The sequence below is a fragment of the Orcinus orca genome, chromosome 3, assembly GCF_937001465.1.
Source record: "Orcinus orca chromosome 3, mOrcOrc1.1, whole genome shotgun sequence".
Taxonomy (NCBI): Eukaryota; Metazoa; Chordata; class Mammalia; order Artiodactyla; family Delphinidae; genus Orcinus; species Orcinus orca.
In genome coordinates this window covers 35,920,846-35,992,934 of record NC_064561.1, presented here as the reverse complement: position 1 = coordinate 35,992,934, position 72,089 = coordinate 35,920,846, and the positions used below count along the sequence as shown (strand labels likewise).

The 72,089-nt window shown below is 37.2% G+C and overlaps 1 protein-coding gene across 1 annotated transcript; it reads left to right on the top strand.

Annotated features, from left to right (window-relative positions):
- The first annotated feature begins 45,125 nt into the window (after positions 1 to 45,125).
- Positions 45,126 to 45,602, top strand: LOC125963958 (endogenous retrovirus group K member 7 Pro protein-like). Its single transcript, XM_049707863.1, has one exon. The coding sequence runs from the start codon at positions 45,126 to 45,128 to the stop codon at positions 45,600 to 45,602; it is 477 nt and encodes a 158-aa protein (XP_049563820.1).
- Positions 45,603 to 72,089: the final 26,487 nt, after the last annotated feature.

Here is a 72,089-nt window from a genome sequence, read left to right as displayed (position 1 = left end):
GGGCATTATTTCCTCTGGGTAAGATTCATTTCTTTTGCATGAAAACACCCAGTGCTTTCTGTTTTTCAATTCCACATTTCTCATGGAAATAATTTATGGTAATATAGGCAGATAGCACAGAGCATGTAAGGAACTTAAATTAATTTGAGTCTCAAATGAGAAACGCTGGAGTGTTGACAATAGCAAGATAGTTCTTAGGAAATGGAGCAGGTCGCTTTATTTTTCCTCACTGATCAACAAGGGACTTAGCTGAAAGGGATGGTTAAGTGGCTGAAGTTTTAGTTTTCACTACCTTCTCCTCCAGTGAGACAATTACTTCCAAGGTCAATTAGTCTTCCCAAATCCATAGATAAAATCCCATGTAGCTGGGCTTCCCTGGTGGCGCAGTGATTGAGAGTCCGCCTGCCGATGCAGGGGACACGGGTTCATGCCCTGGTCTGGGAAGATCCCACATGCCGCGGAGCGGCTGGGCCCGTAAGCCATGGCCGCTGAGCCTGTGCATCCCGAGCCTGTGCTCCGCAACGGGAGGGGCCACAACAGTGAGAGGCCCGCGTACCGCAAAAAAACACACACACAAAAAAATAAAAATAAAATCCCATGTAGTTTACAGCATATAAGGTATTGTTAGAGCGAGTCTCAAACACAAGTCTATCAGCTTGATAAGGGCATTAAAATAGTCCATGACAATATTGTCTTTTGGCTTTAGTTTCAACTCCTCTTTTTTCCTTTCCTGGATTTAGAGTCACTTGAAATTAAAATAAAGACTTTGAGAAAGATTTTTGCATATTACACATTTTGAGATACATGTTATTAATAAGGTTTGAACTCCAGGCAGTTGAGCTACAATATTGTTTTGCTAGAAATAAATCATGACATTGAAGTTAAATTTGCACCTATATAATAAATTTGTACTCCTCCACAAGAAATATTATATTCAACATGTAAAAATGATTGACTTTTTGGACTTCCCTGGTGGCACAGTGGTTAAGAATCCACCTGCCAGTGCAGGGGACACGGGTTCGAGCCCTGATCCGGGAAGATCCCACATGCCGCGGAGCAACTAAGCCAGTGCGCCACCACTACTGAGCCTGGACTCTAGAGCCGTGAGCCACAACTACTAAGCCCATATGCCACAACTACTGAAGCCTATGCACCTAGAGCCCGTCCTCCTCAACAAGAGAAGCCACCGCAATGAGAAGCCCGCACTCCACAACAAAGAGTAGCCCCTGCTCGCCACAACTAGAGAAAGCCTGCGCACAGCAACGGAGACCCAACACAGTCAAAAATAAAAAATAAATAAATTTATTTTTTAAATGATTTTTTTTTTTTTTTTTTTTGGCCACACCAAGTGGCATGTGGGATCTTAGCTCCCCAACCAGGGATCGAACCTGTGCCCCCTGCTTTGGAAGCATGGAGTCTTAACCCCTGGCCAGGGAATAAATCATAAAAATGATTGATTTTAATGAATGAGAACAATTGAAAAATCCAATTCTAAAATTATAATGAATATATAATGTAACCTGTCTTCAAACCAAGAGATTTAATTTCAAACAGACGGAAAAACATTTTGTAGACTTTTCCGATCGTTCTGATTTTGACTTAAGCAGAAGTTGGTTCTAACAAAAGCGACTAAGATTACTCACATATGCCACAGGTATCTTTACCCAACCAGAAGCAGCCATCACTAGTTGATCATAGAACATTTAATCCTGTTGAGTCTGGATCCACCCACAGAATCTGTTTTAACCCAGAACTCAAGTCAGTCCCAAAAGTTCATCCCTTAGCACCTATTACCATTCCCTGCCTTTGCAAAAACAATTTTTAAATTGGAGAAGAAGCAAACACAAATGGTCACCACAACAGTGTTTAAGTTGTCATAATTCTGAACAAAAAACCAAAATAAACTTGAACACCACACACCTCCTCATGCCAGGTTTGGGTATTTCACTTTGTGAAGATCATTGTCCAAATACTTCTCATGATTAAGCATGCAGTATTACTGCTCTGTAAAGATGGGCTAATGTGACTCCATAAGGTTTTAAGATACTCATTACCAACAACTCAGTGTGCACCTAAACGGTCTCTGAAGAAAGAAGAACAATGTGCTCAATTGCTGTTGCAGAGGCAAATAAATACAGTGCTAACACTGCTGTGTGTCTTTGGAGGAAAAAAACCCTAAATACTCCATATGTCTAATAGCAAATGCTTCTGGATGGATTTTCTTCCTGCATCCCTCACAGCATCCTGTCAGCACTGAGATACATACAGGCTGAAAGAGACTTCAGAGGGAACCACATATGCCTAGCAACAACTGACAACCATTATCTTTTGCATAAACTGAATGTCTTTTAAACAGACATAATTTTTTCAGAGCAGTTTTAGGTTCACAGAAGAAGAGAGGAAGGTACAGAGATTTCCCATACACCTCCCACCCCCATACATGCATGGCCTCCCCCATTATTAACACCCTCACCAGAGTGGTACATTTGTTACAACTGATGAACCTACATTTACACATCATAATCACCCAATGTCTATAATTTACATTAGGGTTAACTCTTGATGATGTACATTCTGTAAGTTTGGACAAATGTATAATGGCATGTAACCCATCATTATAGTATCATACAGAGTAGGTTTCACCACCCTAAATAGACTCATTTTGTAGAGGGCTATAAAAGATGAGTATTTTAATGGATGGGGAAGGAAAAACAACATCAACACTTCTTCTCTGCTAAGAAATTATTGCATACCCTTGAAAAATGCCACAAGGATATGGTAGGTTCAACGGAGATGCTGTGGATATCTGAAGAAGCAGAATCCCTTTGGCCTTTCTCTACAATCTCATGCAGCAGAACACCCTGAGAATCTCTTTACATTGCAAGAGAAATAAAAATCATGAGAACATGATATATCAAAAGGGTCAAGCCTGGGAAATGAGAATTGATTTCAAAAGTGTTGTTATATTCATATAGTGGAATACTTTTCAGTAATTACAAAGAATGAACTACTGATATATGCTGGGTTAAGAGTTCTATAGATGCGCATTCTGTCAAGATTTTTTATGATCAGATTTTCTGTATCTTTACACTTTTTATTTGCTTGACCTATAACTGAGTGATGTAATAAAATGGCCCATCACAATTCTCAATTTTTCAACTATTCCTGTAGTTTTATTGACTATTCTCTTTGTGTTTTTGAAGCTATTTCATTAGGATCAAGCAAGATAAAATTATGTTTCCCTTGGGAATTGCACCTTTATTATGTTATGACTACTTGCATTTCTAGTGATGCTTTTTTCCGGGTAAGTTTTCTTCTTTTTCTATATTAATAGTTATTCAAACTTTATCATTTTCCTGTAAGATTTCTTCTCCATCCTTATACATTCAGTATTGTCTTTATGTTTTAGATGAATCTCTCATAAACAACGTAAGTTTGATTTTTAATCCAAAGTGATAATTTTTCTCTTTTAGTTACTGAATCTATTTTCTTTACAACTGTTTTGATTATGGGTGATCCAATTTGTTTCTAATATATTTTGTGGGGGTTTTTATTGCTGTTTTGTTGTTGGACTTTCTCCATATTTCCCCTAATCTTCTTGCCTTCAATAGATTTTTTAACTTGTTCCCATTTTTATCCTTTACTAACTTAGAAGTTTTAAAATAGGATTTTTGAGTGTTTAACTTCAAAAACTTTACAGATATACTTCACAAATTCTAAAGTTCCTCAGTTTCTTTATCTTCTATACAAATGAGATTTAGTTAATGCTTTAACTCTGCCTCTATGCCAACTTGTATGTTATTTTCACCCAATATTTTAAATACTTCATTGTTTACACCACAAATTAACGATTGTAAGTACAGACATATCTCATTTTATTGTGCTTCACTTTATTGTGCTTCACAGATATTGTATTTATTACAAATTGAAGGTCCGTGGTATCCCTGTGTCGAACAAGTCTATTGGTGCACATTTTCCAACAGCATTTGCTCACTTCCTGTCTCTGTGCCACATTTTGGTAATTCTTGCAATATTTTAAACTTTTTTGTTATTATTATATTTGTAAGGGTGATCTGTGATTATTGATCTTTGGTGTTACTACTGTAATTGTTTATTTTTATTTTTTAAATTAAAGTATGTACACATTGCACACTTAACAGACTACAGTATAGCGTAATCATAACTTTCATATGCACTGGAAAACCAAAAATTTCACATGACTAGCTGTATTGTGATATTCACTTTATTGCAGTGGTCTGGAACAAAACCTGCAATATCTCTGAAGTAAGCCTATATTGTTTCACCAAAAAACTATTTGTTTATCTTTATCCCATGTTCACCAATTTCTATATACATTTTTCCTCCATGCAACTCTCACTTTCATCTTCGTGTTAGTTCCCTTACTGAGAATGTTGTTAAACATTCTCAATTTTTGTTCATCTAACAATGTCTTTAGTTCATCTTCATTCTTGAAAGGTAACTTATCTAGTTACATAATTCTATACTGACCAATTATTTTTCTCAAATATTTGATTAAATTATATAAAAATTCAATTAAATTTAATAGCTTCCTTAATTTTCATCTGGGGGCTGGGACTGCTGTACTGTCAGAAACAGAGTTATTTCATGTTACAATTATTTTCTTGGCCCAGCGTTTTCTAGAATAAGCTTTATAATTAGGGTTAGGTGAAGGATGAATAATTTTTTTCAGGTTTTTTTTTAATGTTTAATGGTTTAATATTATTAAATACATATCTTTTGGCTCGAAGTCTCTAAATAAGCATCTTCATCCATATTATATTTTGTTTTATTTCTCATTTTATTCATGACCTGGCCAGGGAAAAGGAGTACCCCTCAGAGACCACAATACATGATATAGTATCTTATATAAAATGCACTCTCAAAAAATATTAAGGCATTAAATTAGTAGATAAATGTCTTTTCACTTCCCTTCTGCAGTTTCTCTCCTTCAGAATTCTTTGTTGTCATGTTAAAAAATAAACTATGCCTAACCCAAAATAGGTTACAATAAATGTGCATTGAATATTTACGATGTTTTATGTTATTCCTCCCTTTAGAACTCCCACTTTTACAGATGAAAAGAGTAAAAGGTCATGCCTCTTTACTGATGAAATTTTAGGCATCAGGAAAAGGGCAGTGGGCTGATTATTTCAGAATTCTTTGTGCTGCCCAAATCATACCACAGAGATCACAATTTAATCTGCCGAAGCATAAGGTTAGCTCTCCTTCTACATTCAAAATTTGCCAGTCATCAATAATCAGCAACATTTCAATGTAAGGAATGCCTGAGACTGGGAGAAAACAAGAACCTAATTAAATCAACACCACAGCCAGATGGAAGAGAACCATTGTTTATTCCTTGATTGCCAAATATTAATTGGCACAGAGTATGTTTTCAATAAATATTTGTTGAATAATGAATGAATGAGTGAAACTAATGGATAGAAATCTTACTTCATGAAACCAAAGCAGTTTCAGAGACAACAGATAAAATCATGAAATCCAGCTTTCAAGCCTTGGTTTAGGAGTGTCACTCCCAGATAGAAGCTTAATTTGTAAAACAGATCAATATAACGCTCCACCTACTCTCCTAGGTCATCCCTGAGCCTTCAATTCTCTATTTTTGGATAGAAGGAATCTGAGACCCAAAGAGAAGGTACTGCCTATGGCAAACCTAATGACCAGCATGCACTGTGCTGGAATCCTGTTCCTCTCACCCTGTTCCAGTGCTTCTGCTTTTTCCCCTTAGTGCCTCCATGATGTTACTGGAAATGTCCTCCCAGGCACTGAATGACTCTTTATGTTTACTATTAAATTAGTATTTCAAGTGACTTCAGGAAACTTAAAAATCTCCCTGGGATAATGACTTCTCTTTGTTCTTTTCATTCTCAGCTAAACTGAGGTAGAATAATACCATAACAAAAAAATCCCCAAGACCCAGCAAAAGCCCTTTGTAAACAAGGGTATAGAGGATGGTAAATAATTACTTTTTTCTCTTTTGTCTGTATAAACCCTAGAATTAAAGATATTTTCTGTTTGGATTAGGACAGTCAAAACCGTCTGGCCTTGACCTATTTGAAACATTAAAGAAAAAGGCAAGTTATTTCATAAAAGAGCACATAAATTGCAGTAAAAAGCATATCCTTTAGTAAGTTCTCTTCTACCCAACCATCATTTCTCCTTCCCCATCCTGAGGATATGGGTTGTTGTGGGATTATGTTTAGAGAGATGAAGTAGATTTCAGGGGACCTGAAACATAACTGTAATTTTAGAGTTCATGAAATACTGCAAATGCATTTCTTTTGAGTTAAACAAAGACCAGATTTTTGCTTCGTTTCAATGACACAGAGTACATCATATGAGCAATAAAATCCTCCTAATATTCTGCCAGACAAATAATATTTGTCTTAAACTGTGTTCCTTAGGACCTAAAGGTCACAGCCACAGGTGAAATGGATCCTAGATGGTTGTAACAATGTCCAAAGCAATAACTCCTACTATGACTATCATTGACTCTCCTGGGAAATCTTGAGTCCTCTGGCAACACAAGAGGACAGTACTCGTTTTAATTTCTTCTGAGATTGAATTGATACCACGACTCTTGTCACATTTGCAGAGCTAGGCTATAGATATTCTCACCCTAGCACAAAAACATACATTTTGATCCTCACAATCTTTCACAGTTCTTATCTAACGTCAGCTCCCAACTATTTTTATTAAAGAAACAAGACACAAAACAAGGGTGGATCCACTGAACAAAAGGTAGATTTTCTGGACATTTTCTCCCCAGAACAGAGATCTGAAGGTGCCAAATTTGACCAATAATTCCTTGCCTTGTATTTCCAGTGTTAGGTACTAAAATACACGACCCTCTAGCATGCTGAATGAACCGGACCATCCTTTCCCACCTTCATCACCATAAAAAAAACCACATGACATAATAAGTAGTATATGCACTTTCAGGAATGATTAGGAAGTGAGATCGCTGAGGACTTCATCTCCAGTTTAAAATGTGTTACCCTTGGTTTTCTCAAGTTATATTCTTTATGTGCTCCATGTGTCTTCTGTACCTGCCCATGAACACTGGAAATTTGCCAGATGAATCTTACTTTTACTCAATTGCTTGGCATGAAGTGATACTTGGGTACTCCACCACCAATAGATCAGATGAATAGCATATTATACAGATTTTGTATTTCAGTTAGAAGGTTAAAAAAAATGTACTGTAAGAAACATGACTGTAAATTATTGCAGATGGTAGAATGTCATATCTATCCAATATGCCTGACCACAGATACAAATTAACCAAATTTGACTTGCCCTCACTACGCTGCCCTCTGAGTAGTATCCTTTAGAATATCTACTTCTAATTGAAGCAACTTTTATTACCTGCCTTTTTCCCTTAGCTATTTTAGCATATAACACAGTAGAGGATATTCCCATTTTATTTCTGTCTTTACCTATGATGTGAGTCATACATAATAAAGCTTTGCATAATGAATTTCTTGCATATAGTAAACAATGGTTTTGCAAACTCTATTCTGAACTTTACTTATTCTCTATATTCGTTAACATTTTGCAAACCCACATGGGTGTGTGAAATTGTCTGCATGCTCATGTGAATTATTAACATTAGGAATGGTATTTACCTATTAAAAAATATACACCCAAAAGACGGCAATTTTAATTTCAACAATGTTGAATTTAACACGTTAAAATAAAGGAAAAAACTTTCAAATACAAAAAAATTATGATATTTGGACAGAGTGCTTCTTCTGTATTCAAGTAAAGGTAGCTCACTGTGGTATGCAGAATAATGACCACCACCTCCAATCGCCCCCCTGCCCCCCCCCCCACTTAAAGACATCCATATGTGAATCCCCAAAACCTGTAAATATGTTATGGTACCTGGTAAGGGGGAATTAAGGTTGCAGATGGAATTAAGGTTGCTAATTAGCTGACCTTAAAATAGGATTATCTAGGTGGGTCCTCTGTAATCCAAGGGTCTGAAAAGGTGGAAGAGGGAGACAGAAGAGCCAGTGTTAAAGTGATTCAGCATGAGAAAGACTCGACTGGTCATCACTAGCTTTGAAGACAGAAAGCAGCTAGATATGAAAGAATGCAGGCAGCCTTTAAAAACTGCAAAAGCTAAGAAAACAGACTGGCCCCTAGAGCCTCCAGAAGGAACATGTCTTCATTTCAGTCCAGTGAGACCCATTTTAGATGTTACAGCACAAGAAACTAATAAGCTCATAGATAAGTTTTTCTAGGAACTGATAATCTTTCTACCTTTCCTTAAGCCTTCCAGACATATACTAGGTTAAAATGAGAAATTTTGATGGCTTATATGAAACCTAGTGCTTTATTGCTTCAATTACTGTTTTTCTTAGAAGCATTTAACACCAACTGAAATGACTGTATTTGTTTGTATATTGTTGTTTCCGTTGGTACATATAAATCTTAAGAGGACAGGTCTTTAACTTGTTTTCTTCATTGGGTTCATTGTCTAGAACAATGCCTATCACATACACACTTCCTATTATTTTACTTTCCTTGCCTCAAGAGTGAATGTGGTGTTCTATGGATGTGTGCATTCAGTATTCACGTGTAGTAAGCACCCAGGCCTGTATAGTCACTTAGTTACTCCCAATAGGTCCCTTAGGGAATTTTTAATGTCAATACAGCCGGAAATACGTGCAATCAAGATTTCATGCTGAAGAAAACAGTGACCATCTGATGAATAAGGATTTTCTACAGCTTATTTTTTCTTGTGGAATGTCTCCTATCTTAGCAAGTTTCTGGAACCTCCTACCTCCCTTGACCCATTAGTATCTCCTGGGAGATAATCTCTGAGCCCTTGGAATATGCTGCCTGATAAGAATATTTTTCTATGCCTGAGGTATTAGACCGTGATGTACCTATTTGACCACTGAAGTTTATCCCAACAGTTTGATTATGGTGAATACATGAATTTGCTCTAAGGGAGCTAATGTCTGAGTAGCTTGAGGTTGGTCAGACATGAGGATGCTGGATACCTACAATGCTGACTCTCAATAAAAACCCTGGTAACCAAGGCTGGGGTGAGATTTCCTGGCTGACAATATTTTGCATATGTTGTCACACATCCTTGCTAAGAGAATTAAGTGCATCCCCATGGGTCTTCTCTAGGATGAGAATCTTTGTGTCTGGTGTCTCCTAGACTTCACCCCACGTGCCCTTGCCTTTGCTGATTCTATTCTATAGTTAACCCGATAGATTCTGGATTGTCAATGAATAGCAGTATAAATTAAAAAAAAAAACAAAAACATTTCACACTTAGACATATTACAGGGAATTTTGCAAAACACAAACACATAAAAAAAGTTCTCCAAAGGAATCAGATAGAAGAATTTGCCAAATTTAAAAAAAGAGCAAAGGAACAATATTTGGCTGATTCGCCAATAGCAATAGCTAAGTCAAAAGAGAATGAAACAATTGGGAGGGGGAAGGGTAAGCTGTGACAAAGCGAGAGAGAGGCATGGACATATATACTACCAAATGTAAGGTAGACAGCTAGTGGGAAGCAGCTGCATAGCACAGGGAGATCAGCTCAGTGCTTTGTGACCACCTAGAGGGGTGGGATAGGGAGGGTGGGAGGGAGGGAGATGCAAGAGGGAAGAGATATGGGAACATATGTAAAACTGATTCACTTTGTTATAAAGCAGAAACTAACACATCGTTGTAAAGCAATTATACTCTAATAAAGATGTAAAAAAAAAATTAAAAAAAGAGAATCAAACAATAACTTTAACTTATTGAGAAAAAATAACTGTCAGTATTCTATATTCAATTTAGGTAAATTCTTTCAAGAATAAGGATAAAATAAGGACAACTTCAAATTACTAAAAACAGAGTTTCCCATAAATCTGCCCTTATTAAATGAACTTCCTTTAAAAAATACTCCAGAAGGAGGATTAATAAGAAAGGAAAAAAGTTCTGAAATGCAATTAAAAAAACAGTAAGAAAAGAAAATTTAAAATACAGGATCAATGCAAATAAATATGGACTAGCCAAAGGCAGATCTAGTAAAAACAGGACTTGCCTGAAGTCTAGATCTCACTCTACCAGTACCAGAGACATGAATAGACAAAGGCAGAAACTGCTCAGTTTCTCTACTGGTTAAGATGAAGATGTTATAACTCCCTGTCCCAAGGGTTGTCCTGAAGATAAGTGAGACCGTAGGTGGGATTCCACTTAAAATCTAGAGAAGGATACTATAATTATTCAAATTAGCTATGCTACTTCGGTCAGCTCCTAAATGGGGGAAAAATTACATTGAACATTTAAACAACTGCAACCACTGTGAAAAACTTCTAAACAAATTTTGCAGTGAGGGAAAGGTGCTCTCATTCTTGGCACTAGTGTATCTTAAAATGTAATAATAAATTGAAAACTCTCAATATTTTAACCTCAAGTGGTGCAAAAGAGTGACCTAACATGGGCTAAAGAGAAAGAAAAGCGAAATAACACCATTGGTAGACAGAATCAACAGAAATGTTCATCCTTCATCAGAAAATCAAAATGACATCAACTAAGATGCTAAACCTTCCATTTTCTCCCTTTTTGGTTTAATACGTATTTTGCATTTAAAAAGGAATTGCCGGGCTTCCCTGGTGTCGCAGTGGTTGAGAGTCCGCCTGCCGATGCAGGGGACACGGGTTCGTGCCCCGGTCCGGGAAGATCCCACATGCCGCGGAACGGCTGGGCCCGCGAGCCATGGCCGCTGAGCCTGCGCGTCCGGAGCCTGTGCTCCGCAACGGGAGAGGCCACAACAGTGAGAGGCCCGTGTATCGCAAAAAAACAAAAACAAAAACAAAAACAAAAAGGAATTGCCATCTTCTTGTGGAAATGAAAGTAAAATATAGTTTGTAAATAGCCTTTTGGAGGTCCTGATACTCCTGACAAAATAGACATACTGAAGCATCTGTTGTTGTTACTTCTGTAGCATTCCATGGTAAGCTCATAAATTAGCAGGGATATTTCAAAATAGGAAACTGGAGCATTGAACAGAAGCATCAGAAAATGTTAAGCAGTATCAGGCCCACTGCCTGAAGTATTTACAGTGACGAGGTGACTGTGTGTGTGCTTTTATCTCACTGAAATCAGAGATAAAGCTGAGTGCTTAACTTTTCTATTTTATATTGTAAACCATACTCTATGTGGTTGAGAATTTAAGAAGCTTAAAATCAATGCACTTGAGGAAGATGGGAGGATACGTTTTAATACCTAACATGCTGCAGAAACCTGAAATGTGTTAAAATTACACATTACACTTACCATCTGTTCTGTTTACATAACATCAGGTGACGTATTTTTTTTTCATATTTGGAATTGCTTCCCTTCCCCCCCCATGAGTTCTTAAAGGCAAACAGAAAGTGTTTTTTTTTCCTTTTTACTGAAATTGTAACTCCAATTGGGTTGTGCTTTAAAACAGCTTTACACATGAAGATATTTAATGCAACCTTGTTTAAAACAGCAAAAAAAAAAAAAAAAAACCCAAAAAATAGATATCATATGTGTTATTTCCAAAACTGAGTTTATATGTTTGAGTGTGCTTTTGTTAATTGCTTTCCTAGTATCCACTCACTGTCTCTTTTGCAACAATATCCTAAATTTTATCTGGATAACAGGGGTAGTGAGTGGCTTAAGCCCTTAAGTATGTCTCACACTCCTTTCCTACTGTGATTCATGACTCAGTTCATACAAAATGCCTTAGGAAGACTCAATCTCATGATCTTTGTTGAAATATTGGGAAGTAGGCTTTTTACTTTTGACCAGATACAGGCTTGAATATGAGTGTATGTAGCCCTGGGAGCTGGTAGTTGCTAGTTCACTGTCATGAAGTGAAAGCCTACGAAGAATGGGGCCAACCAGAGAAGGATGAAGAAATGGAGAACGAAAACAGTCCTGGACAATCTACTTGAGCCACTGGACCGAGCCTCACCTGAAGCCTGTCTGTGTTCCCTGCGTGGCTCCTGTCCACACCCTGTTCAGGATTCTTCCTGCCTCATTACAGCTGGGCAGAGGTGGGGGGTTCAGACTCCCACTAGCACTCTGCCCTCACTACCCACTCTGCCCTCACTACTCCCTGTCAAGGGAGTTGGTACCCCTGGAGGGTTGTAAAAGTCCTGGCTTCCCTCATGGCCTTCCCTGACACCAATACAATGTGGAGGAAGACATGTACCACTACATGGGGGTGGAAATCCAGGCTCCCCTTGTGATCTGGACACAAGCTAGGAAGAAAGTCTGTTTCTGAAGTCTGTCAGTCTTCTCTGACACCACCCAGGCTGGAAGGAGAGGGTTGCCTCATTTTAGTCTGGTAAAGGCTGGCCTAGGCTCCCACGGACAGCACTGGGAGAGGGGCTGCAGATTTTTCTGTGGCCTGTGGCTGAAGCAGGGCAATTATTATCTAATTATTTTCTTCCTTGCTAGGCTGACCCTTTTCTGGCTTTTAGCTGCAGACACAAGGCATTTCTTGGAGTTTTTTGTCCTCACTCATGGGCATTGCTAGGTTGCTGTCTTTTCCAGCATTCCAATCTGTGATGCTGAAGCAAAGGAAAACTCAGAGAATGGCAGTTCCTTGAACTGGAGGCCTAGTCAGTCTGCCTTCTTTCCTCCTTTCACAGTCTTCTTATATTGCTTTATATCCATAATGTCCAGGCTTTTTACCTGTACTTAGCAGGAGGACTAGGGAAAAACTGCGTCTATATCCTGAAGTAGAAGTCCCCACTTCATGTGAATTTACTTCTTCTAAATTTGCTGGGGCTGTCTTTATTGCCCAGAGTGTGGTCTGTCTTCATAATTCTTCCATTGGTATTTAAGTGGAATGTGTATTCTTCAGTTGTTAGCTGGAGTCCTCTTTCATATTAAGCCAGTTTTACTTATAGTTTTGTTTAGATCTGTAGTCTTACAAAATGCTGTCTAATGATGTGACTCACAGATTCTCTCAATCAAAGACAGGGCTTCTAACAACCTAAATGAACATCAATAGATGAATGGATAAAGAAGATGTGGCACATACACACAATGGAATATTACTCAGCCATAAAAAAGAATGAAATAATGCCATTTGCAGCAACATGGATGGACCTAGAGATTATCATACTAAGTCAGACAAAGACAAATATATGATATCACTTATTTGTGGAATCTAAAAAAAGTCATACAAATGAACTTATTTACAAAACAGAAACAGACTCACAGACATAGAAAACAATCTTATGGCTACCAAAGAGGAAAGGGGGGTGGGAAGGCATAAATTAAGAATTTGGGATTAACAGATACACACTACTATATATAAAATAGATAAACAAGACCTACTATATAGCACAGGAAACTATATTTGACATATTTAATAACCTATAATGTAAAGGAATCTGAAAAAGTCTATATAACTGAATCACTTTGCTGTACACCTTAAACTAACACAACACTGTAAATAAACTATACTTCAAAAAGTATTAAACAAAAAAACAGGGCTTCTAAGAATCTTAAGGGTGTTATACCTTAGAAAAGGGTTAAGGTAAAGAAGTTTTTATCCAGAAGACATTTGTGCACATGACTGCTGTCTAATGAAATGAACCCCATTGACAGTCATAGGAGATGCATAAAACCTTTAAGAGAATAATGTATGCAGAGTCATAGATGCTCCAGCTCAGAGCAAAAGGGACAAAAAAAATTACAAAATTAAAAAAAAAAAAAAAAACCTTTGGAACTCCAAACTTTTACAAGCCAGAAACAGGTTGAGGAATCTACTTAGCTAAAAGCCTGTGCTGCCTTTCATGGCCAAAGAAGGGTGATTTGGAGGACAAAATCATAACCTACCGAAAAGCACCAAGAGCTCTGAGAGTGGAGTGAAGGCTTTGGAGAATCATTTCCAGGAAGAACTTCCTGCATTTACCTGGGTGAATTTAGAATTGCTATAAATCTGTAACTCTTTTGTGTTTCTCATCTTCTCTTTTCTGGGACAGGAATGTCTATAGTGGTCATCCACTGCCTTAAGCATCCTTGTATGTTGGATGTATAGGGGCAGTTGTCTCCCCACCTACTCTACCCCAACTCTCTCCTTCTCTCCCTCTTTTCCTCTCTTCCATTCTATGGAAGAAGCTTTGTTATAAGCAGCCCTAATAAGAGCTCCACATGGTAAAGAAATGAAGCCTCCTGCCAATGACCAGGTAGGTGAGTTTGGAAGTGGCCCAGACCCTTCAGAGAGACTGCAGCCTCAGTTAACAGCTTAACTGCCGGCTCATGAGAGTAGCTGAGCCAGAATGACTCAGCTAAGCTGGTCCCAGATTCCTGAACCTAAGAAACTGTGTGAAATAAAAAAAAATTTTGTTGTTTGCAACATGCCAAATTTTAGATAATGTGTTACACAGCAATAAATAGGCAATACTCCAAATTTTCTCAATGTACATAACCAGAATAGTGTACAAAGAAGGTATGAATTTTATCCACATACTTATTTCAACGGTATTGTTCTTATGAATGTATTCAAAATGGGTTTGTGAATCACTGTCACCTACTATCATTACACCTGTAAGTATGGTTGTTTCCTGAGCAAAAGGCAAGCTTTTCCTCATGTGGTGGCATGATTCTTTGGGTAGGACATGTAATTATAGAAAAAGTCTCCATAGTATTGTCATTTATGTGCCAAACTTCCCTATGCTTCTGGCTGGCCTTTGGGGGAACTGGTGACTGACTGGAGTAAGGAGATGTTCTCTCAACTCACGGCTGCAGAGCAACATAGAGCGTGGATTTCATCTTTTATTTTCTTATACTGTTGTACATTAACTCTCAATTGCCATGCTAAGCTCAGTAGAAATCAGACACCCTTATATGTAGGCATCTGTCTGCTTTTCTTGACAAGTAATAATTTGGGGGTCATATAAGATGACCCACTGAAAGCAGCCCCCATAGGATAACAAGGTGATTTAAATGGAGTTTGTTTGAAACAAGTCTTTGGTTTCTAATCAGTATGCGGTTGTGTTGTGACTTGGTTTACAGCATTTATTTTTCCCCCTTTCTTTTTCCTTGTTTTCAATCATAACAAGTACTACAGCATACTGCATAGTTTACAAATAATTCTGGTAGCTTTAGAGGGTTTCAGTAAAAGGTGGGTTTTTTCCCCCTTACTTTTGTTTTAAAAGGGAGTAGAGATTGTTACTGTTATACCTCATGCACTGCTTAAAACTTTAAAGCCTAAACTAAATTATCTTTCTGGCAGATATTTCAACAAACTCTTTTAATGTTCTGCTTGGCAGCATTTGTATTATGGACATACACTGTCCTCTGTAAAGATGTGGTGGTTATGTGTCTAGGGACAGAGAAATGGAAGCCCTCTCTGTAAGGCACATACACCAAGAATCTAGGTCTTTAATTTAGCATTCTACCGCCTATTTAAGAAGAAAAATAGATTGTCAGATACTTAATGATTTTTGCTCCTATTTATGCTTTTTCTCTTTGTGCTTTTAACAGCAACATTTTATCTTCTGCTCTGTATCTTTCTCCACATCTGTCTTTTGTGCCATTTATATTCAGAATACATAGATATGAGATGAACTTACAAATCATTTAACATTTTTTGCCTGGTATCTTTCCTTGATATTGTGTATTAGCTTATCTCATATTAAAAGGCCTTTACAATTACAGACCAGGAAAAACCTGTTCAGAAATTTGGCTTCCAGAAATCAGGAGGGCAGTTGTTATACATATTAGAAACCTAAAAGAGGTGCTTGAATATATTGACATATGTAATTATACTACTATTACAGTACTTTTAAATTTTATTATTATTTAAAAACACTTTATACCACCAGGATGAACATCTTTCTCTCTCTCCTCTTGACTTCTAAACTCTCTTGGGAAACATAGCTGTCTCTATTTCTATTGCATATAGTGTTCAATATGGAAACCTGGCAGGTGGATGTCAAGAGACTTAAAGCATTCTGACATGATACGGATTTGCTCCTCCTTTCAAACTAGTACTGTGAAATGATAGTCAGAAGCAGAGGGAGATAAGGTGCCTGGCCAGAGGAGATTTCAAGGTAATGTTATTGACAGTTTTCATTCCACACTTTTCCATGTCTGATTCTCTTCCAGATAGTTCCCAAAGCAGATAAAAGTGACCATGACAAAGCACATATTAGTAATCAAATCTATCCCATAAGGAATTATAAATAATTCCATAAATCTGTTCCATATCTATTCTTCATGTTCTGAAAACAATCTAATAATACATTTGGCACATTGTATATGTTAAAAAAAAAAACATGGTAATGTTAATAAAAGGAAAAGAATTTCTAATGCCACAAAAAAGCCTTTTTACTATACATGCACTCTCTCACTTTTCAAATTATCTAATAAAAGATCAGTGATTTTCAGTTTATTTTTAATTTTCAATTCATTGCATGTGGATTGAATTGAGAAATATAATTTTAATATATTAATAATTATAATTATTAGTTATATTATTAATATAATTAAGAATTAATAGTAAATTAATAGTAAAACAAAATACAAAGGAAAACACAGAAAATACAAGATTTTTGATCAGGCAATAGATGTCAAGGCAATGTCCAAAATATTTTAAGGTTTCTAAACATTGTCTCTAAATTTCTGTATTTGCTGCAACTTCTTAACAGAGTTGGTGGAGTGGGATTGGTTCACAGGAGACACTTTGAATAGTGGGGCTATAACTGATCTAAAAGGATGATGCAGGCAGTCCTAGGGCAGGTGGTGAGGCACAGACAGTATCTGTCTCCTCTCTAGTACATACTTTTGCCACAGATTTTTCTATGAAGAGAACATTTATTTCTACTTAATTTTTATTTAGGGTAAATGTAATTGCCTTCCATTATTCATCTGAAGTAAATGTTTAAAGACAAGCTACATTTTTTCAAAAAATGGGTTAGAGTAGCAAAACTGGCAGAGTAGAAAGACCCTGAGCTCACCTCCTCTCATGTGTACACCAAAATCACAACTATCTGCAGAACAATCACCAATGAAAATGACTGGAACCTACCACAAAAGATCTACAACTAAAGACATAAAGAAGGGACCACAATAAGACGGGTAGGGGGGCAGACTCGTGATATAATCAAATTCCATACCCCCCAGGTGGGTGATCCACAAACTGGAGAGTAATTCTATTGCAGAGATTCTCCCACAGGAGTGGGAGTTCTGAATCCCATGTCAGGCTCCTCAGCCTAAGGGTTCAGAACAGGAAGATGAGCCCCCAGAGCATTTGGCTTTGAAGGCTAGTGGGGCTTAATTGCAGGAGCCCCACAGGACTTGGGGAAATAGAGACTTCACTCTTAAAGGGTGCACACAAAGTTCACATGCACCGGGACCCACAGCAAAAACAGTAATGTGATAGGAGGCTGGGCCAAACCCACCTGCTGGGCATGGAAAGTCTCATGGAGAGGCAGGGTGGTAGAGGCTGTGGCTCACCCTAGGGACATAGACACTGGTGGTATACATACTAGGGAACATTCAGCCTCATAAACACGGCTGCTGCTGGTGACTGAGATCTTGGCTCATTAGCTCCAAGACCTGGAACCACCTGAAAGCCCAGGCGCCAGTGCTGGGATATCTCAGGCCAAACAACTAACTGGGCAGGGACACAGCACAACCCATCAGCAGACAGGCGGCCTAAAGAGTAAAGCGTTCACAGACGCCTCTGGACTCACCCCTAGACACAGCACAGGCCACAGGAAGGCCAAGACCCAGCTCTACCCACCAGTGGACAGGCACCAGCCCCTCTCACCAGGAAGCCTGCATAAGCCTCTAGACCAGCCTAACCCACCAGGGGACAGACACCAGAAGTAAGAAAACTATGATCCCTCAATACAGTTCAGACACTACCCTGGGAGCAGCTGGGGCCTGGCCCTGCTCAATATCAGGCCAACGCAACCTTCAGGAATCCATGGGCCCCATACCCAACTGTGTCAGGAACAAGCCTCTCACCACCAACAATCTGAAATGAGATCTGGGATTCCTGGATACTACAGCTGGACTCCAGAGACTAGCACGGCCTGCCAGTATATTGAGACCGAGCTTAGGATCTGGCTTCACCTGCCAGTGGATGGGCAACACACACAAGTCTTCAGGACCCTGTCTTCACCCATCAGGGAGCCAGCACTAGCCCCAGGGCCCTCTAGGATTCCACAACCAGTGCCTCAGGACCAGGCCCCCCTAAACAGCAGGAAGTAGCATCCACACAAGGCAGGGCCTGGCAACCAACGAGACTAGGGGCCAACCAAGCCTACAACACTGCCCACATAGTCCTCCCACCATAACAGAAGGACCCATGCAGCCCTCTTAGGGGGAACATCTAGAGCATATAGCTTGGGTGATGAGAGGGGAGTATACTGCTGGGATACACAGGACACCTCCTACAGAGGGCCAATTCTCCAACGTTAAGAAACATAACTAACCTACCACATACATAAAAATACAAATAGTAACTTAGACAAAATGAGTTGGAAGAGGAACATGTTCCAGATGAAAGGACAACATAAAGCCCTGGAAGAAGAACTAAGTGAAGTGGAGGCAGGCAATCTACCCAAGAAAGAGTTCTGGATAGCAATCTTAAAGATGATCCAAGAACGCTAGAAGAGAATGGATGCACAGAGTGAGAAGCAGAAAAGCTCACCAGTAAAGGTAAACATACAGTAAAGGTAGGAAATCATCCACACACAAAGCTACTAGGGAGCTTAAAAGACAAAAGCAGTAAAATCATCTGTATCCATTATAAGCAGTCAAGGGGTACATAAAACAATTACATGTAAAATATGATATCAAAAACTGTAATTGTGAGGGGAGAAGAGTACAAATGCAGGGTTTTTAATATCCATTTGAAATAAAAAGATCAGCAACTTAAACCTATATACACACATATACCTATAAAATATAGGTATACTTTATATGTATATATACCTATATATATACACCTATAAAAAAACCTGAAGGCACCTGCAAGCTTAAAATCTATAATAGATATATATATACACAAGAATGAAAAAGGAATCCAAACATAACACTAAAGATAGTCATCAAATCACAAGAGAACAGAAGAAGAAAGGGGAAAAAAGACCTACAAAAACAAATCCAAAACAATTAACAAAATGGCAGTAAGAACATACATATCAATTATTACCTAAAATGTAAATAGACTAAATGCTCCAACCAAAAGACACAGACTGGCAAAATGGATACAAAAACAAGAACCATATATATGATGCCTACAAGAGACTCACTTCAGATCTAAAGACACATACAGACTGAAAGTGAGGTGATCGAAAAGGTCTATTTGCATTCCATGCAAACAGAAAAGGTCTATTTGCATTCCATGCAAATAGAAATCAAAAGAAAGCCAGAGCAGCAATGCTTACATCAGACAAAATAGACTTTAAAATAAAGACTATTACAAGACACAAAGAAGGACACTACATAATGATCAAGGGATCGATCCAAGAAGAAGATATAACAATCGTAAATATTTATGCACCCAACATAGGAGCACCTCAATACATAAGGCAAATACTAACAGCCATAAAATGGGAAATCGACAATAATACAATCATAGTAGGGGAATTGAACACCCCACTTTCACCAATGGACAGATCATCCAAAATGAAAATAAAAAAGGAAACACAAGCTTTAAATGATACATTAAACAAGATGGACTAAATTGATATTTATAGGACATTCCATCCAAAAACAACAGACTACACATGTTTCTCAAGTGCTCATGGAACATTCTCCAGGATAGATCATATCTTGGGTCACAAACCAAGCCTTGGTAAATTTAAGAAAATTGAAATTGTATCAAGTATCTTTTCCGACCACAATGCTGTGAGACTAGATATCAATTACAGGAAAAGATCTGTAAAAAATACAAACACACGGAGGCTAAACAATACACTACTTAATAATGAAGTGATCACTGAAGAAATCAAAGAGGAAATCAAAAAATACCTAGAAACAAATGACAATGGAGACACAACGATCCAAAACCTATGGGATGCAGCAAAAGCAGTTCTAAGAGGGAAGTTTATAGCAATACAATCCTACCTTAAGAAGCAGGAAACATCTCGCATAAACAACCTAACCTTGCACCTAAAGCAATTAGAGAAAGAAGAAGAAAAAACCCCAAAGTTAGCAGAAGGAAAGAAATCAGAAAGATCAGATCAGAAATAAATGAAAAATAAATGAAGGAAACGATAGCAAAGATCAATAAAACTAAAAGCTGGTTCTTTGAGAAGATAAACAAAATTGATAAACCATTAGCCCGACTCATCAAGAAAAAAAGGGAGAAGACTCAAATCAATAGAATTAGAAATGAAAAAGGAGAAGTAAAAACTGACACTGCAGAAATACAAAGGATTTTGAGAGATTACTACAAGCAACTCTATGCCAATAAAATGGACAACCTGGAAGAAATGGACAAATTCTTAGAAATGCACAACCTGCCGAGACTGAACCAGGAAGAAATAGAAAATATGAACAGACCAATCGCAAGCAATGAAATTGAAACTGTGATTAAAAATCTTCCAACAAACAAAAGCCCAAGACCAAATGCCTTCACAGGCGAATTGTATCAAACATTTAGAGAAGAGCTAACACCTATCCTTCTCAAACTCTTCCAAAATATGGCAGAGGGAGGAACACTCCCAAACTCATTCTACGAGGCCACCATCACCCTGATACCAAAACCAGACAAGGATGTCACAAAGAAAGAAAACAACAGGCCAATATCACTGATGAACATAGATGCAAAAATCCTCAACAAAATACTAGCATACAGAATCCAACAGCACATTAAAAGGATCATACACCATGATCAAGTGGAGTTTATTCCAGGAATGCAAAGATTCTTCAATATACGCAAATCAATCAATGTGATACACTATATTAACAAATTGAAGGAGAAAAACCATATGATCATCTCAATAGATGCAGAGAAAGCTTTCGACAAAATTCAACACCGATTTATGATAAATACCCTGCAGAAAGTAGGCATAGAGGGAACTTTACTCAACGTAATAAATGCCATATATGACAAACCCACAGCCAACATCGTCCTCAATGGTGAAAAACTGAAAGCATTTCCACTAAGATCAGGAACAAGACAAGGTTGCCCACTCTCACCACTCTTATTCAACATAGTTTTGGAAGTTTTAGCCACAGCAATCAGAGAATAAAAAGAAATAAAAGGAATCCAAGTTGGAAAAGAAGTAAAGCTGTCACTGTTTGCAGATGACATGATACTATACATAGAGAATCCTAAAGACGCTACCAGAAAACTACTAGAGCTAATCAATAAATTTGGTAAAGTAGCAGGATACAAAATTAATGCACAGAAATCTCTGGCATTCCTATACACTAATGATGAAAAATCTGAAAGTGAAATTAAGAAAACACTCCCATTTACCACTGCAACAAAAGGAATAAAATATCTAGGAATAAACCTACCTAAGGAGACAAAAGACCTGTATGCAGAAAATTATAAGACACTGATGAAAGAAATTAAAGATGATACAAATAGATGGAGAGATATACCATGTTCTTGGATTGGAAGAATCAACATTGTGAAAATGATTCTACTACCCAAAGCAATCTACAGATTCAATGCAATCCCTATCAAGCTACCACTGGAATTTTTCACAGAAGTAAAACAAAAAATTTCACAATTTGTATGGAAACACAAAAGACCCCGAATAGCCAAAGCAATCTTGAGAACGAAAAATGGAGCTGGAAGAATCAGGCTCCCTGACTTTAGACTATACTACAAAGCTACAGTAATCAAGACACTATGGTACTGGCACACAAACAGAAATACAGATCAATGGAATAGGATAGAAAGCCCAGAGTTAAACCCACGCACATATGGTTACCTTATCTTTGATAAAGGAGGCACGAATATACAATGGAAAAAAGACAACCTCTTCAATAAGTGGTGCTGGGAAAACTTGACAGGTACATGTAAAAGTATGAAATTAGAACACTCCCTAACACCATACACAAAAATAAGCTCAAAATGGATTAAAGACCTAAATGTAAGACCAGACACTATCAAACTCTTAGAGGAAAACATAGGCAGAACGCTCTATGACATAAATCACAGCAAGATCCTTTTGGACCCACCTCCTAGAGAAATGGAAATAAAAACAAAAATAAACAAATGGGACCTAATGAAACTTAAAAGCGTTTGCACAGCAAAGGAAACCATAAACAAGACCAAAAGACAACCCTCAGAATGGGAGAAAATATTTGCAAATGAAGCAACAGACAAAGGATTAATCTCCAAAATTTACAAGCAGCTCATGCAGCTCAATAACAAAAAAACAAACAACCCAATCCAAAAATGGGCAGAAGACCTAAATAGACATTTCTCCAAAGAAGATATACAGATTGCCAACAAACACCTGAAAGAATGCTCAACACCATTAATCATTAGAGAAATGCAAATCAAAACTACAATGAGGGGCTTCCCTGGTGGCGCAGTGGTTGAGAGTCTGCCTGCCGATGCAGGGGACACGGATTTGTGCCCCGGTCCACGAGGATCCCACATGCTGCGCAGTGGCTAGGCCCTTGAGCCATGGCCGCTGAGCCTGCACGTCCGGAGCCCGTGCTCCGCAACAGGAGAGGCCACAACAGTGAGAGGTCCACGTACCAAAAAAAAAAAAAACAAAACTATAATGAGATATCATCTCACACCAGTCAGAATGGCCATCATCAAAAAATCTAGCAACAATAAATGCTGGAGAGGGTGTGGAGAAAAGGGAACAGTCTTGCACTGTTGGTGGGAATGTAAATTGATACAGCCACTATGGAGAACAGTACGGAGGGTACTTAAAAAACTAAAAATAGAACTACCATACAACCCAGCAATCCCACTACTGGGCATATACCCTGAGAAAACCATAATTCAAAAAGAGTCATGCACCAAAATGTTCATTGCAGCTCTATTTACAATAGCCAGGACATGGAAGCAAACTTGGAAGCAATCAACAGATGAATGGATTAAGAAGATGTGGCACATATATACAATGGAATATTACTCAGCCATAAAAAGAAACGAAATTGAGTTATTTGTAGTGAAGTGGATGGACCTAGAGTCTGTCATACAGAGTGAAGTAAGTCAGAAAAAGAAAAACAAATACCGTATGCTAACACATATATATGGAATCTAAGAAAAAAAAAAAAGGTCATGAAGAACCTAGGGGTAAGACAGGAATAAAGACACAGACCTACTCGAGCATGGACTTGACGATATGGGGAGGGGGAAGGGTAAGCTGTGACAAAGTGAGAGAGTGGCATGGACATATATACACTACCAGATGTAAAATAGATAGCTAGTGGGAAGCCGCCATATAGCACAGGGAGATCAGCTCGGTGGTTTGTGACCACCTAGAGGGGTGGGATAGGGAGGGTGGGAGGGAGCGAGACGCAATAGAGAAGAGATATAGGAACATATGCATATGTATAACTGATTCACTTTGTTATAAAGCAGAAACTAACACACCATTGTAAAGCAATTATACTCCAATAAAGATGTTTAAAAAAAAAAAAAAGAATTCTGTATCTAGCAATATTACCCTTCAGAATTGAAGGTGAAACAAAGACATTCATACATAACCGAAGACTAATAGAATCAACTGCTAACAGACTTGGTTTATAAGAAATAGTAAAGGAAGTCTTTGAAAGGGATATTCTAGATAGTATCTTGTAGTAACTATTGTTTCTGATTTTTATTCCCCCCTCCCTCTGAAGGTTATTGTTCTTTTTTGTTTATTTAGTAATGTGGTTGGACGATATTAATAAAATCTTTCTTTCTCACAATGTGTGTTAGCTGAGATCTTGGCTTAGTTAAGTTTTATTATTGTTGGTGTTGTTATTATTATTTTAAACATGGCTAGCTAGGAGTAGCCTGTGTTTCTGCATTGCAGGGCCAGGACTAAGGTGAGACCAGTAAGGACCCTTGAGAGGGAAATTTAAGGAGGTATTTGTTCTCAGTATTCTGCAATACAGGATTGATTGATGGGTCTGTGTGTAGTTTTAGTAGCACACTCAATGTTATACATTTTTCAATCTCTCCCTATTTTCTTTTTGCTAGAACCTCTCATGTGTCCTTTGCATGTGTGTGCAGCCTCCTTTTGTTGGCAATATTTTGATATCTTGAACTATATCCAGTGTTTGATACAAAAGTGCACAGCCTCTGCTCAAATCCAGGCATACTTAGAGAACATATAAAGGTTGTCTGTGGCTATCTCACCTTCCAGATTTTCCTGTTAAATCCCTGTTTAGTCTTTGGCTCTGCCACTTACCCCAACTGGGACTGCAATCTCGGTCTAGGATATCTTCAGGTCTTTGCTTTTCTCTGCTGGGTGCAGGGTTTTTGCCTTGTACTCTAAATTAATTGCTCCTTCTCCAGCATCAATGCTGCTGATTTTCCCAGATTGTCCCTTTCTGATAGAATCACCCTGCCTACTAAGCTGCAGGGCAGGTATCAATAGATGGGAGCAACTCCAGGCAAGAATGCTGCAGACACCCACTATTCTTTATCTGAAAGTTAGTAGTTCCTCATGAAAAAAAAAATGCATTTCCATTTGCTGTATGCATTTGGCTGAATCCCAGAGAACCAAAATGGTTGTTTCTGGCAGTTTTGTCCAACTATATTTTTACTTTTGAGGAAGAGGATTTGCCAACCTCCTCATTTTGACATGCCGTAAGTAGCCTATGTTCATTTGACCATCTAGGACGTATTTTCTTCACCTATGAATTAGGTCTAATGCTGCTTAATGTACCAATCTCACATGACTTTTGTGGCAGTCAAATGATACATTTATAAGTATAACAGCTAGCATTACGGACATATATACACTACCAAATGTAAAATAGATTAGCTAGTGGGAAGCAGCCGCATAGCACAGGGAGATCAGCTCAGTGTTTTGTGACCACCTAGAGGGGTGGGATAGGGAGGGTGAGAGGGAGACGCAAGAGGGAGAGGACATATACATATACATATGTATATGTATAGCTGATTCACTCTGTTATAAATCAGAAACTAACAAACCATTGTAAAGCAATTATACGCCAATAAAGATGTTAAAAAAAAAAATAACAGCTAGCATTCACTGATGGCCTTTTTAACACCAAAAACTATTTTGAGAATTTTAAATATATTACTTTATTTAATCCTCAAAAAACCTGATTGGTTATGCATCCTAATTATTAATTTTAGAGATTAGAAAACTGAAGGAATTAAGAGGTTAAGCTGTCTATGGACACAGAGCTAGTGAGGAAAAAAAAAGGATCCAGAGCCTAAACTTTTAATACCCATATTTTGTCACCCACATTGTAAAGTGTGAGAATAAGATATTTATGCTATCCTCCATATTCTATCTCATCCTCCAGATATTTACAGGAGTTTTCAGTTACTGGTTTATCTACTGACTCTTCATTTTCTTTATCAGCTCTGTGTCTCAGAATGGATAACCTGTAGGTATGAATAGAACCAGAATTTTCAGAGCAGAGGGCAACAAGCCAAAGAGATTTTGATTAGGAAACTGAAGAGCTATGGCATAGAAAACATAGCACAGAACAGCACATGGCCTATCTAGTTGTCATTTTGACAAACTGATTTTCTTCCCTTTGGGGATGGTCAGAGTTTATGAGTCATCTCCAGACAGCTGTCTGACAGAGTCTTTGGTGTGCTGAGAAGCAAATCATATTCTCTTTTCCATGCCACTGGATCTTCAGAATTGAGGATATATCACACAGTGTTTTATTTTCTTATTGTTATTTACTTTTTACTAAGGTCTTAAGAGACGTACAGAAAAGATATCTCTGTGAGGAATGCAAATAACAACCACCACATAAAGTCTGGGTGATGACATGAAAACATTTCTCACTAGAGGTGGACAGAACACATGGAAACAATCCTCCCACTTCATCAGTTTATGTCAAGGCTTATTCCCAAGTGGCCACATGGAGCCCACACAGTTGAAGCCTCATTTGACATACACAAATACACTCTGGTTCCTTTGCAATAACAACTGTCTACCCTACATTATTCTGTCTCCATTATATCAATATTAAATAAGCATTATGTCCAGCCTAAAGAACAATGACTGCCCTTTATTTCAAAGGCCATTGATTCTCTATTTGTTTTTGAAGTAAATGTCAGTTAGGAGGAAAAAAATGCACCAGTATTAAAACCGGATGTGACTGGGTTGCAAAGCACTTACTTCTTGCCTAAAGTACTTGGGCTTGACAACAGCAATGCCCTAAAGGTGCACTCCCACAGAGAGGCAGCAATGGATTCAAATTCAGCTCTACCACTTATACCTCTGCAATACTGGTCTAATATTTGGATTTTTAGATTTGGGTTGGATTTTTTTAGATTTACTTTGGATTTCTTTTTTATTGGTGATCCATAATTAAAATACTTTGTACTAGAAGATAGTCATTGTAGGAATCAGACTATGATGGTACAAAGAGAAAACTCCATGATTGGGGAAGATAAATCAGCTGAATGGGAACTGTTGCATGTTGCAGAAAACAGTATGAGTCTTAGAGTTGTACAGAAGCAAATTCAAATTCTGATTCTGCTAATTTATACCTGTGGGGACATAGGCAGGATACTTAATTGAAACTCTGTTTTCTCATTGGTTAACTGAAGATAATAGAAATGCCTAACATCTATTGAGTATCCATGATGTACAAAGCACTATTTTAAACATACATCATTCAATTTTTCAGGAAAACACGATGAAGCAAGTTCTATTAATATGCCCATTTTATAGAGGAGGAAATTAAGCCTTTAAAAGTTTGGGTGACTTACCCAAAGTCACAAAGTTGGTAGGTGGGAGAGCCATTTTTATATCCAACTGTCTGGTTCTAAAGGCTGTACATTTAACAACTAAATTAAAATGCCTCCTTACCTCTTTAAGGTGATTACGTATGTGTGTGTCTGTTATTATTATACATGGGTATATATGTTATTTGTAATGATATATTTGTCATTATATGGATATTTATCTTATATATAAATTACATGTTATATATTTAAAGTATTTCATAAGCATTAATATTAGTAAATGGCTATTTTTACTGATGAACTCTTAAAAAGACATCATCAAAGATTTTAACAAATGTAATTAATATTTGTTACTTCAGATATTGAACTATGTTTTTTTCCTTAATTTAACTCATTTAATTTCAATGAAAAACATGCTGAAGCAAACATAATTATCTATTAATTAAATAGATTAATTTAAAAAAAAGAGAGAGCTCAGGCAATTGAGTGACTTCCTCTGGATTACACAGCTACTAAAGCTGGAATTTAAACTTGATTTTCTAGTGCCAATGTACACATCTTCTCACTATATCACAGAGTGGATTAAACTATGCTCCATGGTTTATAAATATATTTTTGACAAGCATTTTGTTATCCACCTATTAGCTTTTTATTTGCCTTTTTTAAAAAAATAACTTTTTCCATTATTTTTTGAACATACACCAGGAGTTATGATTCACACATGCCAGGGAAGGTAGAAGAATGTCTTAGTTATCAGCAAACATTCTTCCATAAATCCATGAATATTTTTAATTAGGGATATGACATATTTGATAGACAACTTAGTTTTCAAGTGTCTATTACTGAAGACATCCTGTAATCATAATTTTCTCACCTTATTATTGCATAAAAGGACATGTGTATAATAATGATGAAGCTGCCAAAATCTCTGATAGCTAATGCAATATCAAATAACTTGGTGTGATCCTAGGTAGATGAAGGGGAGAGAATCTAGAAATACTGTATGTCACAATACATTCTGAGCTACTGAGCTCATCTGAGAGTCATCACTGTTTTGATTTGTGAAGGTAAACTGACCCAGACAAGGAATCAGAAACACACGCAGACATTTGCGTCACATCATACATAACCCTGGGTTTTTCTGCATTGGTAAATATGCCAGCAAAATCATGACTTTCTGAAGTAGTTTACAAATCAGAAAGACCTGGGTTCAAATCTGGTACCCAGCCCTGTTTAGCTGAAAAACCGTGGGTGAGCTAGTTAACCATGGGTGAGCTAGCTAACCAATCTCATTTATAAGAGGGAAAGCTGAAATACTGTGAGATTCACATGAGACAAAGCGTAGCACAGTGTCTGTCAGCTTACTATTACTGCTTTTGTTATCTGTCTGCAGCAGATTTTTCCCAATTTCTCTCAGTTTGCTAAACGCAACAAGGTATTCATTGTTGATATTACAAGTCTTCCTGACAATGGTGGGGAACCTTAGTTAGATAAAGGACTATAAAATTTTTAAACTGTCTTTTTTCAAGCACTTCTATTTTCATGCCTACACTTTTAATGTTGTTTTTGTCTTGATTTGTGGCAGATCTTTATGGTGTACATGGGGTGTAGAAGTTGTGGAAAAGAATATAAAAATGGTTAAGAACTACTTTCAGAAATTTGTAATTTACAGAATGGATAGACATGACTAGGATTCCAAAGGGAGTGCACTATGGTAAGTTCTAAGTAACAGATGAGTAACAGAAGAGTCATAACATTCTGAGAGGAAAAAAATATGCCTCTTGGAAGGATCAGGTAACACTGAAAGCAGAAAGTAGGCTTTGAAAGGTTGAATAGGAAGCATCAGAAGGCTATTAAAATGTAGGAAATTACCAAGTAGAACTTAAGCCAAGTTCTAGGGAAGTGATAGTTTATAGGCAACAAATGAGAACCAAGACTAGATAGTAAATGCTGAAGAACTGAGTGAGGGCAGTGGAGAATGGAAAAAGGGTCAATTTGTGCCACGTCCAGGAGCACGTGAATCAAATAGGTCATTTCCCATGACCTATAGGGTAAAGAAGTCATAAAATCACTTCAGGAAAACAACTACAGAATTTTATATTACTTCCATGTGACATGTCACCTTTGCTTGTTGGCATTTGAAATCTCCAGTAACCATTTGGGAACCTCTTAATTTGTCACCTTTCATGTGTTTTACACTTTCTAAGAGTAAAGTGATGTTCAGTAAGAGGCATTTATTTAGTTTTAAAAGATTTTTTCCACACAAAAGTTGTTCATGTGCTGAAATCTGAAGGCAACAGATTTATGAGAAGTGATTCTGCATTGTCTCTACAGGGTTCCTGGGATTACTGGTTCTGGGTGAGTTTACCTGTTAATTTCTCCACCTGCAATGCTTTAATGTGAATAGTGCTGAAATCTGACTTGCTACCCTCATGATACATAAGATTGGAGGTCCTGTTTCTAAATGTGGCCTTCTGTACCTCATCCCCAGCCCAGGGAGAGGAAATTTTCTAAACTATCTCATAGAATGGACAGTACTTCAATTTTCAACTTAGGCAGGGATCTCAGAAATTGCTCCCTGCAATGCACAAGGCTGAGGCCACTTTCTTATTTTCATTTGCCTGTTGAAGCCTCAACTCCTGTAATCTAATAATTTTTCTGCTACTCTGGTGGGCTATATAATGTCGATTGCTGCTCATGATTCTGGCTTTGAATTCTTTCTTCTTTCTGGTATATAAAATTTCTCTTCTTTGCTTATTTTTTAAAATGTCTTTATTGGGATATATTTCACATATCCACACAATTCACCCATTCAAAAGATACAACCCAAAACCAAATCCAAAAATACATTAAAATGATCATACACCATGATCAAGTGGGATTTATCCCGGAGATGCAAGGATTTATCAATATTCACAAATCAATCAGTGTGATACACATTTATTCATAAAATGAAGAATAAAAACCATATGATCATCTCAATAGATGTAGAAAAAGCTTTTGACAAAATTCAACACCCATTTATGATAAAAATTCTCCAGAAAGTGGGCATAGAGGGAACCTACCTCAACATAATAAAGGCCATATATGACGAACACACAGCTAACATCATTCTCAACAGTGAAAAGCTGAAAGCATTTCCTCTAAGATCAGGAAAAAGACAAGGATGTCCAATCTAGCCACTTTTATTCAACACAGTTTTAGAAGCCCTAGCCATGGTAATCAGAGAAGAAAAAGAAATAAAAGGAATGCATCTTGGAAAAGAAGTAAAATTGTCACTCTTTGCAGATAACATGATAGTATACATAGAAAATCCTAAAGACACTACCAGAAAACTACTAGAGCTCATCAATGAATTCAGTAAGGTTGCAAGACACAAAATTAATACACAGAAATCTCTTGCATTTCTATGCATTAACAATGAAAGATCAGAAAGAGAAATTAAGCAAACAATCCCATTTACCACCACATCAAAAAGAATAAAATACCTAGGAATAAACCTACCTAAGGAGACAAAAGACCTGTATGCAGAAAACTATAAAACACTGATGAAAGAAGTCGAAGATGACACAAACAGATAGAAAGATATACCATACTCTTGGATTAAAAGAATCAATATTGTCAAAATGACTATACTACCCAATGCAATCCCTATCAAATACCAAATGCAAATGCAATCCCTATCAAATACCAACGGCATTTTTCACAGAACTGGAACAAAAAATTTTCTAATTTGTATGGAAACACGAAAGACCCCGAATAGCCAAAGCAATCTTGAGAAAGAAAAATGGAGCTGGAGGAATCAGACTCCCTGGCTTAAGACTACAGTACAAAGCTACAGTAATCAAGACAATATGGTACTGGCACAAAAACAGAAATATAGATCAATGGAACAGGATAGAAAGCCCAGAGATAAACCCACGCACATATGGTAACCTTATCTTTGATAAAGAAGGGAAGAGTGTACAATGGAGAAAAGACGGCCTCTTCAATAAGTGGTGCTGGGAAAACTGGACAGCTACACGTAAAAGAATGAAATTAGAACACTTCCTAACACCACACACAAAAATAAACCCAAAATGGATTAAAGACCTAAATGTAAGGCCAGATACTATAAAACTCTTACAGGAAAACACAGGCAGAACACACTTTGACATAAATCATACCAATACCTTTTTGGATTCACATCCTAGAGTGATAAAAATAAAAACAAAAATAAACAAATGGGACCTGATGAAACTTAAAAGCTTTTGCACAGCAAAGGAAAACCATAAACGAAACAAAAAGACAACCCACAGAATGGGAGAAAATATTTGCAAATAAAGCGACTGACAAGGGATTAACCTCCAAAATACACAAACAGCTCATGCAGCTCTATATCAAAAAAAACCAAACAACCAAATCAAAACATCTGAATAGACATTTCTCCAAAGAAGACATACAGATGGCCAAGAAGCACATGAAAAGATGCTCAACATCACTAACTATTAGAGAAATGCAAATCAAAACTACAATGAGGTATCATCTCACACAGGTCAGAATGGCCATCATCAAAAAGTCTACAAACAATAAATGACATAGAGGGTGTGGGAAAAAAGGGAACCCTCATACCCTGTCAGTGGGAATGTAAATTGGTACAATGATCCTGGAGAACAGTATGTAGCTTCCTTTGAAAACTAGAAATAGAACTACTATATAATCCAGCAATGCCATTCCTGGGCATATATCCAGAGAAAACCACAATTCGAAAAGACACGTGAACCCCAGTGTTCATTGCAGCACTATTTACAATAGTTGAGATGTAGAGACAACTTAAATGTCCACTAACAGAGGAATGGATAAACAAGATGTGGTACATGTATACAATGGAATATTACTCAGCCATATAAAAGAAGGAAATAATGCCATTTGTAGCATCATGGATGGACCTAAAGATTATCATAATAAGTGAAGTAAGTCAGACAGAGGAAGACAAATATCATATGATATCACTTACATATGGAATCTAAAAAAAAAGATACAAACGAACTTATTTACGAAACAGAAACAAACTCACACACTTCGAAAACAAACTTACGGTTACCAAAGAAGAAATGTGGGTGGGAGGGATAAATTAGGAATTGGGGATTAATATATACACACTATTTTATATAAAATAATCAACAAGGGCCTAGTGTACAGCACAGGGAACTCTACTCAATATTCTGTAACAATATATATGGGAAAAGAATCTGAAAAGGAATAGATATATGTATATATAACTGAATCACTTAGCTGTATACCTGAAACTAACACATTATAACTCACCTATACTCCAATATAAAATAAAAATTAAATTTAAAAAATAAAAATAATAAAATATACAACCCAATGACTCTTCCAGTCCAATGCACAGTTTTGTGATTTTTATCACAACCAATTTTAGAATCTTTTTATTACCCCAAAAATAAACCCTTTACACCTTACCATTTACCCCTTAATCCTTTCATCTCCTCCACCCATAAGGAACCACTAATTACCTTTGTCTCTATATATTTGTCTATTCTGGACATTTCATATAAATGAAAGCACACAGTATGTGGTCCGTTGTGAATGATTTAATTAACTTAGGATGTTTTCAAGGTTAATCCACGTTGTAGCATGCATCAGTATTTCATTTCTCTTTATCCCTTAATATTCCATTGTATGGATATACCACATTTTCTTTTTCTATTAATCAGTTGATGGACCTTCAGGCTGTGTCCACTTTTTGTCTATTATGAATAATGATGGTATTAAAACTCATATACAAGTTTTTGAGTGAACATGCTTTTATTTATCTTGAGTATATAGCTAGGAGTAGAACTGCTGGGTCAAATAGTAACTCTACAGTTAACATTTTGCAGCACTGTCAGACTCTTTTCCAATGTGACTGTATCATTCTACATTCCTACCAGTAGTATGTGATGGTTTCAATTTCTTCACATCCTCAACAATACTTGTTATTATCTATCTTTTTTATTATAGCCATGTTAGCAGTTAAAGTGATATTTCATTATGATTTTGATTTCCATTTCCATGATGGCTAATGATGTTGAGCAACTTCTCAGGTATTGATTGGCCATTAGTATATATTCTTTAGAAAAATATCTATTGAGAAATCAATATTTAATGAAGCATCTCTCAAAACGATAATTTTTATAGAAACCTAAGAGTACCCAAATTCTAAATAAATTTGAGAAATATTAGGTTTTTCATTGCATCATTAGTATCTTATCATCATTATGATATATGTAACCTGAAGAGGGCATATGTCCCCAGTATCACTCCCTACCAGACTGTAAAATCTAACAAGAAAAGAAGTCTGTTTTTATCATAATTGAGATGTTAGTAACTAATAAAGTTCCTTTAATATGGTGGATATTCAACATTATTTGATGGATAAATGGAGACATCTCTGTAAAAAAAAAAAAAAAAACACACACAAAACACTGCCCTATTCCATTTGCCTGCAGGTTATTTGTTCTTTTTTATTCTCCCCAGACTAGTTTTATTCTGAAATTATTAAAAGTAATAGTACAATATGAACCACTTGCAACTTAGCTAAAATCCATCATTATTAGCTAAAATATACTTGGTTGAAAAGAAATACCATATATATCAGGCAAAAAAGATGACTCAATTGATATATTTCAGGCCACTTTAAGTATACCCTCCTTTCTTTTCACTATTACACATTCACCAATGGTCTAGGTTAGCACCAGCAAATAGCCATCAGGGGCCTGTGCTCTGCTGATGAGGTAATATTTAATTATACATTTACTGAACTTTGGTCACTAAGTGGTCTGTTTAAAGATTCTGCAGAACTGGCAGACAGACACTAAAAGGCCTCCTGGAAACTTGCTCTTTGGGTTTGGTATTTTTTATCTTCCTAGGGATTTATCCATTTCATCTAGGTTATATAATTTGTTGGCCCACATCTGTTCATGATATTCTGTTATAACTATTTTTACTTCTGTGAAGTTGGTAGTAATGTCCCCCACTTTCACTTCTGATTTTAGCAATTTGAGTTTTTCCTTTCTCAGTTTAGCTAAAAGTCTGTCAATTTTGTTGATCTTTTCCAAGAACCAACTTCTTATTTTCTTGACTTTTCTCTATATTTTTCTCATCATTAATTTTCATTCCAATCCTTATTATTTCATTTCTTCTACTTGCTTTGGGCTTAGTTCTCCCTTCTTTTTTCAGTATCCTAAGGTTGAAAATTCAGTTTTTTATTTCAGATTTTTCTTCTTTTTTTAATGTTAAGCATTTACTGCCATGTTTCCCTCTAAGCACTGCTTTGGCTGCAACCCATATGTTTTGGTGTATTGTGTATTTATTTTCATTAGTGTCAAGGCATTTTCTAATTTCCCTCGTGATTTCTTCTTTCACCCATTGGTTATATAATTTCCATGTTTGTGAGCTTTCCAGGTTTCCTGTTACTGATTTCTATTGTCATTCCACTGTGGCCCAGACAACCTTTTTATGATTTCAATATTTTTAAATTTATTAAGACTTGTTTGTAGCCTACCATATGACCTATCCCAAAGAATGGACCACGTGGACTTGAGAAGAATATGTATTCTGTTGTTTGGTGGAATTATATGTTAGGTCTAGTTTGTGTATAATGTTGTTCAAGTCCTTTACTTTCCTCATTGGTTTTCTGTCTAGATATACTATGCTTTATTGAAAGTGGGACATTTAAATCTCTGACCATTATTGTTAAATTGTCCATTTCGCTCCTCAATTCTCCTCACGTGTTTTGAGACTCTATTATCTACTGCATAAATGGTGAGAATTATTACAGCCTACTGACAGATTGACCCGTTTTGCATTACACAATATTATCTTTTATATCTGGTAACCTTTTTTTTTAAATAGCTTTTCAAGTCAAGTTTGACCAATGTTAGTATAGGCACTCCAGTATTCTTAGGGTTGCAGTTTGCATATCCTTTTCCACCCTTTACATTCAACCTATTTATATTTTTTAGTCTCTAGATAGCCCACAGTTGAATGTGTTTTCCTTTTTCTTTTTAATCCAGCCTGTTAATGTCTTCCTCTTATATTAGTTAATCCATTCACATTTAATGCTATTTATATACTTGAATTTTTATTACCTTTTTACTTATTTTCATATGTTTTACTGCTTTTTTCTTCCTCTATTTCTCCTTTATTACTTTCTTTTGCATTAAGTGAATATTTTTGAGTGTAATATTTTAATTCCTTTAAAGATTTTTTCACTATTTTTATTTATTTATTTTTGGCTGTGTTGGGTCTTCGTTTCTGTGCAAGGGCTTTCTCCAGTTGTGGCGAGCGGGGTCCACTCTTCATCACGCTGCGCGGGCCTCTCACTGTTGCAGCCGTTCATTGCGGAGCACGGCTCCAGATACACAGGCTCAGTAGTTGTGGCATGGGCCCAGCTGCTCCGTGGCATGTGGGATCCTCCCAGACCAGGGCTCAAACCCATGTCCCCTGCATCGGCAGGCAGGTTCTCAACCACTGTGCCACCAGGGAAGCCCCTTTTTCACTATGTTTTTAAAGTTGTTTTCTAGTAGTTCCTTATCTTATAAGACTTACCAGAATCTACTTCAGATGTATACTAACTTAATTCTAGTGAAATATAGAAGCATTACTCCCATACTGCTCTACCTTCTCTTCCCTCTTTTTGTGCTATTATACAATACATAGTATGTCTAATTATATTACAAGCCCAACATATATTGTTATACTTATTATTTTATGTCTGTTAAAGAAGATGAGGAAAGAAAGATGAGTTAGTATATATCTTTTGAGTTTGTTATATATAACTTATTTTTTATTTTAAGACTTACTACAATTTTAGTAAGATCAATTTTAGGCTTACTACAAAATTGAGAGCGAAGTAGAGATTTCCTATATACTCCCTGCCCCCACACAATGGTAGCCTCTCTCATGAGAGAGAGGCCTCCTAGGCAGCAGGCTCTCTACTCGTGCTTGCAACTCATACTTGAGTTAGGAGAAACTCATGGCCCCTTCATGCCCGTATCTCAAGCAAAATCTTAGCGGAAGAGCATACAAAATGTCCTAATATGACAGCTGCTGACCTCACCATTTCCCTAACATTTGAAATCCTTTCCTTTATCCAGAATGAATTTCTACGGCAGTGTTCCTATTATGAAAATTAAAAAAGAGATAATTATGCAAAAAGGATACAACATGGAAATACACAAAATCCCCATTTATGAAGTTTTGAAAACTAGCAAAACAGACATAACAAATATAAACTTCCTTCCACAGGCAGCATTCAGGTCATCTAAGAACACCTATATCTCTTGTTTAAGCTGCTGTTTTTCAAATACAGCCAGGCTCTCTTCAGAAGCAGCTGCATAGTAAAAATAATTCCTTCATTCTTCAAACCTAAGTTTCCAAACATTCATAGTGACTCATGTACATATTTAAGAACTTCTCTTTAGTGTCAATATATTAAATACACTCAATAAAGCATTCATTTATTTTTAGGTATTCTGTGTAGTATATTTAAAGGCACCATTTGATACCATTTTCTATGTTACAAGCTTTCACTGTCATTGACAAAGAAATGATTTCAAAGCTTTCGACGAAATTTAACACCCACTTATGATAAAAACCCTCCAGAAAGTAGGCATAGAGGGAACTTACCTCAACATAATAAAGGCCATATATGACAAACCCACAGCCTAAATCATTCTCAACAGTGAAAAACTGAAACCATTTCCTCTAAGATCAGGAATAAGACAAGGCTGTCCATTCTCACCACTATTATTCAACTTAGTTTTGCAAGTTTTAGCCACAGAAATCAGAGAAGAAAAAGAAATAAAAGGAATCCAAATCAGAAGAGAAGAAGTAAAGCTTTCACTACCTGCAGATGACATGATACTATACATAGAGAATCCTAAAGATGCTACCAGAAAACTACTAGAGCTAATCAATGAATATGGTAAAGTAGCAGGATACAAAATTAATGCACAGAAATCTCTTGCATTCCTATTTACTAATGATGAAAAATCTGAAAGAGAAATTAAGAAAACACTCCCATTTACCATTGCAACAAAAAGAATAAAATATCTAGGAATAAACCTACCTAAGGAGACAAAAGACCTGTATGCAGAAAACTATAAGACACTGATGAAAGAAATTAAAGATGATACAAACAGATGGAGATATATACCATGTTCTTGGACAGGAAGAATCAACTTGTGAAAATGACTATACTACCCAAAGCAATCTACAGATTCAATGCAATGCCTATCAAACTAGAACAAAATATTTCACCATTTGTATGGAAATGCAAAAGACTCTGAATGGCCAAAGCAATCCTGAGAAAGAAAAATGGAGCTGGAGGAATCAGGCTCCCTGATTTCAGACAATACTACAAAGCTAAAGTAATCAAGACAGTATGGTACTGGCACAAAAACAGAAATATAGATCAATGGAACAGGACAGAAAGCCCAGAGATAAACTCATGCATCTATGGTCACCTTATTTTTGATAAAGGAGGCAAGAATATACAATGGAGACAGCCTCTTCAATAAGTGGTGCTGGGAAAACTGGACAGGTACATGTAAAAGAAGGAAATCAGAACACTCCCTAATATCATACACAAAAATAAACTCAACATGGATTAAAGACCTAAATGTAAGGCCAGACACTATCAAACTCTTAGAGGAAAACATAGCCAGAACACTCTATGACATAAATCACAGCAAGATCCTTTCTGATCCACCTGCTAGAGAAATGGAAATAAAATAAACAAATAGGACCTAATGAAACTTAAAGACTTTTGCATAGCAAAGGAAAACCATAGGCAAGATGCAAAGAAAACCCTCAGAATGTGAGAAAATATTTGCAAATGAAGCAACTGACAAAGGATTAATCTCCAAAATTTAGAGGCAGCTCATGCAGCTCAATATCAAAAAAACAAACAACCCAATACAAAAATGGGCAGAAGACCTAAATAGACATTTCTCCAAAAAAGATATACAGATTGCCAACAAACACATGAAAGGATGCTCAACATCACTAATCATTAGAGAAATGCAAATCAAAACTACAGTGAGATATCACCTCACACCAGTCAGAATGGCCATCATCAAAAAATCTACACACAATAAATGCTGGAGAGGGTGTGGAGAAAAGGGAACCCTCTTGCACTGTTGGTAGGAATGTAAATTGATACAGCCACTATGGAAAACAGTATGGAGCTTCCTTCAGAAACTAAAAACAGAACTGCCATACGACTCAGCAATCTCACTACTGGGCATATACCCTGAGAAAACCATGATTCAAAAACAAGCATGTACCACAATGTTCACTGCAGCTGTATTTACAATAGCGACATGGCAGCAATCTAAGTGTCCATCGACAGATGAATGGGTAAAGAAGATGTGGCACATATATACAATGGAATATTACTCAGCCATAAAAAGATTCGAAATTGAGTTATTTGTAGTGAGGTGGATGGATCTAGAGTCTGTGATACAGAGTGAAGTAAGTCAGAAAAACGAATACCATATGCTAACAGATATATATGGAATCTAAAAAAAAAAAAAAAAAAGGTTCTGAAGGACCTAGGGGCAGGACATAGATGTAGAGAATAGACTTGAGTACATGGGGAGGAGGAAGGGTAAGCTGGGACGAAGTAAGAGAGTGGCAGGGACATATATACACTACCAAATGTAAAATAGATAACTAGTGGGAAGCAGCCACGTAGCACAGGGAGATCAGCTCGGTGCTTTGTGACCACCTAGAGGGGTGGGATGGGGGGGTGGGAGGGAGATGCAAGTGGGAGGGGATAAGGGGATATATGTATATGTATAGCTGATTCACTTTGTTATAAAGCAGAAACTAACACACCATTGTAAAGCAATTATACTCCAATAAAGATGCTAAAGAAAAGCTCATGATTGTCTTCCAGAACAACTGTGGCATAAACTACTACCAATACTGTTTCAAGTTATCTGTTTCATCAGCATTATCTTCTGTCATTAAAAACGTGTCAAAAATTTATCCTTGTGAATTCGACAATAAAATAATATTTGAATAAAAAATGCATATGAGCTTACAAGGTGATTGTGTGAATACACTACAGAGATCTTCAGCTTTTAATGTAGAAACAGAAGACAAAAGAAGGCATTCTATGTTAAATACTGAAATATGTTGTATTAATTACTAAATATTATTAGAGTTCAACAAAGTATGAGCAACTGTTATTGAAGAAAGCTTCTAAAAAAAATTGATCTGTGTGTCTTGTAAGGTATTCTAGGGTAGAGAAACCACAAAAAGACCACTGAAATTTATAAAATTTGTACAAAATGGAAGAATGACTCACAATGGTGGGACAAAGAACACCTGAGCCCACATACTCCTCCTGTTCCCTCCTGTTTTTACAGATGAGCTGTCCATATTCTTATGAAAAGCTGATCCCTCCATTTAGGCACTAGATCCCATATTCTTTTGCCTATTCAAGAACACAGATCCTGAAGTTTCCTCTCATCATCTTGACACTATTTCTTCTCTCTCTTGCAGATGGTTTCTCTTAGCTTACACATACATTGCAATTTCTGCCATCATATAAACAAGCCCTCTCTTGACCTCACTTCCCCTTTCAAGTAACACCAATATTCCATTCACATTTACATCAAAACTCTCCGAAAGTCCTATATACTCCTTTTATCCAATGTCTCTCCACCAAATCAGTCTACTGTCTCCAATCCTCCATTATAACTGCTGTGGTCAAAGCGACCAATGACCTTCATATTATCAAAGAGAATATTTAAGCCTCAGACATCATCATTGTTGAACTTTCTGCACATTTAACATTTCATCCATCCTTATTAAATAACTCTCTTTGCTTGGCTTTCAGAACACTACATACTGCTGCTTTTCTCCCTACCTTACTGTCACTCTTCTATCTTCTTTGCTCTTCTCACCTCATATTGTCAACCACTAAGCAAAGCTCAGTTCTAAATTTTCTTTTCTAATCTTATCAATGCCCATTATCTTGCTGATTTCATCTAAGCTCACTGTATTAAATCCAATCTATAAGATATCTCCTCACAAAGTGATTATTCCAATCCGAACTCCTTCTATGAACTTCATTTTTAAATGTTTAGTTATTTATCTGACGTCTCCACTTAGATGTTCAATAACAGATATTTCAGAACTACATTCCAAACTAATTTCACCCTACCACCCCACCAAAATATGCTCCTTTCATAATCTTACCCATCTTAGTTAATGGGAATGCCATCCCTTCAGTTTCTAAGCCCAAAACCTTTGGATTTATTCCTGATTTTAAAGCAACCAGCAAATCCTGTTGTCTCTACTTTCCAATATATTCAGAAAACTCATCACTGATAGTTCCACTCTGGTCCAAATCAACAGTATCTCTTGCCTGAATCATTGCAACAGCTATCTAATTGTTTGCCCATCTTCAGTTACACAGCAGTCTGAAGATCATTTAAAATGTACCTTGGACAATACTCCTAAATGCCACATAACTACTATTTCACTCAGAGGAAAAGCCAAAATCCATGCAGTGCCTTCCACAACCCTACATGATCTAGCCCCTCATAACCTTTCTGACTTTATCTCTTCCCCTTTTCTCCCTCTATCACTCTACACTAGCAGCACTGACAACTGTGCCGTGTCTTGATACCTAAGGGTTTTATGTTCACTCTTTCTCTGCCTGGAATATTCTTCTCTAAGATATTTAACATCCATGTATCAATTCTACTCTTCATCTCATTCAGGCCTTAGATCCAATATCACCCTTTCATTGATCCCTTTCCTGCCTATCCTTTCCTGCCCCTTCTTCCAAGGTTACATTCCTTTACAACACCGATCACTATCTACGTCTGTCTATCTATTTATCTACATACCTATTTATGGGATTTCTTTTTGTCTGTTTTGTTTATCTACTGAATCTCTGGTACATAGAAAAGAGTCTGGCACCTGATAGACACTCAATGAATATTTGTTTAATGTCTCAATGAGTAAATGAATGGACCAGTTTTAGTAAGGTTAAAATTGTCGGGAGCCACATAGGAAGTGCCTTTGAGTTACAGCACAGACGAGACCCGTAGTGTCAAGCAAAGTTGATGCTATCGGGTACAAATATGGAGAGGCAAAGTTCTCCTCTGCAAAGCTGATGCTGTCAGACATAAATTTGGAAAAGCAAAGCTTCCTGAACATAGGGTTTTTTTACACTCCCCCTACCCTGTTGAGGCCTCCTGGTGGCTGGTGCCTTGCAATCGGTCTCTCTTGCCCAGTGTTGTAAGCTGGGCCCTCCCTGGAGGAGAAACCTGGGTTCCCGAAGACATGTGATCAGAGCCGGGGCCCCGCCAGTTGGCGAGGGAATCCCAAGGCAGGTGCTGGGCGTGGAGGCCACGGGGGCATAGGCTACCAAGGTGACAGAGAACTGACCTTCTCTGGGGGCACTGCACCTCGCACACCTCGCATCTCCCTGTTTGGCCCCGGAGGATGGCTGGTTAGCCAGAGACGGGTAAGATTCCTCAGGGAAGGAACAACCTAAGACAGGCACAGTCGCAGAGGGGCCATCAGGAGAGAACTTGGGGGCCAACAGAGGTGGGGCACAGACCCTCACCCCCCCAACTTTGCAGGGGCCTGAACCCTCACCCCTTCTGAGGGAGATCTCTTGTCCCCGTGGCTGCTTCGCTTCCCACGCCCAGCTCAGATGGGAACCCAGGTAGCAGACAAGAGACTTGGCCAATGGCAACTGCTCTCCCGCCGCAGCAGGGCTTTGTTTCCCATTTTCTCCGTGGATCACAGCTTTCCTCTGTGTGGAAGCAAAGCTTTGCTCTGTGTGATTCCCCATGTTTTCCCCTGCCTTTACCTAAGGTGATTTTTGTTATTGGTGTTGGGAAAAATGTATAGTTTTAATGCAGGGGTTTAAGAAAAACCCCAAGTTAGGGTAAAAATCAAGAGAAGGATTATAGCTACTTTGGCTTTTTTAATGATTATATTTGAAATTTTTATTCCCAGGCCAGGGCATTGGACTTGGGGAAATACAATGGTGGGAACATTTCTGCAGCAGCTTTTTATTCTGAAAGAAAAATTGAAAGAGTTATGGCCTCCCAGTGAAGTTAGAAACATGTTGGGAAATACCTGGTTACAGTGGCGAAGTTTTATGCTACGATGGGTTTAATCAATGAGCTTGTGGTACAATGCCCGCTCCCATGGTTTTTTAGAAGTATAAAAAAATAATGTGTATTGTTTTGATTATTATGGTGGGGTTAGGAAATTTGTAGATGAAATGTTGTATGATTATTTTTAATCACTAACAGAATAATATGTTTAAGTTTATGGCTTAATCAAGCAGAATGTGCAGGTACAAGAACACCTTAATCTTCTGAGAAGAATGAGGAAACCGCAGACAGAGTTCCTGACGTAGATGTGACCAAGATGTGCCTAACCACAGGGGACGAAGGAGACTGGAAACAATAAGAAGATTAATTAACCTGTTTAACCTGCTGATGTAAATTACTTTTGTTTTTATGATGTATGTAGGGGATTTTTTGGCGTGGGAATGAAGTTTTTAAGATTGAAAGTGAGATTGCCTCACAGTATAAAAGCTTCGGAATTATGAAAATAAATTTGGCAGATCCTTGCATCCTCTGAGGTGTCTTGTGTTCTGTCCACGCCGACTCCGTCTCCCCTTTCGGTGAAACCTGTTCAGCTGGGGCTGGTCCCCGGCAAGTGGCGCCCGCACAGGGACCTGAAGGGGTAAGTATTATTTTTTTCAGACGGATAGGAGTCTCACCGTAGGGTGCTGCAGACCCCCAGTTAGGAATACTGGTTAGGAAGGTGAGTAAGGCGGTGTCAAGATGGGACACGCTGAGTCCAAAGAGAGGCTCTTATTTATTGATATAGTTAAACATATGATAAATGGAAGAGGAATTAAGGTAACTAGTAAGCAACTAACTCAGTTTTTTCAGTTTGTACAGGAACAATGCCCATGGTTTCCAGAACAGGGAACAGTTAATATAGAAACCTGGCAAAAGGTGGGACAAACTTTGCAAGTATATTACAGTCATTTTGGACCTGAGAAGGTTCCAGTAGATACTTTTACTTTATGGAACCTTATTAGAGAGAGCATTGCTCCTTTGCCTGAAGGTCAAAAGAATCCATATAAAAACCCTGTAGAAGTAATGGATGAATGTACTCCGTTACTTTCTCCAAAAACATCAAAAGAAACTGAGGTTATGGCTGCAGCTTTAAAAGATTGTAACCTCAAGGATGATGATTCAGAGGAGGAAATTGACTCACCTATTGATAATAAGTCTAATTTGTTAAAGAATCCTCCTTTTGATGATGAATTGCCTCCTGCAGATCAGGATGATTTAGATGCTGCTGCATATGATTATGAAAGAAGGAAATATGAACGCTATGGTGCTTTTTCAAAGCAAGAAATTAAGAAAAATAGGCTTAATTTACAGGATAAGCGCCCTTTGGGTCGTTTACCGACCGCCCCACCGGCACCTTTAAGTTCTTCATTTCTCCCTTTAAAGAGATTAGGACATTCAACTTTAAATGTTAAGGGCCTACCACCTCCACCGCCTTTAAAGGCTAGGGGCCCACCACCTTCGCCACCTTTTAATAAAAGCCAAGGCAAATATAAAAAGCATAGGAGAATAAAAGGTGACGATGATGATTATGCTTTTGCCGCCTGCTTTCCAGTCATTTATGAGGATGGTTTTGATGATGATGATGTATATTGGGATCCTTTGCCTCTAAAACTTTTAAAAGAACTTAAAAAGGCCTGTGTAGATTATGGACCGTTGGCGCCTTATACTATGACTCTTATAGATGCCTTGGCAAATAGATGGATGACTCCATATGACTGGATTCAGGTTGCAAAGGCCTGTTTATCTGGAGGACAATATTTGCTTTGGAAAACAGAATATGAAGAATGGGTGGCTAAGCAACATGCTTTAAATAAGAAATGGGATAAATTTGATATTACTAAAGATATGTTGTTGGGCCAGGGAGAATATGATACAACCCAACAGCAGATGCATATGGGAAAGGAGGCCTTATGGCAAGTAACTACGTGTGCAGTGAATGCCTGGAAGTCTTTGCCTTTGACTCCAGGAAAAGCCTCCACTTTGACAGATTTAAGACAAAAGCCTGAGGAGCCATATGAGGATTTTGTTTCTCGCTTGCTAACCGAGATAAAAAGAGTGATAACCGATGAGGATGCAGCTAACATGTTGGCAAAACAACTAGCCTTTGAAAATGCCAATCCTGTTTGCCAGAACCTGATTCGCCCTATTAGAAAAACTGGAAGTATTTCAGATTTCATTAAACAATGTTCTGACGTTGGTCCCTCTTATATGCAAGGGATTGCTTTGGCAGCCGCCCTAAAGGGAGAAACACTTCCTCAATGTATGATGAATATGGTTCAAAAAACAAAAAACCCTAAGGGACCAAAAGGAAATAATTGCTTTGCTTGTGGAGGCGCAAGTCATTTTAGTAGGGAATGTCCTAATAAAAATATACCTCCACCAGGTCCTGTTAGAATGATATCTCCTGGTAATGTTGGGGTTCCAAAGACTCCTTGCCAAAGATGTGGGAAAGGAAATCATTGGACTAAATTGTGTAGAAGTAAATATCACAAGGACGGACACATTCTTCCCCCTAATGAGGTTTCTGCAATACCTCAGGCTGGCGCGCAGATGCCAATATTTCCTGCACCTGTTTTTCCAGATGCATCTGCTGGAACTAATTCGGGAAACTTATTTCGGGCCCGACCCCGGGCCCAACAAACAATAGGGGCAATTCACCAGACGCTCAATCCCTTTCTTCCCTCAGGGGAATCGATGAATTGTTCAGGGCCACCCCAGGCAGCGCAGGATTAGACCTCTGTGCCACCTCCGCAACAATATTAACTCCTGACTCTCCAGTTGTAAAAATACCAACTGGGATTAAAGGTCCATTGCCCCCAGGAATAATGGGTTTAATTATTGGTCGGAGTTCAACTTCTTTATCTGGCCTAATAGTGTTGCCTGGAGTTATTGATTCTGATTATACAGGAGAAATTCACATAATGGTGGCTCCCTCTAATAAAACACAACAAATTTATGTAGGACAAAGAATAGCACAGTTGTTATTGTTACCATATTATAAAACAGGAAAGAATGTTGTTCAGGAAGCAAGAAATGAGAAAGGATTTGGCTCCAGCGATATGGTATTTTGGATTCAAGAAATTACCAGAAATAGGCCTTTAAAAACTTTAAAAATTAATGAAAAGAATATTCAGGGACTGTTAGATACAGGTGCAGATTCTTCCTGCATAGCAGGAAAAGATTGGCCTAACGGCTGGCCTACCCGGCATGCTGACAATATGTTAGTAGGTTTAGGAACTGCTCCAGCAGTAGCTAAGAGTACCCAGATTTTAAATTGGGAGAATACTGCCAATAAACAAGCAGGCTCCTTTTGTCCCTATGTAATACCTGGCCTGCCAATGTCCATTTGGGGAAGAGACATACTTATGCAGATGGGAATGCTCTTGTATAGTCCAGATGACTGGGTCTCCTCACAAATGTTAAAAATGGGATATGACCCAGATAAAGGTTTAGGAAAAAATCAGGAGGGAAGATTATATCCTGTGGTTACTGAGCCCAAAAATGATAAACATGGAGTGGGCTATCCAAATTTATAACGGGGGCCATTGTTTTAAAAGCAGCTGACCCTATAGTGTGGCTTTCAGAGGAACCTGTGTGGGTGGAACAATGGCCCCTAACTTCTGAGAAATTAGCAGCTGCAGAAGAATTAATGGAACAGCAATTATTGGCAGGACATATTGAACCCTCTAATAGTCCTTGGAATACTCCTATATTTGTTATAAAGAAAAAATTAGGAAAATGGAGATTATTACAAGATCTTAGAGCAATAAATAAAACCATGGAAACAATGGGGGCTTTACAGCCTGGACTTCCCTCTCCAGTAGCCATCCCTGAAAATTATGCTATTATAGTTATAGATTTGCAAGATTGCTTTTTCACGATCCCCTTACATAAGGAGGACAGAAAAAGATTTGCATTTAGTGTACCCTCTTCTAATTTTATCAGACCATATCAGAGGTATCAGTGGAAAGTTTTACCGCAGGGTATGAAAAATAGCCCTACCTTATGTCAAAAATATGTAGACCAGGCCATATGTAATATAAGACAGAAATATAAAGAAATATATTTAATACATTATATGGATGATATATTATTGGCCCATAAGGATAAGGCCTACTTACATCAGGCATTGCAGGATATGATGGAAGCTTTACAGGAGTATGGATTAAAAGTTGCTCCAGAAAAAATTTAAACTGAACCTCCTTATAATTATTTGGGCAGATTAATACAGGAATTTTCCATTCAGCATATACCTTTTCAGTTAAGAACTGATCATTTGGTTACTTTAAATGATTTTCAAAAGTTTTTAGGAGATATAAATTGGATAAGGCCTTTGTTAAAAATTACTACTGTGGAATTAAAACCTTTGTTTTTGATATTACAAGGAGATTCTAACCCCTTATCCCCTAGAGAGTTAACTGCAGAAGGAAAACTAGCCATAGAAAAAATAGAAAAAGCTTTAAAAAATGTTTTTATTAAAAGATTGGATTATACCAAACCTTGGGATTTAATTGTTTTAAGGACTCCAGTTATTCCTACAGGATTATTATGGCAAAATGGACCACTAGAATGGATACATTGGGCTGCTAGTCCAAAAAAGATTGTTGCCTCATACCCTTTTATGGTTAGTTTGTTAATTATTAAAGGTAGAAAGAGAAGTAGAGAGTTATTTGGAAAAGATATGGATAATATAATTATACCTTATAATAAAGATCAATTAGAGGCCTTGCTGTTGTTAGAAGATTCATTAGGAATAGCCCTGGCCTCATTTAGAGGTCAAATTTTATTTCATTTGCCTAAAAGTGTATTGCTACAGTTTTTTAAGGAACATATGGTGGTTTTTCCTACATATTATAAGATGAAACCTTTGGAAGAGGCCATATTAGTATTTACTGATGGATCCTCCTCAGGGAGGGCAGCCTATATTATTAATAATGAAAAGAAGGTATTAAATACAGAAAATTGCTCAGCACAGCAATCAGAAATTATGGCAGTTATAGAAGTGATGAAATTAACCAGAGATAAAAAAATTAATTTATATACTGATTCCTTATATATAGTTAAATTATTTCCAGCAATAGAAACAGCAGCCTTTCCTGAAAATAAGAGTACAATAATTAAATTGCTTAAGAGATTACAAAAAAGTATATGGGAAAGAACACAGCCTTATTATGTAGGCCACATTAGAGCTCACTCTGGATTGCCAGGGCCTTTAGCAGAAGGCAATGCCTCTGCTGATGCCCTGACTAAAATTTTTATAGTAGATGAAAATAAAGTACAAGAAGCAATAAAATCTCATCAACTACATCATCAAAATGCTAATGCTTTAAGATATCAGTTTAGCCTATCCAGAGAAGCGGCAAGAGAAATAGTAAAAAATTGCTCTGTGTGCCCTACACAAACTAATGTACCTCAGCAAGGAGTAAATCCTCGAGGTTTGCGAGCTAATGATCTGTGGCAAATGGATGTGACTCATGTGCCTAGTTTTGGAAAGCTGTCCTATGTACATGTTTGTGTGGACACCTTCTCACATGTAATTGTAGCCTCAGCTAGGACTGGAGAGGCCTTTAAGGATGTGTGCCAACACTTGATGTTTTGCTTTAGTTATTTGGGAATTCCCCGAAAGTTAAAAACTGATAATGGCCCTGCTTATGTTTCTAAGTCTTTTCAGCAATTATGCCAACAGTTTGGCATAGCCCATAGTACAGGAATTCCTTATAATCCACAAGGGCAAGCTATAATTGAAAGAACCAATCAGGTATTAAAAAATATGATTTATAAATTGCAAAATGGAGATTTAAAATATTTTTCTCCTCATCATTTACTTAATCATTCCATGTTTGTATTAAATTATTTAAATATGAATGATAAAGAGAAAACTCCTATGATGAGACATTGGGAGATAAATGAAGAAAATGTGAAACCAAAGGTATTATGGAAGGATGTTTTAACAGGAAAATGGAATGGACCAGATACATTATTAACTAGTGGTAGAGGATATGCTTGTATTTTTCCTCAGAATTTTGATTCACCAATTTGGATTCCTGATCGATTAATCAGACACCCTGAGGTGGGGAATTTATCAAGGCGACTTTCAGAAAAGAAATTTCACTGCCAAGATGGCGGAACCGCATCCACAGAAAGTGAAACCAGATAGTCTTGTGGCTCCGATATTAGTTCCCCCGATGACACAGCTGTCTCTTGAATCATCTTGCGATAAGGAGGTACAAACTTCTCCAAAATTTTTGGAGAAGAAGTTTCGTTCACGAAAAAGAAAGTATACTGCTTCCACCGTTGAAGCGGCTCCAATTACATGGGGAGCAATTAAAAAGCTTTGTCTGAATGCTGAAAATGCTATGAATGCTCAAGGAGTGCCTTTGACGACTGCTAATTTTTTTGTGGCTATGCTTAGCTTGCTTTCGGTTCAGGTAAGTGCCAACGGTACGTACTGGGCTTATTTTCCAGATCCTCCTATTTTACATACATGTACTTGGAAAGATTCTAATATTCCAGTAACTTCCTCATTTCCTGAATTAACCGATGGTAGTCGAGGAGTACAGGGCTATAAACAATTTGTAGTTAATTTTAATTATTCATTTACAGGTCAGACTGATTTTCCTCCAATATGCTTTTTTCTTGATTCAGGGTTAATAGGAAATAGTCAAATAAAAAATGGGTGTTTGTCAGTAGTTGATGCAGGATTTTTGACAGATTCCCCTAAAAGGCCCCCTAAAGAGCCAAAAGGAAGAGATAAAACCACAAGATATTTATGGTCATTGTTAGGGAAAGTTGTAGGACAAAATCAAGTTTTTGTTAATAAATCTTTGCCTAAAGTTGTTCATCCTTTTAAATATGATGATTGTGATGAGGCTGTAGGGGAAGCTACAAATGAATGGATTTGGATAAATATTAAAACTGGATATCCTTCATGGATATATTGTATGTATAATAAAGAAAATAAAATATTTATTCCTGGAACTGAATATTATATTTCAGATTGGAGTAGTAATTTTCCTGAAGGAGATTATAGAACATATTTAAAGTTAGGCTTGCTATACCCATGGAATGATACCTATATTCCCCGTCCATTAAAGATAAATAGATGGAATAGTCATGGATGGGTGGCTCCTATTTATACTTTTGTTTATGAAAATAAAACCTATTATCAATCTCAGTTATGGAGATTGCCCTTAACCACTCGTAAAATAACGCTAATTAGAGCTACTACCCATGTGGAAGAGTATTATGTTCAAACCTGTGTGTTATCTCCATATTCCTTATTGCTTTCTAATGATAGTAAAAAGTTACAAATTATGCAGTATAATATGAGATTTTATATTACCTGTCAGCAATGCATACTGACCACTTGCATTGTTCCTGAGATGAATGTGTCAACCATAATGGTGTTAAAAAGACCAGCTTATATTATGCTGCCAATAGCGCTTAATGAATCTTGGTATACAGATATAGGGGCAGAAATTATAAGACAGGTTGGAGAGCTCATACGGCCAAAAAGATTTGTAGCTACTTTGATTTTGGGAATTTCCGCCTTAATAGGAATATTAAGCTCTTTTACTGTTGCAACATATGCTTTAGTGAAGGAAGTGCAAACAGCACAATATGCTAATGATTTATCAAAGAATATATCCTTGGCTTTAGCAACCCAGGAAGCAATAGATAGAAAGTTAGAAACTAAAGTTGATGCCCTTGAAGAAGCAGTTTTACATATTGGTCAAGAACTTACCGCTTTAAAAATTCGCTTATCTTTAACATGCCATAAAAAATATTTTTGGATATGTGTTACTCCCTTAAAAGTAAATCATTCTGAATATTCCTGGGAAAAAATTCAGATACATATTTTAAATATATGGAATTCTAGTGATCTAGGAATTGATTTGGAACATTTACATAAACAAATTCATGATATTGCAGCCTCTCAATATGATATGAATCCCTCTAAAGCTGCTGCAGAATTTTTACAAAATTTACAAAGTTATTTTAAAAATAATTCCTTTATGCATATTTTAATAAATTATGGGGCTGCCGGAGTGGTTATAATTTTGCTTCTTATTTCTTTTCCAGTCATTATCCGATTAATTCAAACTGCCCTTCAAAGTGTATACAGAACCAAAGTGGAATTACATACTGCCTTTTTAAAAAATAAAAAAGGGGGAAATGTCGGGAGCCACATAGGAAGTGCCTTTGAGTTACAGCACAGACGAGACCCGTAGTGTCAAGCAAAGTTGATGCTATCGGGTACAAATATGGAGAGGCAAAGTTCTCCTCTGCAAAGCTGATGCTGTCAGACATAAATTTGGAAAAGCAAAGCTTCCTGAACATAGGGTTTTTTTACACTCCCCCTACCCTGTTGAGGCCTCCTGGTGGCTGGTGCCTTGCAATCGGTCTCTCTTGCCCAGTGTTGTAAGCTGGGCCCTCCCTGGAGGAGAAACCTGGGTTCCCGAAGACATGTGATCAGAGCCGGGGCCCCGCCAGTTGGCGAGGGAATCCCAAGGCAGGTGCTGGGCGTGGAGGCCACGGGGGCATAGGCTACCAAGGTGACAGAGAACTGACCTTCTCTGGGGGCACTGCACCTCGCACACCTCGCATCTCCCTGTTTGGCCCCGGAGGATGGCTGGTTAGCCAGAGACGGGTAAGATTCCTCAGGGAAGGAACAACCTAAGACAGGCACAGTCGCAGAGGGGCCATCAGGAGAGAACTTGGGGGCCAACAGAGGTGGGGCACAGACCCTCACCCCCCCAACTTTGCAGGGGCCTGAACCCTCACCCCTTCTGAGGGAGATCTCTTGTCCCCGTGGCTGCTTCGCTTCCCACGCCCAGCTCAGATGGGAACCCAGGTAGCAGACAAGAGACTTGGCCAATGGCAACTGCTCTCCCGCCGCAGCAGGGCTTTGTTTCCCATTTTCTCCGTGGATCACAGCTTTCCTCTGTGTGGAAGCAAAGCTTTGCTCTGTGTGATTCCCCATGTTTTCCCCTGCCTTTACCTAAGGTGATTTTTGTTATTGGTGTTGGGAAAAATGTATAGTTTTAATGCAGGGGTTTAAGAAAAACCCCAAGTTAGGGTAAAAATCAAGAGAAGGATTATAGCTACTTTGGCTTTTTTAATGATTATATTTGAAATTTTTATTCCCAGGCCAGGGCATTGGACTTGGGGAAATACAATGGTGGGAACATTTCTGCAGCAGCTTTTTATTCTGAAAGAAAAATTGAAAGAGTTATGGCCTCCCAGTGAAGTTAGAAACATGTTGGGAAATACCTGGTTACAGTGGCGAAGTTTTATGCTACGATGGGTTTAATCAATGAGCTTGTGGTACAATGCCCGCTCCCATGGTTTTTTAGAAGTATAAAAAAATAATGTGTATTGTTTTGATTATTATGGTGGGGTTAGGAAATTTGTAGATGAAATGTTGTATGATTATTTTTAATCACTAACAGAATAATATGTTTAAGTTTATGGCTTAATCAAGCAGAATGTGCAGGTACAAGAACACCTTAATCTTCTGAGAAGAATGAGGAAACCGCAGACAGAGTTCCTGACGTAGATGTGACCAAGATGTGCCTAACCACAGGGGACGAAGGAGACTGGAAACAATAAGAAGATTAATTAACCTGTTTAACCTGCTGATGTAAATTACTTTTGTTTTTATGATGTATGTAGGGGATTTTTTGGCGTGGGAATGAAGTTTTTAAGATTGAAAGTGAGATTGCCTCACAGTATAAAAGCTTCGGAATTATGAAAATAAATTTGGCAGATCCTTGCATCCTCTGAGGTGTCTTGTGTTCTGTCCACGCCGACTCCGTCTCCCCTTTCGGTGAAACCTGTTCAGCTGGGGCTGGTCCCCGGCATAAAATGCTATGGAGTATTAAAATGATAGCGAGATATTATAATAATAATCTTATAAAAATTACTTAGTGTAAACTATAGATGTCAGAGTGGAAAACAGGGATTTCAAGTCACTACACTGCTTGTGGCATATGCAAAACAGAACTGTGCCGCTGCCCAGTTGGGAAACAACATGCTCATATCACTCTGGCCATCTTTTCTTTTCACTACCGTCTCTCACAGTGCCAGCGGTGAGCCAAACGGCTTTACACAGTGCCTGGACACAGCATTAAATAATACTGAATCCCATCATGAGAAATTCAAGTCGTTCTTATTGTCATTCTTCCTTTTACAAATCTTGCTTTTTAACTAAGAGTGACAGCTTCTCACTCAGAATTTTCAGGAAGCAACCATATTTACAGGATTGAATATAGAATTGAATAATATTTTGGCTTTATTATACCTGCTGAATAAACATTTTCTATTCAGAGCAAACAGTACTGGCTTTCCACTCCTATTCCTGGCATAAAGTCCTCCTCTAAGATATTTATTTAATAAACCAAAAATTTATTTAAGGAGAAATCCTGAATAACTGACAAGCTTTTTACATGTAAATATGGCAAAAAATAATTAAGATGATACAAGAAAAAGTGTATATTTTAAAACTTCAACTGGATAGGCAAATGACTAAGTTTGAGTAAATGGTGATGTTTTATCCATCCCACATTGGAATATTTACAGAATGATATTGTTTGGGCCTAGCATAAAACTTAAGAAAACAGGATAGACTGACATAAAATAAAACCTCTTTAACCTCTCCATCAATCCCTTGAGGCACAGCACGTGGTCTTTAGAATTAGTTAACATGTATCTAATTAATGAGGCTTGATACTTGAACATCTGCAGTTTGCTCTTCATTTATTTGCCTTCTCCAACAAAAAACCTCTGAACAGTCAAATTATATATAATAGGGCCAATTAGTAAAGAAGGAACCTGAACATCTTTAGAGAAGATCTGAGAAGGCATAGTTGGTTTAAGATTAAACCTAATTATCTTAATTCATTTGTTCTCATTTCTTTTTCTCTGCAAGTTTAAATAAAGTACCCATAAATTTCAGATTAAGACAAAGGAAAAAGCCAAGGTAAAGTTATGACAAAGGTAATAGCACTATGTTTTGCAGGCCATTTACTTCATGCCAGCCCTGTCCTTATTTGGGGTAGTTAGGGAGCTGGAACAAAATTTCCAGGAATTAGACACATTTCCAGATGTCTCCTCTACCCAGCTCCCCTTGGAGATGGATGGTTATTATCGTCTCCCATTTTTCAATACTGTCATGCTTCCTATAATCCTTTTCTCATATCATTTCTCCTTTCTGAAATTGCCACCTCCATTGTCCTCTACCAATTTGTGCTTCAAAGCCCAAATAAAGTCCAGCTCCTCATGAAGCCTTCTTAGATTATTCTAGTCACCCTCCGCCTCTCTAACTGAGCTCTCTTTAATATATTTTCAATCACAAAATTAGAATTTGGTTATTAACAGGCTATTTTCTACTGTACAAAATTAGCCATTTATTACATATAGTCTAGTTCTCAACAATCATTTCATATATCTAACATGAACATGTGCCTTTTAATTATCATAGGTTACATTATGTTACTTTTGAACCCTACAGAACTTAGTGTGTGTGTGTGTGTGTACATATATATACATATATATTCGGTTGGCCAAAAGGTTCGTTTGGGTTTTTCTGTAAGATGTTATATGTACATATACGTACATATATATACATATACATACACATATATACAATATATATAACCCACAAATATCATAAGTTTGTAAGCCATGTGGAACAGAAATGTCAATAACTTACACGTCCTAATTATATGAGAGTGCCTGCATGTGTTTTGAAATTCCTGTTCTTGTTGATGAAATGCTTACATGTAATAAACATCCAGCTGTGACAGCTACAATTAACAAATCTTTCTGTAACATTAAGTAGAATGCTCTATAAGCCCACACTGGAATAAAATGCAGTATTTGCCAATTGTAGAACCTCTAGGAAAATAGGGCGCTTCTTAGCACAATTGACAGAAGCATCAGTGAGCCAAACATCAGAGGCTTCGTCTTCCCAAATTTTTAAGTATTATATAATTATTATCATAATAATGAAAGTTACCATTTATTGATGTTTACTAGATTCTAGACACTTAAGATTTTTACATGTGTAAAAATTGTATCATCCTCCTGACAACTTTATCACATAGTTACAATTGTTACCGTGATTTTACAAAGGAGGAAACTGAGGCTCAAATAGCACATAAAAGACCCAGAAATAGAACTCAGTCTGGTTCATTCCCAAGTTCATGCATTAAAGCTTTTAAGACCTTAGTCAATTAACACAACAACAACAAGGCAATCTCAGTGAATGAATATAATTCAGAATCCCTTATCACGTTCAAATCAATCAGTTTCCACCCCACCTTAAGCAAGACTACTCCTATACATAGCCTCTACCACCAGGAAGCTACCAGTACCAGATAGCCTCCTTCTTCTTGTCCTGCTCTCTATTTCTAATACACTTGTTCTGCCTTGGAAGATCCTACTTCAGTCCTCTTGTCTAGTGCTTAATCTGCTGCAGCAGTACTTAATCCCACCTTCATCCTTCTTTGCTAGATTTCAGCTATATCCTAGTACCATTCCTTACAAATATATCTCAGGAACATTCCCTAGTAAGTATAGATCAACCTCTCCGCATATACACTGGTCAGCATAATCCTTCAACCCAGTATAACATATAGATTGTCATTTTTCCATGGGGAGACATCTACTCATTACCAACCCAACAGGCATTCACTAAATTTCTTCTATATATATATATCATAGTCCCAACAATTGTGAAAGCCACAGAACTTCATGACAGAGCTCCTATCATCATGGAATCTACACCATGTATTTGAATTTATGAAGGAATATTAGTTTCCTATTGTTGCTGTAACGAATTATCACAAATTTAGTGGCTTAAAACATTAGTTGATTATTTTACAATTCTGCAGAAGTCCAACTGTAAATTCAAGATGTAGTTAGTGTTGCATTCCTTTCTAGGGGAGAATCCATTTTCTTGCCTATTTCAGCTTCTAGACGCTGCCCACATTCCTTGGTTCATGATCTCTTCCTCCACCTTCAAAGTTATCAGCTTTGCATCTCTCTATGGCTTTCTTCTATAGTCACATCTCTCTATGCCTGTCTTCTTCTGTATCTTTCCTCCAGTTAACTACCTTTGTGATTATATTGGGGTCCCCTGGATAATCCCTATTTTAAGGTCAACTGATTGGCAAACTTAATTCTATCTGCAACCTCAGTTCCATTTTGCCAGCTAACCTAGCATATGCATAGGTTCCAGGAATTAGGACAAAGAAAAAGGGATCCATGAGAAGAAAAGCACAGAAAAAAGGGAAAACACAGATTATGTCCAGAGAACACTCTTGGATAGAAATCCCACCTCCTGTTTCATCAAGACATCTTACAGATACTACATATTATTGACAAGATTCCAAGAACATATGAGTACTTTTTGTATGGTGGGTGGCCTCAATTTATTTTTGAAACTAAGTTATAAAATATTAATAAATAAATAACTATGACACAGAGGGGAAGGGAAAGGGAGGGAGAGTGAGAGAAACGCAAGAGACAGGCCTCGAATGCTATTGAAATTAGCAGATTTACTCCAGCCTAAAATCTCAGCCTTGATCTTTCACTTGAGGTTTCAGCACATCAGTTCAACTCTTAGAAGGTGGGTTGTCTTCAACCAATACTCAAGGTTTGTGTGTGTGTGTGTGTGTGAGTGAGATGCCAGCTTCAGCCTTCTTGATGCCTAGGCACGGAACACTTGTTTTAGACCTAGCTAAGGGCCTTTGGCTGGAGTCAAGATGTAGAGTGTTAGGTTCTAAGATGAAAGTATGGAGTTATACTTGTGATGGGCCATACATTTGCAGAGTACTTTTGGTGAGAGATTATATAATCACTTTTAGATAGTGTTAAGCACCTAGAAGAACTCATCCCACTGTTCACCGTGGAGAGAAAGAACTGTTCAGTATTACTCATGTTTGATTTTCTTTCTTTTTTCTCTTTAAAATAAAATCACCTAAATTCTCATCAAACCTGAAGACCCAAGCAAGCTTTTCCTCTTCAAGAATACTTTTCCAAACTGTATTTTCAGTCATATCGCCTGTATCTTACTGTTTAGCATTTGATCACACAACATTATCTATTATTCTGTAATTGTTTTGCAAGCTTGACATCTTCCCAATGCTATTACATGCTTTTTAAGACCACTTTTTTAAAAAGTTCTCAAGTTTCTAGCCATACAGATTAGTACATAATGCATATAAGTGAATACAACTGAAAGGTCCTGGTCAAAAATACTTCCCTTGAGTCAATTTCTATTTCAAACGCAATCATCATTCAAATGTGTTTGAACTTTTTTTTTGGGGGGGGTTGTTGTTGCAACTACTGCAGATATTTATGATCATATATTTTATGTTCATGTATGTTTAAGTTTCATATAATAGTAGCAAGAAATAATAAAAGGAATAACACTACCATTCATTGCATAATTACTATGTGTCAGAAACCATTAATTCCAAGTATCTTATAGGCACTATCTCATTGCATCTTCATCAAAACCCTAGATCACAGATCACTGTGAAAATTAATGAAGGATTTTAAATAGAGTCCTAAACACAGAATCTTACCAATGATCAGTGAAAGGGAGCAGAATATACAACCCCAAAACATGACTGCAGGAGTTCAGGACATACTACCCCAAAATATGCCACTTTGGTATGCTGATTATTTTGAACTGGAAGCACTAGCAATTCAGCAGCAAATGCAGGGGGAGGCTTTCTCTGAACTGCCCTTATCATCCTAAAGACATATCCTCCAAAAGAAACTCAGCTGTCATAGATCCCCTCCCCTAGAGTTTCACCAGCCAAGAAAGAAAGACTCTTATCACAAGAGATGAGACTAGACATTGACACCACAGCCAAACTTTGTCTCAAACTGTCATACCTACCCCCATTCAACCCTTCCTAAAAATCATTCACTCTCCTCTAAGAGGCCTATATTTCCCCACCCTTTTCCCTATTAAGATGGTATTTAATCATGAATTCTAAGCCACTTCAGGGAGTTACTAACTTTTCCCTGGGTATCTCCCATATGTACATGAGATATACATGTTAATAAACTTCTGTTTGTTTTTCTCTTGTTAATAAGTCTTTTATTACAGAGGTCTCAGCTAAAAATTCAAAAAAGCAGACAAAAATTTATTTTTCCTCCCTTACAATCAGCTGTCAAAACTGTTAGCTACTATTTAATTTTCATCTTATATATCTTTCACCAAAACAACTGGAATTCAATAATTTCAGTGACCCATTTCTTGGTATTTAATAAAAATTAATAACCCTGCAACAACTAAGAAGACATTAACAACAGCATAATAAATTATTCTGACCGAGTATGGCTCATTTTCTTGCCCCTGGATTCTTCCCAGTATGCATAAGCATTTGCAATGTTTCCCAATGACAGCAGACAGCTTGCTTAATTTTGTTCCTATGGCATCAAAACTATTCCATAAATAAAGTTTTTAAATGAAAGGCCTTGGATGACTGAATTATAATGACCAAACATTTCAAAGCATCCACCCAAACAATCTGAGCCCTCAGAAGAGCTGAACACATTAATGAAATGGCCTCCCTGTGGAGAGAAATACAAAAAGAGCCACATTTTGTTTGTGTTTGAAAATAAAGCATCCCATTTTCAGGGGTCCAGAACATTAGAGAAGGATGACACTCTTTGGTTTGGAGGACAGAACGATTAGGTGGTAGGAAGCACACCTGCATACCTCAGGTGAGTGCATATCAGAAAGACCTACTTTAGAGTTCTAGAAGGGTGAGCCATACACGCAAAACCTGAGGCAAACAACAAATGGGTTTGAGTATCTTTGAAAAAACGTTGCCTACTATAGCAAAGCTTGAAAGAAAGTAGGTGTTTCTGTAAGTTTTGGAATTAAATACAGTAATTGCCATTATAATTCATCTATCATCAAAGCAAGCTTGTGGAATAGAGCTTGGGCTGCTTTTCTTCAAAGGGCTTCTCTATTTCTCAGGATTTAGCATTGCCCTTCAGGCAAAACCACCATAAAAGTCCCACCTGCTATTTCAGTGTAAACTTTAAACACTAATGGTGCTGAAGAGCAATATTGCCTTTGCAAAGCCATCTATCATCTGCAACCAGACTTTATTTTCCAGGGAACTGAGATACTTCAATACTGAAATGGAAATCAGTGGAGGAGGAAGGGCAGGTTTTCTACTACTTTCCAACCCATATTTTTCATGAAAGTAGAACTACAAAACCCTTTTCCAGCCCAGACTCTGTTAAGACCCCCTGGGGACATTTCATGTCTTGAATATCTCTACCTTGTTCCATTTTTCTTTTCACAGCTCTTCTTCACCAGCTCTGCAGTCTGAGAGCAAAATTTTAGAATCTCACTTTGATATACCTCATATCAGGACAAGTAAAAATTTCAAATAGTAGGAAAATCACCTGGGTAATAAAATACCCAATTTTATATATTTAAATACAGTGATATTAGTCTTCAGATGATCAGGGAAGAAATAATTTACTTATTATTTTCATATCCATTTTACTTAATTCTTTCACACTATTCACTAAATTCATAGGTGTGCCAATAAGGAAAAAATGTTGGGAAACCATTCCTTAAATCAAAAGACATAAAATTGACTAACCAGTCCAACTTGGGTGAAAAATGTTACCCTTCTGTAGTATATTGATTTAATATTTTATTCAACTGTCTACATGTAACATACTAACAATAATAAAAACATCATTGAAAATTTACAATGGCATTGTAATAGATAAGCCCTTATCAGCCATTATTTTATTTAATCCTCATAGCAAACTCTATGTGGTACGTACCATGTGTTACTTCACAAACGAGAAAAACGAAGCACAGTGTGGTTTAAGGCCCTTACCTAAAATCACACAAGTACACAGTCGTCAGGATTTGAACCTAGGCAGTGAGTGTGACAACCAATGACACACTCTAAAATTTCTCATTCATTTCGAAGAGAATTGTCTACTCCATTTCTTTTCCCATATGGGAAAATGGGGAGTAGGAATTTGATATTTAATGAAAACTAGTGTGCACTAAGCATTGAGACACTGTATTGTTTCATCCTGGTACCCTTGTAATTGTTTTTGTACAGCACAAAAACAATGAGGTGCTTCTAAAATGTTGGTGGTGTTTCAGTGCTTTACAATATTAACTCATTTGATCGGCATAATGACCCAATTAAGTAGATATTGTTTTATATACCCGTTTTCCAGTTGAAGCATCTTTAGCACAAAAAAATTAAGTAATTTAACCAAGATTATGCAGCTGGTAAGTGGTAAGATATATTCATACATAGTTCCCCATAGCCATAGCCGATGTGAATCTTATTATATCAGTTCAATGAAGTGGATGTTTCCTATACTCAGAGGAGAAGGAGGAGACTCTTTTATTAATACCTATGCCTTAACCAAGAAAAGCTGGTATATGACTTAGGAACAAGGCACTTCTATTTTCTATCCTCTGGGACTCCCATTAAATAAGTTTTTTTCACAAGGTTCACCGGACTAATTCCAGTTTCTCACATAATTGCTAAGTTATTCCTCTTAGTTCCTTCTAAAACAGTGGCTCTCAAAGACGTCTAAACAAAGGAAAGCCAGTTAAGCAGTTGTATATAAACGGGCAATAGTGGAAACAGTCTTCTTGCTGAAAGGTTTAATACCAGCTTCTCCAACAGACTGAGAAATGCTTTTGACAAGCTGCAAAATGCAAAATCATACTCTTCAAAACTCACTATTTGTATGAACTGCATGACTGAGTATGACAGGAATAGTTCTTGTTTTTGATATTCTGAAACTGGATATTACAACTAATATTGTTAATAACAAATTTATTCCTTAAAATATTGTATTTTCTTACATGTTTTAAAAACTAGTATTTCTCTGAATTATATTTTTATAATAAAAAATTGTGGTTCTCTCTGGGAATTATCTTAGTAGCTGCCAAAGGTGCAAACAGTCAAATAAGCAAGTCAACAGAGGTAATCTAAGTAGCAGAGGTGCTACAGAGAGGTGAAATATTAAGTGGAGAGAAATTCCTAGTGAAACAAGAACCATAAGGGTAGTTTAATTGGTTTAATTGGGTCAATAGCCATAGTTAAGTAAACCTGTGGCTACTGACCACATTGAGACAAAGAGATCCATTTCTACAAAGTACCTTTAGGAGTCTTTTCTTCTTTTTCTTTTTTCCAAATGTTGACAAGAGAGATGAATGAGCAACCAGTCCTGCCAATTGAAACAGTCATCTTTTCAGTTTATCTCCAGAAAATTAAATGTGGTTCAAGAAAATTAATCATTTTATACAATCTAAAAATCTACATATTGCTGAAAACGTGTGATCAGAGTATTTTCATGATAAATTTGGAAAAGACCAAACTGAAATCCTTTACTGCAAATTATTATACTTGGACCTATTTAAAACAAGCACTTAACCTGATACCTGTGCCACTATAATCAACTTCACGTCCACATCATTTCCTGAGAAAAACAAGTATCTTATCAATAAGAACTGGACTGAGATTGTAAGCACCACGAGCAAGTATGGTATTTCCTTACAGCTGTGTTTCTAACACTCTTAAAAGCAGTTATACCTTATGCCTTTTAAATTAACTTATCCCTTTCACGCAACAAACAGCTTGCTAAAACTGTCTAGATGCCAGAAGTTACTCACCAGTTCACCATTTAAGGTCACCATTCCTTCTTCTATAATTGCAGAGTTCAGTACTGCAGTCTAGATACCTGCTACACGTTTCTAAAACTCACAAGTATGTTCTTTTGAACTCTAGCCCCTGTACTCTATGAAACTGCATACTTGTCCTCAGGCTGAGTGAACTTGCAATCGTAAGAAACACTTGTTGGAGGAGGCTATCGAGAGGCTGTGACCTCTGGTTGACCCTCAAGCTAGCTGGAGGCTCCTCACCCACTCCCTTGTCCTTGGAATGTATATTCTGACCATCATTCCCACACAAGGAGCCGTTTCAAGGACGTAGCCTTGAGAGAGTAACGTGCTGTTCGGACCATCTGGAAAGTAAGGCGACTTAACTCCACTCAGGCCTCTATAAACTTTTAAGACTCTGCCAGATGGGTGCGGAGATGGCCTCGTTTTGCGGCCGCCCAAGACAAGCGTCATATGTAAGTTCCCTTGCTTAGTAAACCTGCTCTAACCGCAGAACCAGCCCCCCGCCACCGGCCCTGTCCTGATTCTAACAAGATACTGAGCTGTTTTTCAGCGGTAACAGAACAAAACCGAAACTCACACCGCCGAAGCATGCGCAGAGGAGAAACTTTTGACCTCAACACCCGGAACCAAACTTCCCCCTCCCACGGAACCAAAGAATCAGGGCATGACCGGAAGCTGAACGCCGGGACCCTTTCAAAGAGGACAGGTCCGTTGTCCAGGAGGTTGTGCTGCTGAAGCCCTTTTCCCACGCTTTTTCATAAATGGCCATGTTCCAGACAGAACCTTCCAGTCAGAACCTGCACCACCAGGACTCTAGCATACCAGCTGTCCTCCCCTGATTTATAAAAGCTGGACAGGTATGAGCCTTGCTTCCTGTCTCCTTGCCAGCCGACCTTGCAATAAAGCTTTTTCTTCTCTCAAAAGCCTGTGCCATAGTATTGGCGTCTGTGTGCATCAGGCAGCTGGCTTACGTGGCCACCTATCAATGTGGAGTGGTCACCCTCTTTCTTCACTATCTCCTTGCCCTCGCATATGGGGGGCCCATTTGTGAACCAACAGCACTCCCACTACCTGTCCTGTCTCTTCAGGACACATCCTAACAAGGCTAGTTTATCCAAGTTTCGTATCAGTCAGACAGAACAGGATCAATAGCTGATTCTCAGGAAAAGAGTCATGTATGGTTGTGGGCCATGGACGTCTGCAAAAAAGAAACTTGCAGAAGAAAGGAAAAAGAGTAACTTATTTTCTTACTTAAGCTATGAAGTGAAAAGCGAACAGGAAAATTACCTGTCCTGCATGAAGATCACAGCTCTACTGCTACAGTTCTCACCTTGCACAGTATTCTGTTGTACTAATGATGCCCCTTACTCTCATCCCACCTCTCTATCAAGCAAGGTACTATGCCTGAAATTGCTTCCCAATTGTGATGGACATTCTTCTGCAAAGATTACATTATATTTTGAGTTTGGAAAAATCCACTTAAAATATGTAATCCTTATGCAAGTGCAATCTGTGCACTGTACATCAAGCCTCTGCTTTCACACCAAAACCCTGATTCTGTTTTCTTTTGCCTCTGATTTTCAATCAGTAGTTTTCCTCCTCTGATTCCAAGAGGAAGACCAAAATTCAAAAATTAAGTGTACATAGCACCTCCATAGCTGTATGTGCATTATATATAATAAGATTATGGGCTTCTCCCCTTCAGAATATTAACTTCCAGAGGTCAGATAATGTGTGTTATATTCTGCGGGAACATCCCAATTTTCACCCTGGTACGCATACATTCACCCTAAATAGTTTCCCATTTAAAATGTCTTGCCAGAATCATGTACCAGTACGTGTAGACTCATACCTCCCTATCCCTAAAGAGGAATAAAATAACTCGGTGTTTAGCAACCAGCTAAAAGCATACTGTGGCATGTTACCAATGGAGTATCTCTCTGGAAAACAATTCCTGTGGATTGTAAATAATGGCGTTGACCAATCACCACTAAAAAAAGGTAACACAGTAATTGATATTTCTCCTAGAGTGACCAAGGGAATGGCTTGACTATATGTGTTAGAATTAAAAACAAATTGCAAGCTCCTAGTCTGTCCTCTGTCCTTATAAAGCACCAACAACGTTTTGTTGTCTCTCAGTACCCCATTTGGTGCATCTCAGCCTGTTTTTTTTTATGTCTCAGTTTACTAAAATAAATGTTGTACATTCTCGTTGTGGTCAAAAATAAACGATGGCTCATATTGTGCGTAGGTTCTTGCTCATGACAGTCCAGACTGCTAACAGATTGCTAATATGTTAACAGCTCTATTATAAGATTCTTAAGAATGCAATTTTTTTGTGCCATTTCTGAAGTCAAATTCTCCATGTTAAAGGAGTACTGCACAGGAACACTGGGATAGATGCCCAGACTCTTTCTGCATGCAGATATCTACAGTGTAATAGATCCAGATGGCTGAGAATTTTAAGGTAACATTCTTCAAGGTGTGCTGCTTATTCAGGTGTGCCCACTCTGGAAACCAGAATAGTGATCTGAAATACTCAGATAGGATCTCTGCCTCCTGGTCCAGATCTGCATATAATAAAATTTAAAGGTACCCTAAATGTAGAAGTTTCTGGAAATGATGGAAGTTAAAAAAAATTTTAAGAATGGCTGGACTCAAATAGTGAAATTAGATAATTTTTCAGTTTCTCCTTCCAAAGATACAGGTGAAAATCTTTAAATAGATGTGATTCAGTGTCTCTAGTTCTTGTGTGATCCAGATTTTTTAAAATATATATTATTTACATTGGTTAATATCCTTTTATGAATTTTATGCCATTTGTCCCATAGTCTTGGTATTGATATTGTCAAGGGAGAGTCTGACTTTAGATAGGAGCATGGATGGTGGCTAAAAGCATGAATACATGTCTGATACATGGAATGTGCTCCATAAAGGCATCCCAGGGAAGTTGCTCAAGATAATTGGTTCTAACTTTTTCAAAATCATCTGTTCTGTTTCACAAAGTTGCTCATTAGTGCTAGGAGAATATTCTGTAGAAGACTGTCATGGTCCCTCAATCTTCAGTTTATAGTGTCAGTGAGGTTCAGCCATTGATTCAGATTGACTCGGGTAACACACAAACAAATCACACTGAGTGCCTACCCGCCAGTCACTATGGCAAAAACATACTTTATATGCACAAAATTCCTACAAGAAGAATATATTACAAATCTTACTCTGTGTATTCAACACACTCTTTTCATCATCATCATCATCATCATCATAATGATAATAATAAATGAGATTTATTTGTTCATGAAACTGAAATTTTAAGGAGGGGATTTGGCTTCCGGCACAGCAAGATTCAGATGCCCAAACAATATTGCATGAATTCTCTTTACTCTCCAGTTGTTTTGTTTTCCATTCTGCTGACTTTATTTGGAAGCAAATTCTTTAAAAAAACATTTAAGCACACCTCTGGATTTGCCATCCTAGTAGATTTTCCAGTAATTCCAACTAAGATCCTGGGCTGTTGCTTGCTCATTGATATTCTGTGATTGTGCCTAAATCATCTGCCTACCTCTGAAGCCACACCGCAGGTTCAGCATCCTCTGAAACATGAGCATTGAATCTAAGGGAGGTTAGTTCACAGAAGAAACTCAGGAAGCTGTCATCGGAAGAGAGCTAAATGGAGTTGTGCTGACTAAAACAATAGATATCCACTGTACTCTCACCTTACAGAAAATTACATTGAAGCTTTGGTAATGTACCAAGTAAGTAGAACCAAAACTCACACTCAGGCCTACTGACCTCAGAGTCACTCTTGACAAGTGTCCCTTATTGTCAATCAGTACCAATTAAACTAGCTCTGATATCAAACTTAGGAAGGATTGTTTATTCAGATCCATTCTCTAGAACTGAAACAAAAGTAATTTAACAAGTGAAAGTACATATGTTTTCTTCAAATTTTTATCTGTAAAAATAATATGTTTTTCTTAAAATTCAGATTTATATATGAATATCAAGAACTTCAGAGGTATATCCCACTAAGATCCTGCCCTCCTATAAGGGCAATTTATAAAGGGCTTCAAAGTCTCAGAAAAGATGAACTATTAGTCAAACACATTATGATTTTTTTTGTCGTAGCTTGGATTTTTTTAACTATTATTTTAAATATAAGTAATTAACGCCAAATTGATTTTCTATAAGCATAGCTCTGAAATATGACAAAGCAAAGAGCTTAGGCAGACACAGTAGAGGGTGATTCAAAGACCTTCCTTTCAGTATTCTTTTTAAAATCTCTGTCATTCCTCATCATTTTTTCTTCTTTACCCTTGACAGTCATTTTTAAAAAGGCTTTCTGAGATCAGAGAACAGATCAAGTTTCACAGAACTGGATATGTGTCTGCTCACATAGGAATGCAGCCTTCAATCCAAGTTCTATGTCTTGTGCTCTAAGTCAGCTAACTAGCCTCTCACTATGACTTCTAATAAAAAATTCTCATTATACCACAGCATGCTTGGCAGAGCTCATACTGCTTTATATAAAACGTCTTCAAAAATGAGGAAGAAAATATACATTGCCTCAAACGGGAGCTGTGTTATGACATTATCATTTTCAAGATGAGAAAACATAGAAAGGTTAAGTGACTGTGGAAGGTTACACATTTCCTCTGTGTAAAGGAGGATGACAGTTTTGTTTGCAAAATTTGAAGAACTGGAAACAGCATTATCTAAGCAGCCACAGATTAACAGTCACTGCACCTTCTGGCTGTAGCACACTATTAGGAATGCATATACCCTCACAGATCATGTGTCATTGTTTTGCTCCTGTGTAACTGTCACAATGATGCTTAAGGTGCTAGATTTTTTTCAATTTTCACTTAGTTTTACATAAAAATTTACCAATTTATTTAAAGATGCTTCTTCTCAATCTCATGAAATGTTGGCATTTTTATTGTACAGCATAACTGAAACTCTATAACCTCTACTTTTAAATAATTTAACATAAGAAAGCGGCTACCCTAAAGGGTAGTTCTAAGAACTGAGACTCCACTTTCTGAAAAAGAACAGCATCCATGAAAGCTTTTAGAGCAGTAGTTTCTGACTTGTTAAAGATACCTAAGAAAAGACCAAATCATCTTTTGAACCAAGCATAACCCTCCCACAAAACTTTCCTGTAATAAAAATATTTTAATGCTCTGAAGTAGGGGAGGAACATGGAGAGAAGATACAGATATTTAGCTGATTCAACTAAAATCTGGTTTCTTTTAAATTACCTTAAGCTTTTTCACTGATTTTTCCCATGGCACAATCAGAATGTCATCAACAGCAAGCCTACTATGTGAATCAACAGATGCGTTAATGTGAAGAGTGAACTTTTATGACTAGAAGCCCAGCTGACACTAATTCCTTGATATAGCCTTCCAACCGAAGGGGCTCTATAATCACATCAACCATTTTTCTTAACTTTGACAAATTTTGAACCTCTGTTTTATAGTATTCCAAAAATACTAAGAAGCCATTTCAACTTAGTACATGGAGGTCAGCTCAGTTCTTAAAGGAACTGTCTTTAGGGATGAGTTGATCAAAAACCCTTATTCATGGAATGTAAAAAGACTTCACCTGAGATTGTAATTATAAAATAATTATTTTTTATTCAGAAAATATGTATTGCTTGTATACGAATTAAAATTCATTGTGCTAATACAAAATAAATTAGAGTCCCTGCCTTCATGTTGTTTTCAAGCTAGCAGCATTGGTTAAACATGTATAAAATTAATTTTAATGCAACTAGAATATAATCCTGTCATAAGAGAAAGACTGTCTTCATTGAATTTTAGAATACGAGTGGTCACTTTCATTTATGATTGTATGGAAAGGACAAAAAGGGGTGACTCTGTGGAGCAGGAAACATGTGAAGATCTTCAGAGATGGTTACAATTTTTAATGCTGAAATGAGAAGCAAGAGGCATGGAGAGAATAAGACACAGAACTAGAAAGCCACATAGATTGTTCAGCGATATATTGAAACCAAACACATAATGGCTTGAACAAACGTTGGAATTCATAAAGCCACACTAAACTAAAATGTTACAAGAAAAGTTTTCCTCTTTGATGAGTACGGTAGAGATAGTGATATGGAAGCCTGAGAGTATCTTTTGGTATGTTGGAAATATTTTACTTTTTGATCTGTAGGGTACATTACAAAAGTATGTTCACACTGTGATAATTCTTAAGTTATACAGTTATGATTTATACACTTTTATGTAAATACATTAAACTTGTACTAAGAGTGTATTAAAAATAAAATAAATAATATAAAATTTGACAGTGTCTGTGTGGCCTTGATTTTCTTATGAAAGCATGTTAAATAGTCCAGTAACTATGATAACGTCTTAACTATACCTTCATTTAATAATTTCTCTTGTCTTTGAATAATTCAAAACACTTTGTAATCTGTGAACAGGGAGCTGAAAGCCTCAAAAAGGATGTATCCCAAGCATTTGAAACAAGGGTAGGAAATATAACTTGCAGAAACTGAATAAAAATCCACATAGCAAGGGTTAGATTACTCATTATGGAAGCTATTTACAACAAATAATTTGTATCTAAGTTATCTGTAAGACTTCAGCGGTTCTTAAATACATACTGGCATTTTTTTTTTTTTTTTTTTTTTTTTGCGGTACGCGGGCCTCTCACGGTTGTGGCCTCTCCCGTTGCAGAGCACAGGCCCCGGACACGCAGGCTCAGCGGCCATGGCTCACGGGCCCAGCCGCTCCGCGGCATGTGGGATCTTCCCGTACTGGGGCACGAACCCATGTCCCCTGCATCAGCAGGCGGACTCTCAACCACTGTGCCACCAGGGAAGCCCTATACTGACATTTTAAAATATGTAAAATGGAAGAAATATTTAGAAAATTGTAATATTTCAGGTGGGATGACTTATTACAGTCATTTTTTTTTAATGGCTAAGTAAAACAAAAGATAATAAGTAGAAATTTCCAGTCAATAAAAAGCATGATTTGATTTTAATAATTGTAATATTCATTAGCTAGACAGAAATTAACTCCCTATATTGGAAAAGAAAATATCAAATACTTGTGCCTTATGACACTGTCTCTTTGTTCTTCCATTAACTTCCTTTACTCATCAAAAAATCTACAAACAATAAATGCTGGAGAGGGTGTGGAGAAAAGGGAACCCTCTTGCACTGTTGGTTGGAATATAAATTGATACAGCCACTATGGAGAACAGTATGGAGGTTCCTTAAAAAACTGAAAATAGAACTACCATATGACCCAGCAATCCCACTACTGGGCATATACCCTGAGAAAACCATAATTCAAAAAGAGTCATGTACCGCAATGTTCATTGCAGCTCTATCTACAATAGCCAGGACATGGAAGCAACCTAAGTGTCCATCAACAGATGAATGGATAAAGAAGATATGGCACATATATACAATGGAATATTACTCAGCCATAAAAGGAACAAAACTGAGTTATTTGTAGTGAGGTGGATGGACCTAGAGACTGTCATACAGAGTGAAGTAAGTCAGAAAGAGAAAAACAAATACCGTACGCTAACACATATATATGGAATCTAAAAAAAGAAAAGGAAAAAAAAAGGTCAGAAGAACCTAGGGGCAAGACGGGAATAAAGATGCAGACCTACTAGAGAATGGACTTGAGGATACGGGGGGCGGGAAGGGTAAGCTGGGACAAAGTGAGAGAGTGGCATTGACATATATACACTACCAAATGTAAAATAGCTAGTGGGAAGCAGCTGCATAGCACAGGGAGATCAGCTCAGTGCTTTGTGACCACCTAAAGGGGTGGGATAGGGAGGGTGGGATAGGGAGGGTGGGATAGGGAGGGTGGGCGGGAAGGAGATGCAAGAGGGAAGAGATATGGGGACATATGTATATGTATAACTGATTCACTTTGTTATAAAGCAGAAACTAACAAACCACTGTAAAGCAATTATACTCTAATAAAGATGTTAAAAAAAAACAAAAAACTGTTTTGTTACTTCATTCTTGAATGGTCCTACCTATACAGAGTGATGTCCTTTGTTAATAATTAATTTGTTCCAAATATCAGTAACCTGCCAAATATAAAATTAAGCAGCTATAATTCTGGATCATTAATTAGTATTCTCTGAGCTAGTACTGATATTATTAGAGTAGGCTATGGATAAAATTAGATATTTTAAGCACCTCAAAAACACCTGGGACATTGCAGGTGCTCATTAAATGTTTGTTATTACACTAGAAACTAGAACTGACCGCTACCCAATACAAACTTACTGTTGATTAGTATCTTATTAGTGTGTCATAGGAGGGGGCTTCTTAGTGTCTTTGAAATACACTGAATAAATCTGCCATGCAAAGCAAAGGCTAATGCTTGTTAAAAATTATCATACTCTGGCTTCTTTCATTCAGCATAATTATTTTGAGAATCATCTGTGTTGTTGCATGTATCAATGGTTAATTCTTTTTTAGTGTTGAGCAATATTTCCCTAGGAATACTCTAGAAAAGAACAATTTTGAGCTTTCTCCTGTTAGGAGAAGAAAATTATCATGAATCACTGGAACTTCCATCTTTTTTAACAGTTAAATGAACCTTCTTGACCAAAATAGGCTGATATTACATACAACAACACAGATGGCTCTCAAAATAATTATGCTGAGCGAAAGAAATCAGATTTTAAAAAGTAATACTGTATGATGATCTCTTTTACTTAAAACTCTAGAAAATGAAAACTAATCTATAGGTAAAAAGAAGCTGAGTTCGGGCACTGGGAAGGGGAGGAGGGAGGGATTACAGAAGGGCATGAGAAAACTTTCTGGGGTAATGGATATGTTTACTACTTTATGGTGATGATTAATGGGTGTGTACATGTGTCAGCTGTACATTTTAAATATGGAGTTTACTGATTACTCTATGTAAATTATACCTCAATAAAACTGTTTTTAAAAGATAAATAATAATAACAACAATTATTTTTCCCTTCATATTCTACAAATGTTTATTGAGTGGGTTTCCTGTGCTGCGTTTGAGCAGCTCAGTAGAGATTTGGTCACATATAATTCTTGCCCCATGGAGTTTAGTTTAGAAAGGGAAACAGACATCCTTTAAATGTAAGTGTAATATGCATTACAAAGTGTATTGTGAAACTGCACAATAAAGAATTGAACCTAGTCTGGGGTTTAATCTGAGTGTTCCAAGACTTAAAAGATGAGAATCATATGGCCAGGCCAACAGTAGAAGAATGATCTTTTCTAGGCAAAGAGAATACAATATGCAAACCTTACAAGGTAGTAAGAAGTTTCTCATGTAGCATAAAAGGTCCATGTAACTCAAGAAGCCACCAGAGGGAGGGAGGGAGACACAAGTGGGAAGAGATATGGGAACATATGTATGTATATAACTGATTCATTTTGTTGTGAAGCTGAAACTAACACACCATTGTAAAGCAATTATACTCCAATAAAAAAAAAGAAGCCACCAGAGAAGACTGAGAAGGTATAGCAGGGAAAAAAGTGTGGATTATCGATTAGTAAAGCTCCTAAGTATATGCACTATCGGAGAAATACTAAAAATTATTCATCACTTATCTGAAATACAAATGTAACTGAGAATCCTTTATTTTTTATTTGCTAAATCTGGCAACCTTTGTTATCAGGGATGTCAAGAGTAGAAAATATTTCAAGGAAAACACAACAATTACAAATCCTGTTTATGGAGCATTGTGCCAAGTGCTTTACATGAATTATTTAATTTTATTTCCCTGTCTCTGCCAATGCCAGTGGTCACAGCTGGATCTACTGATGGCCTGATTTGAATTTCCTTATAACCTCAATTTGTTGTAGGCACTAGAATAGACACAGAAAGTTTTAATATTTTTCTTTCTCAAAAACCCATCCATATTGGCCTAGCATCTTTGTATTATCCCTACTTTGCTGACAGCAGAATTATTCGAGAACCATAATGTCTTTCTAGGACTAAGCCCCTGGCCTAAAGTTTTGTCTAATTAGATTTATGCAAGTGCTAGTTCTTCCCTGAGTAACAGGGTCTCATTCTTCACATTCTCTTAACCCCCGGAATTCTAAATCACAATTGGCTATCACCATCTTAATCCTAATCATGATAATATTTAACATTTGCAGAGTTATTATTATATGTCAGACGCTCTGCTGAGAGCCCTATATGAATTATCTCATTGCATTTCACAACAGTTCGATAATGTTAATTTAATCAATTAGTCTTCATACACATGAAGAAACTGACACCTGCAGTTAAACCATTTGCCAGGATAAGAAAATTGAGGCTCTCAGAAGTTGCTTGTCCAAGTTCAAAGTGAAATCCCTTGACCAAGACCACTCAGCTATAGAGTCAAGATTCAATTTACATGACTGTCAACTAAGCCCAGTCTCTTTTTTCTTTTCAATTTTTTTATTCTTTTAAGTCCAGTCTCTTAATAAATAACCCTATATTCTCCCCCATCAACTGACACATTTCCTTGTCATTTTCAAAGCCTGACTTTGGCCTGTTGTCTTGGCCATTTGTCCAAATGTCCCTCTAAGAAACAAGGATCTTTTGACAGGGTGGTCTTTGGGTCAGAGTCCCCCTTTTCATCAACCCGTTTTAGCATGTCTTGTATGCAAAGCAACTCTCATTACCTCAAATGTACCAACTCTACTGTACCTCTAAAATAGCCACATAACATTTGGGTTTAGGATTCTCCTTTATATCTCAAACTATGTGTGGAATTAAGGGAAATGAGACGAATTGTGTATCTGGATTAGATTGTGAATATATAGAAACATTCGTTTGTTTCATTTAAGTTGTGAATGTAATACAGAAGCTTTTTTAAAAAAATCTCTTTAAACATGTCTATTAACTCTCAGTATAGGCCCTGCTTCATTAAGCCTCCTTATTTTGACTACATTAGTACCTCCATTTCTGTTCCAGTTAGTTTATCAGACCGATAAAATACAAAAAAAAAATTGCTGATGAAACCATTTGAAATGGCAGATCAAATAAACCTGGAAGATTTAAGGGAGATTATGTAGGCTCTAGGCAATCATTTGAGGGAGTTAAATCTCCAATGGCTTTAGAAAGATGCAAAAATTGCTTAACATTCTGGAATATAAGTTGAAGGACATAAGAATGTTTAGAAAATAACAAAAAAAGATAATGCTAAAAATAAAACACCTATTGTGGGACAGCATGTGACTGAAATAAATTTTTTCCCAGCAAGTAATTTTTTAAAAGTTTACTACACATTATTTTGGGACAGAAATGACATTCCAATATAGGATATA

Excerpts from the sequence above, each read along its gene's own strand:
- LOC125963958 (XM_049707863.1), top strand. The coding sequence starts at position 45,126 with ATGGTATTTTGGATTCAAGAAATTACCAGAAATAGGCCTTTAAAAACT.